Genomic DNA, 66954 nt, shown 5'->3' on the forward strand with positions numbered 1-66954 from the left:
GTTGGGGGGGTGGTTGTGCAGGGTCTCCATACATATGTATCATGTCAAAGCCAAAGGTCTACTTTGGTTTTCTTCTTCAGTTACTCTTTTCTTTATTGTTTGAAGCAAGATATCTCACTGAGCCTGGAGTCTGTCAGTTCAGCTAGACTGGCTCATTCACTTCACAAAGGAATAAATACATGGAGGATGCTGAGATCTCAGAGCACAGATGTGAGAGACAAAACAAGACACAATGACTACTTGAATGGGTCTAGTGACACTTACTCTGAACAGAAACACTTTTAGAGCTGAAGAGCAGTATAAAACACTTCATTTAGCAGGCTGAGGTGTACTCTAGACATAAAAGTTGGAAGAAGAAAAGATGACAAAGAAAATAAGACGCTAAAGCTAAGCTGTTCTTCATAACCAGTGTTTCATTCTTAATTCACAGAAAAGGTCAGGGCAGGTATATAGCTAGAAAACCTATCTACCAGTTGAACTCAACTTTTCTTTCATCTCATAACTTCAGAATATAATTCTCCAGTATTTTATATCTGCCCTTTCACAGACAAGGATATCCATTTAACTAGTCACAACATTTATCACCTAAGGTTCTTTCCCCCTATCTATTCTTTCCATAACTTGTCCCATCAGTTTTCTTATCAAAGTCTCTAGCACTCTTGACAGCCAGAAAAGTGTCCTCAGTGTTCCATGTCACACAATGTGTGGCTCTTACAATGTGTGGCTCTTACATTTGCTCCTTTTCACACAGGCAGACACACAGTAGGAGTAATGCAGGGGGAACAGAAAGATGCTTTAAGCACAGAGATATGGAAGGGAAAGTGATCTCAGTTTTTGCCATAGTGTGCCCATAAGACAGATGTGTGGATGAATTCTGTAAATGAGGGGCCTTGGAATGCCTGATCAAGAGGAAATAAATCCCCAGAGGTCAAGGCTTTGTTGTCCTCTCTTATCTTCATCAGTGATGGATTAAGTTTATTAGTTGCCCAGAGCTCAGATATTATACTCATGATTTGTTTGCTATTCCTATGTTCTTGTTAAAATAACTTGAATAGTCACTTAAAGGAACTTAGTAGGCAAGTTGTGGTATAAACAGAATATGTTTATATTCTAAAACTTGTTTGGCTTAGTATTGGTACAGAACAGAGTTATGTAGCCATGGTAATTGATATACTGCTAACTGAAAACAGCTTTTAATTAAGGACAAATGAAAAAAATTCTTGTACTCATTCTATTTAAAATCCAGCCTTGCTATGAGAGTTTGTGCCTAGTCTTATTATGCCATGTTTGGTTGGTATCTCTGGGAGGCCTGCTCTTTTTTTGAAGAGAAACTAAGGAAGAGTAGATCTGGAGGAAATGGGAGGTGTGGAGAGGACCAGCAAGAGTGGAGGGAAGGGAAACTGTGGTCAGGAGGTAATGTATGAAAGAAGAATTTAACACCAAAATTTAACAAAAACAGTAGAACATAAGTTGTAGCTTAAAAGGTATACAGGAAAATGGATAAAATATCAGAAATTATTAGCAAAATAGATTATGAGTTTCTGAAGACTGTTGATGTCTATGTCTAAAATGTTATGCAAGTCAGAATGCAGAGATGTGCCAGTTAATGCAGATACAGGAGAGAGGAGCAGGTGAGACAGGGCTCTTAGAGATACAGCTAGAGCCTGGGAAAGGACCTAAAGCATGGCTCAGTACACTGAAGAGTTCTTTCAATGTATGCTAAGTCAAGTCCCCTTCTGACCATCACGTCTGTGAGTATGCCTCCGGATGCCTCTGAATCATGTGGCTGAGTGAAACAGCCTGAGAGCAAACTTCCAAAGTAGACCTTTGACCAGTGTCTGTCAATCCCCATACCTCGCTCATCATCAGAGAGCTAGCAGCCAGCCTTTTCATGCAGGTAGGACAGGACAGCACTGCCAGATGAAATGTTAGTCAGTCATGGGTAATAAACAGCATTATCTTTTTGTTCATAAACAGATTGGAGAGTTGAGCATCAGCACATCCTTGATTTTAAACACTGTGGCAAGAACAAACCTACAGATTTACAAAATCATGCTGGTATCCTTTCATTGAAATACAAGAGAAACACATTGCACCTAGGACCAGATGACTAGTTCTCCATAGTGAAGTGGCGTGGCACAAGCTCAAAGTCTCCATTGTGTTATCTATCTTCCTCAACTCTCATGGAAGCGATGAGAAGCAGTGTAACCTCTCACGGAGAGCTTCTACTCAGGAGGGTCTCCGGCCTAAGATGACTAGCACTTGGCTCTCTGTCAAAAGAAGTAAATGTGGCTTCCATTTGGTTAAGAAGCTAAGGAACTGGGAGTTTTCTATAACCTCTGGTGTGATTTACCCTGACTGCTACAGCAGCACAGATCACAGAGGGTAGGACTATCCAGCAAGATGACTCCAGAGGAAACAGAAATGATTGACTGGAAGACAAGAACATCAGATGAACCCTAAGTCCCTTGTATTCCCTTTTGCTTTATTTTAGACTCTATAAGAATTCACTTAGTAAATTAATTCACTCAGTAAAATTCACTAAGTCGATGTTTACTTAGATGAGAATTTTTCAGAAAAACTAGAAATTATCAAACACAAGCAAACAACAAACTAAGAAATTGAAAAGATTAAGGTAAAATATTAAATAATAATGAAATATACATATAGTTTCATTAAATTCTATACTAATACAAAGATAAAATAGATTTTTTTATAAATTTTTTGTTTCTAATACATTGGAACAGTTTTCCCTCTCTCCACTCCTCGACCCCGCCCCCACCTCCCATCTCCCCCGGAAGGACAACTTCTCTGTTTCCCTTCAGAAAAGATCTGAAGACCTTTCCACCTGAGTATCCATCTCATGTGCAGTCACCAAAGGTAGATGCTGATGTGGATGTCAGGAAGTGCATGCTGATAAGAGCCTGATATGGATGTCTCCTCAGAGGTCTTCAAGAGTCTGACATATTCAGAGGCAGATGCTCACAACTAGCCATTGAACTGATCATGAGGTTCTCAATGGAGGAGTTAGAGTGAGGACTGAAGGAGCTGAAAGGGTTTGTGGCACCATGAGGAGAGCAACAATACCAACCAACCACAGCTCCCAGGGTCCTAACCACCAGCCTGGGAGCACTTAGGGGGGGGATCCAGGGCTTCAGCTGAATATGTAAGAGTGGAGGGCCCTGCTGGGCATAGGTGGAAGAAGAGAACCTTGACCTCATGAAGGCTGGATGCCCCAGGGGGTGGGAATTTTGAGGGTGGGGAGGTGGGAGTGGGGGGGAGTAGATAGAGGTTACATCCACAGAGAAGAAGGAGGAGGGGTGAGGGGATTGGGGGTTCTGGGGTGGGTGGGGGATGGGGTAAGGGGACAACATAGGAAATGTAAATAAAACATCCAATAAAAAAAAAAAAAAAGAAAAGATCAGGCCTCCCAGAAATATCCACCAAACAAACCCTCATATCAGGGCTGGGTGAGGCAACCCAGTAGGAGGGAAAGGATTCCAAGAGCAGGCAAAAGAGTCAGACACCTGATCCCCACTGTTAGGAGTCCCATAAGAATACCAAGCTACAGAACCACAACATATATGCAGAGCACCTAGCTATAGACTCACACAAGCTCCATGATTGCTACTTCAGTCTCTGTGATCCCTGATGAGCCCTGCTTAGCTGAAGTCTGTGGACCATGTTCTCCTGGTCTCCTTAATTCCCTAGGCTTCTGAAATGAAATGTTCTTAAAAACAAATTACAGGAAACAATGTATCAGGTACATGTCACCTACAAAGGATTGTGAATCAGAGTGTCAGCTGAATTCTCAGTGACAATATGATTAGCAGAAATGAAGGAATCAGGTCTTCCATCAAGCTACAGAAGAAAATCTTATACACCCCACATTCTAGACTTAAACAAAATATTCACCAAGCATAAAGATAGTTTAAAGCCAATTTCAGATCTGTGAGCATTGACTTATTCTTGAAGCAAGTATTAAAATAGGTACCACATGAAATGTAATCTTCAGAAAGAAAAGGTGAGCTTAAGAAATCTGACATACACTGAAACAAACTCAAAAATTTAGTGAACAACAGTGACTATCTTAAGAAAAAAATGAATATCTTTTAGACATTTCAAGAATTGAAATATTAAAGATGAGCAATCATAGGCAGAATGATATCCATAGGCAGTAACAGATACTCCAATCCTGGACTTTCTCAGTGAGCTCTGTGTAAATCAGACATCAAAAAAGGCATCAGAGGAAGCTGTGCACTGACTTCATCAGCACAAGCTTCTGTTGTCAAAACTGGTTGGTGTCCATCAACAGTGGCAACTACAGGTGCCAATGATTAGTACTCATTGGATAACACTCCCCTGGGTTTTGAAGAGACTACCTAGCAGCCTAGTTACTGGTGACCCCCTTTTATCATCAGGAAACCAAACTCAAATTCAGAGTAAAATGATATATTTTAAAGGAGAATGGTCTGTCCTTTTCTATAGTGGTTCTGTCGGTATCGATATCGTTAACGTTTTTGACAAAGTAACATATTTCGTAGTTTCATGATTTACATCCATAGAACGTTCAGCTTTTATCACATACCTCCCACCCCTCAGAAGCAACTTGATAAAAAAAAAAAAAAGTGAAGTGGCTTGACCATGCAAATTTTCACACATGGCTAGACTAAGCGGCTGGAAGAGGATGCTAGAGTTACTGACATATGTCTCATCTTGGCAGAAATGTGATACTTTAGCTCTTATCAGAAAACTGAGGACTGAGAACTCGAGGAACAGAAATAGCAATGAGATTTTCACTATTACATCTTACAGACCAACAAAGAATTTTATTTTTCCCCAATACCTTGTTTCATTTCTATTCACGAGAGAAATGTTTTCACAAAGAAGTTATTGTTTGATTAAGCAGAAAGTTGATAGTGATCTCTGACATTTGTTGTTTCTCCTGATACTAAAGCAGCAAGCAGCAAAAGTGGACAAAGGCTTAGATTCTCATGGTCATTCATGAGAGAGTTGATGGCTGTTATATTATGATGGAAAGCAGAGCTATTCCAATATTCCCCAATATTCCTAAATAAACTCATCAATTCGCAACCTAAAATGAACAAATACTCAGATCCTTTAGAAATGAAGATATAATTCACTCTAACAAAGAAGAACTCCATCCATGTGAAATGCTTGGAGAAGAGAGGAAAAACTGAATTTGAGGGGAGAATGGCTGTAAATATTTGTTCTAACAAGTAAGTAAGCATGGATGGCAGCGGCCAGGTATTGCATTATTTAATCCTCTATTTTTTTTCTCCCTATATTACAGCAAACACATGTTTTGAGATGTCTGGATAGTAACTACAGCTTTAGATTTCAGATGGATTCCAATTAAATTATTGTTCTTTACTCCCTTGTTAATTTACATAGCTAAGACACCTGCTTCTTTTGATCCTGGGCTCCTGCTTCACGCAAAACAGTCTTTATTCAACCATGAATCTGCACACAGAAGACATTCTAAGGCAGTATCAGTTGCTGTAACCTGCACAAGGTGTGCACCTGTAGTGAAAATCTTATTTCATGGTCATGGAAAGTCCTAAATGGTTGATTTTGGCTGATACTAATTACTTCCCTGAGGAAAAATTCAAAGACTAAAGTATGGTTGTTGTTTTCCTAACTGCCCTTTAAGAGAATTTAAGTTCCAATATCCTTTTGCACACCTGAACTATCAGGCAACAGAAACTAAAACATAAAGTACACTGTGCTGGTTGACCTGGACGCTTGACTGATCTTCAGTATTGCCTCTGCCTGCACATGCCAGAAATCAGGAGAGAAGCAACCTCTCTGTCTTGCTCTCTCCTTCCTTCTCAATTCTTCCCTAACTCCCAACTTCTTTTTTAATTCCTTCATATCCTTCTGTTTTATAGGAGCCTATATGAAATCTCCTAGTAGTCCTCCAGGCAAAACCAACTGGTGATATCTTTATCATCTATTTCAATATATCTCTATATATTTATCTATATCATCCCTCTCTTTGTAGATAGATAGATAGATAGATAGATAGATAGATAGATAGATGGATGGATGGATGGATGGATGGATGGATGGATAGATAGATAGATGAATGAAAAGGGGACAAGAGAATATAATTATGATAAATTATATTACATGACTAGTTATAACAAACAATGTACATTTTCTAAAGACAGAGAGATGGTATGGCTGAATGAATCCTTAAAGATACATGTCTAGGAACTCCAAAGCCACCTAGGTTCAGTATAAGTGAGCATCAAGCCTTGTTTACTTCCACTTCACTAATAAAAAATTGTCCCTTAATCCATTTTCTAGGAATCATGAATCATTTCTTTTTCTGTTTGTTTGTTTGTTTGTTTGTTTTTGTTTTTCATTTTTAAAGACAGGGTTTCTCTGTGTAGCCCTGGCTGATGAGTGACATTCTAACCATATCACCTCTACTTCTTCTCCCTCTCCCTCTCCCTTCCCCTCCTCCTCTCCCTCTCTCCCTCCCTCTCCCTTCCTTCCCCTCCTCCTCTCCCTCTCTTCCTCCCTCTCCCTCCCTTCCCCTCTCCCTTTTCCCCTCCCCCCTCCCTCCCCCTCCCTCCTCCCCCCCCCCCCTCTCCTCTTCCTCTCCCCCTCTCTGTCTCCCTCTCTCTCTCCTTATCTCTCTCTGGAATCTGGAATGGTATTCTGTATAAGGCAGTCATAAGACCATCTTGAAGTTCTCAACAGGCATTATTCTCACTGGTCTCAGCAAAGTCATCTAGCAAACCCAGACAACAGAACTAGAGAGTCAATTTGCAGGTCTCCTTTGATTAATATCATTTACTGAGAAAGAAAACTAAAAGTATGACCTATTTTAACATCTTTGTCTTTGGCTCCAATATCTTGTCCTTTCATGTAACTGGTATTTTAAAATTAAACAAAAAGCCTTAAACACCTCTTTATTATTATGAAGCAGTTCAGCTCTGACTAATGGCCAATATGGAAATTTGCACTTATGTGTTACATTTAGCCCAAAACAAAATGTTTTAAAAATGGCAACCAACGTGACTTATTCATTGTACTTAAAGGGCTATTTAAGAGAATAATGTACAACAAGCCGTGAATTCTCCTCTTAGGGATGGCTGGTAGAGTGTTCTGACCACATTCTCAATCACATTGTAACTTTTACCACCTGAATGGTTCAGAAATGGGTTTGTATTCCTGCCAACCAACTCTGGTTAAAAAAAAAAAATTATACAGTTACATTTAGCATCTGAAAAACTATTAGATCGTTGCAAAAGGCATACATCATAAGCATTCACAAACTTCTTTGAGTCCCAACAAAAACCTTTGAAAAGACCATAAACACCTGCTTACAAAGATCTAAAACTGTTTCTAGCTGGAAAAAAAATAGACTAAATTATATGATTCAAAATCAAACTTATTACTAATAAAAGAACTAATTTGGAATACACATTTGACACACAACCAAATAACTTAGACCAGAGGCTTCCCATCTTCAAGAGCCTTGCAGTCCCTGCCTCTAGAACCATCACCATAAAAAAAAAAAAAGATTTAATTGAAGGAGAATTGTTTTATAAAACTATTTACTGAATACAGTTTTGTCAATATTCTTCTGATTGTTCAGAATGAAAAGCATTCATCAGAGAAGCCATTCTAAAATCTTAAATTTTCTAGTTTGAACCAAGAAGAGAGAAAAAAAAAATTACAAATCCCAACCCTCTTTTTTCTGTTGGTGTTTATGCCTTAAACTATGAGTATTTATCTTTTAAAAATTACTCTAAATTATAAGACAGAAAAGAGCATAATACCTTGTTAGCTTATTTGAAGACTGGAGGCTCTCACAGGGGAGTTATTCAACATAGCATCGTTATTAGTCTTCAGAATGAATTACTCAAATTTGAAATGCATTGCTAAGCCCCTTCTTAATCAGCCCCCTCGCTCAGTTCCTACTGCATTCAAATTAAAGAAAATGATAGCTCTTGGAGACCATTAGGAATAATTATCCCTTTTGTAATCTATAATTTGATCATAGATAATTATGTGATGTAACAATAGAATAATTAGACTTGTTTCTCTATCTGTGTTTGTGTGCGGCCTAATCATGCCACAGTTGCCAGATTATATTTTTTAATGCTTTCAGATTATAATATAATCACATCATTTTCCTTTTCCCTTTCCTCCCTCCAATTCCTCCCAGGTACCACACTGGCCTCTCCAGCCTTGCTTCCTTTCAAATTCATGTCCTGTTTTCCTTGTTGTTGCATTTTGCTGTTGTGTGATCCTAAATAAATACAACTTGCCAGTCTTTGTATTGTTACTTGTATGTACATTTTTTTCAGGGCAGACCATTTTAACACACTATGCAAACTGGTCAACTCAATAAATGTCACAGATACAAAAGATTCAGATGATTGCAACTTACTTTGTACTCAAAGTAGTATTTTCTTTTCCCTTCCTCAATACTGGAATTCAGCAGAAAAGTATATGCTAGAGTATTTCAATGGGCAGACACTGTTAGGGGAAAATAAGCAAACTGATACAGAAATGATTGTGGGATGTTGGTCAGTCTAGGAGAGGAGGAAGGCATTGCTAAAACTAACAAGTTTACAATCTAGAAAAACTAGAATCTGAGTAGATGATCTCAGGCTCCCCTCTTATAACAACCTAAGAGATGAAGTACTTTTTTTTTCACTCCAGAAAAAAAACAGACATTATAATATGTATCCTTTTTTTTTCTCCCTTTAAGACAAAGTTTGGCTTAATTAGCCAAATTGGCTTCTAATTCAAGGTATTTCTTCCTCAGCCTTGGGAATGCTGGGGTTACAGGCATGCACCACCACACATGGCCAAATATTTATCATTTTAACTACAGTTCAGTGTATTAAGTTTATCCACAAATTGTATCGTCATTAACACTATCTATACCCAAAACATCTTTATTGACTTTAATTAAAATTGTATTGTTAAATAAAAACTTCTTGTCTTAATACACTTTATATTGCTGTTATAAATACTATGACCAAGTATACCTTAGGGAGAAAAAGTTTGTTTCAGTTTGTAGTTTATAGTCCATCATGAAGGAAAGACTTCAGAATATGCCACATCCTGAATGGATCTTGAAATTCTTATACATAATGACAAAATTCAAGGAAAGAGGGGCAAATATTATACATTTCCAGTTATATGAGTGTTACAGTTTCATGAAGTGCTTCAGAGAAAAATGCCATAGTCTAAAAGCAACATAAATAGAATTCTTACAGTTCTGGACTTAGGAATTCACCAGCAGATTCAGGATCTGGCCAGAGCTGACTTCCAAGTTGATGTGTTTGTGATGGAAGAATATGACAGCAGCACACATTTGTAGAGAGAATATCTTGTGTATGGATACATCATCTATCGATTAAAAAAAACCTATGGCTGACGGAAAAGGATAGATAGAAGGTGGGATATCTGGGAGGCAGAAAGAGTTCTGGGATAGACCCTGGCAAGAGATTTGTTGGGAAGATGTAACAAGACAAATGATAGTACCTGAGCACAGGTATCCAGCCACATGGCAGAATGTAGACTAAAATAAACAGGTTGCTTTAGTTATGATCTAATAAGAGAAAAGCCTACCAATATGGCCAAAGTATTTGTAAATATATTTTTGAATTTGAGTGTTATTTCAGGAACCATGAAGTTGGGAGGGAGGAAGAACTGGACATAACTTCTACAACATTTTTATTTTCAGAACATAGGAAGCAGAGACACATGCATCTATGTGAATTCAAGGTCAGCCTATTCTATATATTGAGTTCCAGGTCAGCTATAGTTACATTGTGAGGCCCTCTCTCTATTTTTTCATGCCTCTTTATTGTTGTGTGGAATACTGCTATGTGTACCAGATTTTGATAATCTTTCATCTGCTGATGTATACTTTCTACTTTTGGCAATTTTTATGATTAAATGTTATTATTAACATGGAACTATCTCTACTAGGCCTTGTTTTCATTTTGTTTTTGTCTTTTTGTTTTTCGAGACAGGGTTTCTCTGTGTAGCCCTGGCTGTCCTGGAACTCACTCTGTAGACCAGGCTGGCCTTGAACTCAGAAATCCACTTGCCTCTGCTTCCCAAGTGCTGGGATTAAAGGCGTGCGCCACCACTGCCCAGCTAGGCCTTGTTTTCAATTTGGGTAAAGCTAGGTACAAGTGGAATCACTAAATTATATGGCAAGCCTATAGTCAGTATGGAAAGCCATACTTCTCTTCCCAGTGAGCATCATTGTTACACTGTTACATTCTCCCCATCTATGATGGTTTGTATATGCTTGGCCCAGGGAGTGACATTGTTAGGTGTGACCATATTAGAGTAGGTGTGTCACTGTGAGCACGGGCTTAAGACCCTCATCTTAGCTGCCTGGAAGTCAGTCTTCCACTAGCAGCCTTCAGATGAAGATGTAAAACTCTCAGCTTCTCCCGCACCATTCCTACTTGGAGGCTGCCATGCTCCTGCTGTGATGATTATGGACGGAGCCTCTGAACCTGTAAGCCCGCCCCAGTTAAATGTTGTCCTTATAAGAGTTGCCTTAGCCACAGTGTCTGTTCACAGCAATAAATCCCCAACTAACACATCATCGGTGTGCAGGATTTCTAATTGCTGCACAGCACCCTCAACACTTGTGATTTTCAATGTCCTACCAGACGCGAAGGATCTCACTGTAGCTTTAATCTGGATTTTTCTAATGACTAAAGACAGACACGCAACCTATTTGAACACATTTATTGAATATGTATATGTTTGTTTTTTGGTGTGTTAGCTGTGGAAAATACAGGTTGAATAAACCATTTAAAACAGGAAACACTTATTTTGGCTAACGTTTTCAGATGATGGTCAACTCACATCATTGTTTTTGGTAGAGCTGGCAGAACATCATGGTAAAGAAGATTTGATGGAATAGAGCAGCTAGGAGAAAGAGGGCGTGAGGAGAAGCCATGATAAAACACCCTTCAAAGGAGTGTCCCAAGTGACCTATTTTCTACTTTTTTCTTTTCAAAAATACCACTTATTGTTACTTTTATTATTTTGTGTGTTTGTGTGTTTTGCCTGCATGTGTGTGCACTACATGAGTGCATAGTGCCCACAGAGGTCAGAAGAGGATATCTGATACCCTGGGACTGGGGTTACAGATGATATGAACTACTGGGGATTAAACTTTGGTCATCTGGAAGAGCAGCAATGCTCTTAACTGCTGAGCCATCCCTCTAAAGCCTGTATTTCCTGTAATTTCATCAAATTATAAACTTTGCAATGTGCTAACTCTCTGGTTAGATCCTATCCCTCATGATCCAATCACTTCTCAGTGATTTGATCTATAAGCCAAGGAGCAAGTATTCATCCCGAAATCTTTTAGAGATGTTCATGTACAAACCCTAACATCTCATTGGAGAATTATCTATTCAAGTGCCCTGTGTTTGAATTGAGTTATTCTTCATTTATTGCCAGGGTTAGGTTTAAGTGTTCTTTATGAATTCTGATATTAATCCCTTACCAGGTACATAATTTGTAAGTATTCTTCTAATTCTCTACACTGTGTTTTTGCTCTTTTTTTTGTTTGTTTGTTTTGTTTTGTTTTTCGAGACAGGGTTTCTCTGTATAGCCCTAGCTGTCCTGAAACTCACTCAGTAGACCAGGCTGGCCTCGAACTCAGAAATCTGCCTGCCTCTGCCTCCCAAGTGCTGGGATTAAAGGTGTGTGCCACCACCGCCCGGCTGTGTTTTTGCTCTTTTGATAACATCCTATTGTGCACAGAATTTCTTAACTTTTAAGATCTAACTTAACTGTATTATTTTTGTTTTCTTGAATGAGTCCTATCTGTTGGATTTTCCCTAATCCAATGACAAAGTTTTCTCCAATGCTTTCTTCTAGCTTTTTTGTAGTTTAAGCTTTAAGTTTAGACCATTGATCCATTTTAAACTCACATTGGTGTTCGATGTATAGGGAGGACCCAACTTCAGTCTTTAACAGATCAATATCCAAGTACCATTTATTGAAAAGATTTTTTTCCCCACTAAAGAGACTTGCCACACTTGTTGAAAATCAATTGGCCACTTATGTGAGGGTTACTTCTGAGCTCTCGGCTGATATTTTAAGAATGAACAGGAATTAAGCCATGAACAAAATAAAGAAACATCTCTCAAAGAAGAAAGATTGATTTGTACATCAGTAAGCATTGACTTCCTTGTCTAGGTGTGAAGGAATGTAGCATTGATCAGTCTCATTCAGCCATTCTGTTCATAGATCATGTATTAAGTTATTCTGCCATTTAAGTCTTTTGCAAGGAAAATCTGAGTTATTTACTTTACTTTGGTGTCTCTCGCAGAGAAGGGTGGCACTTAATCCATTCTTTTTCCTCTCACAACCACTGTGTCACATGTGTGCTTCTTTTCTCTTTTTAGAAGCCAGCAGGTATCAGTGACTCAGAAAAGCACATCTCTCAAATAAACGGATCATTTACAACAACATTGCAAAGAGGAAGAGCCTAATTATCTTAGTGTAGCCTACTTTGCCAACATCAAAGCAGTAGTCTATGCTGCTATGAAGAGTAGAACAAGAAACGTTTCATTCAGCTAAACACAGATGTAGAGTGATGGGTGAAGGGAGGGTGAATCATCAGTAGGGATTCAACAAGCTATTAACATGGGAAATTTCTGCAATTTATGCCAATTATATTTATGAGTCTATACTTTCTGTCATGTCTTTTGCCCATCAATTTGCTTTGAACAGAATTAATGAATGATATACCTATTTAAGAAATGTACTGTTTTCTGATATGGAAGTAAACAATTTCATGTCACTATTTAAGATACTTAAAGTATCTAAGCATATAGGCTTTTATTTGAATGCGTGTTAATTAACCATAATTAAAAAAAGAAGATCTCTTATTTTCTTATCATATCCTTTTAGCTTTATAAAAAATAAAACATCACCTAATTTCTGATAGATTATTTCTCCGCCGCTGATGAAACGAGCCAATTTAAACCAGATTAGACTATATTAAAGGCAGCTTTATTGGAAAATTGCTCTCGGGTGGGCAAGTTCTCAAGGATAGAGGCCAGCGAAGTCGCCATGGGGAAGAGTGGAGGTGGAGAGAAAGAGAGAAAAGACAGGCAGAGAGAGAGAGAGAGAGAGAGAGAGAGAGAGAGAGAGAGGGAGAGAGAGAGAGAGAGAGAGAGACTAAAATATTTGGATTATACTGGGAAAAGCCTCTGGGGGAAGGGCACCCCAGCCCCGGGGCTGGAATGTTTAGGGTTGGGGGCAGGGAAGGCGAAGTAGGAATTGAGGTATGCTAAGAAAACCTGGAGGCCAAGTCTGCTTTGGTATGCAAAATATGCCCCTCAATCCCTTCCCCTGGGGTCAAAACCACTTTCTAAGGGATATATGGCTGGCGTGGCTAAGCAAAGATTCAGATGAAGCTTTGAAAATACTGCTTACAGGAGCCTCCTCGGTTCTGTAGACAGGTCACTATCATCCTCCTGTAGTTCCTAGAGATGTGGATGTACAAGAGAGAGATGGAGAAAAACAGGGAAGAGGAGTGTGGGGGTGAGGGCATGGGAGAGGAGAAGGGGACAGGAGAGAAAAAGATAAAAGACAAAGCTACTGTTTCTCCAAGTATGTGTGTGCATGTGTGAGTTCAAAATTTATGGTTCAACTGAGTCAAATTATACACTGAATTTCAGCATGCATTCATTTATGCTGTCGCTGGTGGTCCTATTGTTATTTGAGAAATCAAAGGGACATATACCCAGAAAATATTGTTGTTTTTATAAATATTTCCAAAAATGTAAGACAACAGCCATGCCTTTGTGTATATAAAATAAGAAAGAGCTTTTGTTACTTGCTCATGAAATTTCACAATACACTGATTCTGCCAACTTACCATAGAAATTATTCTAGAATATTATGCTCCTTAGACGTTGTACTGTGCATGACACCTGTCACAATTATGCTCTTTATATTTTCTGTGCTTCTTTGTTAACTTTTATCTATTTTGCCTTTAGATGAATGAATTATGTCCACTTGTCTTTATCTTTTATCTATGACTTGAAAGGTTAACACCCTGTTTTAGAGATAATCTAACATTATTATCTTAAGCCATTAAAATTCTTTTAACCTAATTATGCCAACAGTAACTACTGGCTTTCTCTGATAGATGTCAAGGAATTCAGCTCTGATGCCTTTCCATCTCGGCTGTTCCTTTTCCATAGTTTACATTATATTAACCTGGAGTTTAAAGTCTTTCTTTAAAAAGAAGAATTTGGGGGGAGGGGGGCTCCAGAGATGGCTCTGTGCTTGTGTACTTACTGAACAAATAGGAAGACTTGAGTCCAGGTCTCTAGCATCCACTTAAAAAGCTGTGTGTCACCCTAAGTGCCTGTAACCTCAGTGTTTTGGAGAGAGGAGACAGGAAAATGACTGGGGCTTCCTGGCCTGTCAGAGTATTACATCTTCTAGTTTAACAGTACATATTGCTCAAGAATGGTCTTAGGTGGCAAGTTTTCTAAACACTGAAGCTCTGAAAATAACCTTATAAAGTCTTTTGAAAATAATAATCCTATAACTGAAGACAAAATATTTGAATCTGCATATATTAGTAATCTTCAGGTTTCATGGAACAAAATTTATAATTGCTGGTAGGCCTCCCTTGCAGGGTGCGTGCGTGCGTGTTTGTGTGTGTGTGTGTGTGTTGTGGTGTTTTTTTTCTCCTAACAGAAGTCTGCAGGCATAGGGTTGCTAGTTTTGACTCAGTTACCAATAGGATTCTTTGAAACCTGTCACAAGGTCTCTGACAGGCAGAATAGTAGTCCCAAAGGATGTTCATACCATATTCCCCAGCACATTTTCCATGAAAGGGGATTGAAGCTTGCTAATTAGCAAATCTATGGAGGAGAGGTTTTCCTGGATTATCCTGTTAGTCTCATTACAATCACAAGGATCCTTAAGAATAGAACAATGTAAGAGTCGTAGGGATAGCAGGTTGTTTTTAAAGGTTCATTCTCCCAGATGTCACATCTCTGGCTTGGAAGACACAGGACAGGCCCATGAGGTAATGTCCCTTCTAGAAACCACACATAGAAAAACAAGGAAACAAACTTTCCTTATAAACTCCAGACAACAGCTGCCCATACCTTAATATCCATGCTGGGAGAAGAACTTCGGTCTTCCTGACCTTCAAGAGTATGAGATAATAGACTTCTGTTGTTTTCAGCTGCTAAGTTCATTGTGACATTGACAGGAACCAATATGTTGTCCAAGTAATTACATAAAAGCCAGAGAGAAAAGACCTACCTAGTCAAATGAGCCTTCTGCCAGAGATTAAAACCTTTCTCAGAAATGCCTTTGGCAGAATTCTATTTTCTTCTGCTGGACCACAATCAGGTCTTATAAGCGCTTTTAATTAAAGGAAAAATATAGAAGACAACTATTTCGCTTTTTAGTTTCAGTATTAAGACAAGACAGCTGGAAATGGCTTGTGATCGCCTTTCTGCTAAGGACTCTGAACTTTACTTTCTAAGAACACCCCTTTACTTTCTCACTCATCAATGTCCCCCGAAACGAATTGTAAATATGTCACAGATAAATGTAAGATCTCTGTGTGTGACTTTACTACATATGGATTAGAAAGTATTTGCTAAAATGTGTCTGAGATATCACTTTCCCCTCTGATGTAGAAGATAGGACAGTCTCATGTCTTTTTTTTTTAATTACTTCAAGTACTTAATAAATATTTGTTAAAAATTTAATAATACATTTTGAATATTTAAATTATTTCTTAAATTTCCCCTTTCGTCTTCTCTTGTGTATTTGATCTTTCTTCTTATTGAAATTATTTCAATGTTAGACCTTTATTGTCTTTATTAATTCATGAAGAATGTGCTTCACATCCTTTCTGAGTCAGAGTCTTATTATATTGTTATTGTAGTCTTGCATTTGATATCTTCCCATGGTAGGATTACAGATATGTACCACCGAGTCTTGCTTTAATGTTTCATATATTGAATGTTTGGCAAATTCATCTTATATTGCAGTGGCTTGCTTTTCCTACAGTTGTCCTGTCCCCCTCACAGGATAGTTTATTTCCATTCATTTGTTTCCTTTTTGTCTTTTGTCTTTCTCATCATTTTCATGTTCTAGTCTCCAAATACAGCTTCCACATCAGCTTGTAATTCATTAAAGACACTGAGTAATGACATTTCCTATTAACGCTTTTATCCTGGCTCATTGTCCACATCATCTCCCAGAATCTTTAATGATTGAAAGTTTGGTTGTTTACTCATTCCTAGAAGGGAATAGTCTACTTAGTTATCGGTGCTTGAAGTTATGACTCAGGGATTTTTAGAACCCTGTTTGTATGGTAAGCAAGATTTACAATCTAGGGTGAGGGAGAGCTAAGAAGACTGGGAAAGCATTCCCATCCTATCTAGATCCTGAATGTAGAGCCCAAAGGAATGCAGGAGGCCCACTTTCCTGCTGCGCCATGTGGACCTGCTCAGAGGTCACTTCCTGAACCAGAGCCGGAGGAAGAAGCTACATCTGACTGAAGGAGCAGGCCTTCAGACCACCTGCTCCGTGTGAGTTATCCTCTCACTCACATGGAACTGGAGACAAAGGAATGGGCAGAATTGAGCATGAAGCATTGATCAGTCCTGATCTGCATTTGTAGTGTGCTAAAAACATTACTAAACGCTACCATCCTTCCAACTCTTATTGTATGCCTGAGAAATTGCCTACTACTTTTCTTCTGAGACAATGTCATGCTTATTTTACTGAGAGAAAGCTCCCAGCACTTTCATTCACTCTACTTACTAACTTTCAGGGAACCACTCTGTATGTCCCCCCCCCACACATATATGTGTGTTCCTCTGGCTATCATATACAATACATATATATAATATATATTATATTAATGATGATGATTTGAGGGGGAAATTATTAACAAGGATGTCCTGTGAAAACCTCTCTTTGCCAACAGTGGGGAAACATATATCTCTGTGAGTATTGTGCTTCTTTTGTGAGTGAGCTGTTGTTTACTTGACAAATACTTGTTATCTCTTCCTCTCCCCTTAAGAGACCTTTAATTTTATTGGGTGCAGCGTGAAGCTTCCATTTCTTACACGTTGGAATGGCCAGGTAACAAAGTCCAAGACAACATTGTATAAGCAGTTACTGAGCAGAGCCCTCCAAGCTCTGAAACAGTGATGACACAACTGTGTGCATGTCTTTCATTCTGTTAACATCTTCTTCTTGCGCAGAAGGAATAAGCATGGCACACTGAGCTCTGGATAATATGCTGAGACCCCAAAAGCAAGGCTACACCCTAAAAATGGAGTTCTGTTGAGCTGACTTCCTGACATTCCTGATCTTACATGTCTCTGAAGTCAACTCCTGAGAAAGTATCCAGTTAAGGAAAAGCCATTCTCCTCTCTTTGCAGGAATGCATCAGTCTTGTCACTATTGTTTAGTGAAAGCGATATCAAAGTGTAAAACTGTGGTAGCTAAGCGTCGAATACCAACAGTCAATCAGCTCTGGTTTACAAATTAGTTCTCCTCCAGGTTTGCCTTTAAACAAATTGGTGCCTTAGGAAATATCCTGAAAGTTTCTAACTCAATAGTTTTTCTTTGTGTAAACAGGCATTTGGCACTTTTATTAGCAAAATGTTTAGAGAGAACACACTTAAGCTTTGAGGAATTAAGAATGTAACTTGGGGCCACGGGTTCTCAAGACAATTCGGTGAAGAGTCAGGCTTTGGGAACTGTAACTTCTGTCTTGAAATAACAGATCTGGAAGCTTAGGAAGAGTTCTTTTATTGCTTTTTTTTGCTGGATTTCTTATCACTGAAATTACTTGTAAAGCTGTTTGTTTATAATAACATCAACTTGCATCAGCTGTTCTAAGGGGAAATAAGGAAGCAGAAAATTGCATATCTTTGGGGAGTGATAGATATTGGAGAAAGAAAAGCTTAAGAAGGAAGAAAAACATCAGCAGAAAAGTGGCAGAGCCAGCCAAGGAGTCATGCCGTCTTGCTGAAGTTTTCTACTCAGGAGACCGCTTAGGCTCCCCATTTACTTTAGAAGTTGTGTGTGCTGGAGATAATGAATTCTGTGAGGCATATGCTTTCTTTATTAAGTTCTGCTTCTCAGCTTTAAAAAGGTTTAAATATTATTATTCTTTATTTATTCTTTCCAAAACACCCCTAAGCACCTAATATGTGAGAGGTATTGAGCAAATTACAGCCAAGATTTATGCTAAACTTTAAATGGAACTCACTGCTTTGGTTTCTCATAACTGCAGACTACAGCATAATTTAGCAGATGCACTATATACTTTCTTCCCACTATTAACACTGGGTTGAAGACTGGAGGTTAAAAGCACGTCCAGTGGTTAAAAGTACGTCTGGACCCAGAATTGATTCCCAGCATCCACATGATGGCTCACAATCACCTATAATTCCAATTCCAGGCAATCTGATGCCATCTTCTGGCCGCTGGCAACATGCACAGTCACAGTGTGTTCCAAGGGCCAGCCTTGGCTTGGTTAGGGGGATTCTGAGGGAGGGGTATTTTGAAGTGGTGGAAGAAACAACTGGACATCAGTGATGAGTGTAAGCTGACAGCTCTGTAGTCTGTTCAAGACAGCTCTCTGCTCTAGACAGCTCTTTCCTGCTAGGGAAAATCCTAAATTCACTCTGGATAGTTCATTGGTTTTCTGACCCAAGTCAGAAAAGCTGCTAAGAAAAAAAATTTGGGTTTTCTGACCAAAGTCAGGAAACCTGCTAGGAAAATTCCAAATAGGAGCTACAATAGCTCTCCAGACAGCTCGTCTCTTATAGACCAAAGCCCTGCCTTTGGTTTACATATCAATTCAGTCTTTCGCCCTAGGTTCCCTTTCGATTATCTAATGATCTAGCCCCTTGATTCTCAGAGAAAAAGACAGCAAATATATTGTTTTTAACATAGCAAATGAATTCAGAGATCTGCCTGCCCTTGTAATCATAAACAATAAGCTAGCTGAGTGGGATTCTGTCCTAAGATCTCCATTCCCACCATTCCTGGACCTAAAATTGCTCTTTCCTAGTCTGACCTTGAACTCAGAAATCTGTCTGCTTTTGTAAGCATAAACACTAAGCTTACCTGGGTGGGATCTTAGCCTGAGGTCACCATTTCCAAAGTCTCTTTATCTCCTTCCTTAATAGCCATCTGACAAGCTGGCTCATTAGTGCAGCTACCTCTGTTCTTTTAGGTCCACGAAGGCCCGTATAAATTCATATTGCATTCTTATATTTTCCATAGGTGAGAAATTATATATTCTTGAACTAATGTTTTCAGAGTTCCTTGTCACAGCCTTAAGGGCTGCCTTGAAAGTCTCAGCGTCACAGAGACATATTCTCATTTCCTGGGATCATCCTGTTCTTAATTAACCTTGGCAGAAAGGACATTACTCGTGTGTGTGTGTGTGTGTGTGTGTGTGTGTATACTTTATATACATATATAAATATGTATACTATACAGTATTTACATATTTATATATGTATATGTAAATAATGTATAGAATGTAAACATGTAAATACTGTATAGTGTACATATTTATATGTGATGTAAATATGTAAATACTGTATAGTATACATATTTATATATAAGGTAAAATATATGCATTATTATACTATATAAACAAGCCTTACACATAGCAACTATCAACACTCATTGAGGCCTACTCCCTGCTGGCTCTGCTCCAACAGGAACCTTGTGGTGCCTTCTGTTCCACAACGAAGCAGGACTCAGTAAGCGTGTATATATACCTACAGGCAAAATACTCATATACAATAAAATAAAATAATAAAATAAAACAGAAAACTTGGTTTGAAATCATGTAGATTAGGATATAAGGCTAATTATAATAATAAATTGAATCTTCTATGCATCTTAGATACAGTAGTGTTTTTTTTTAAACTAGATGCAATCAGATTTTCTTAACAAGAAAAAATAACTGATTACATAAGTCAAATTTAACAGAAAATGGAATTTGTGATATGTCATACAATAAAAAGAAAACAAAGGTTTTATTGTAATAGCAATGCAAATTTATACTGGAATTTCTGGGCTTCATAAAGAAATATCTACATTTTGGTTTTGTGAATATGTTTAAACATGCTTTAAGTACGTACTTTATTACTTTCTAAAGTTTCCAGGCATCTAGGAGAGGCTGGAGGTACAGGGTATATGTTTAGTGAGAGCATGAACAGCATGCCAGATGCTCACAGAAAATACATAGATGCCCAGATAGATGTGATGATGGATACATGGTAGAATTGTCTAATAATGCAGATGATGCAAGATAGGCGGCTTTTTTTTTTCAGTCGTTGAAAGCATTGGAAAGAGTTGACCACAAATAAAGAAAGCTCTTTATCAGAAAGCTTAGAAACAAATGGAAGAAATACGAATTATAGTGTAATTGAAGTTTTAATGAGGTCCAAATGCAGGTCATTAAACTTAATCAGGCTCATTAATTGATCCTCGATATTATGAGCGAACAACCTCCCGTCCAAGTATGGACTCGTTATTTGTCTTTATCTTTCTATCACTCATTTAGCCAATTCATTACGACTGTTTTTCTCTCAGTGCCTCAACGAGTTTCATTGTTTAGTTTCTTGTGCATGTTGGGTCATAGTCTCTTTCACAATTTTCATTGGTTTCTAAATGCTCTTTAAGTATCAGTTATGATCAGTCCATATGCAGCTAGCTAGTGCTTTCATAAGCATGCCTTTGAATAAGTGAAAGATGGGACAGGGTGATGGGGAGAAGAAACTGGGGGGGGGGGGCAGAAGAATTCACCAGGTACCTGCGCTCCCTCAAAGAACCAGCAGGTGGTAGCAACACCTCGTGAGAAGGCTGCAGCCCTGCTCCGCGGGACCTAAACAATAGACCCCCAAACCAGTACCCCAGTTTAGAAATGGTTAGGGGTGGGTAGAAACGTTTCTCCCTACTAGCAAGCTCGTTCTATTCCACCTCTGCCTCCAGGCACCGACTGAGTGGACCTTCCACGGCCTCTCATCACTGTGAGGAGGTACTCTGCGGAGCGCGCGCCAGGGAGGTGGCACCCAGAGGTGCAGCGACTTGTCCAAGCCACGTCTGCGCCAGGTACAGACATCAGACTTCTCGGACTCCTCCCCAGGCTTCCCTGCCTCTGAGGGGGTTGAAGGTTTAATTCAGAGGCCCCCATCGCCGACCCAGATTCAGGCACAGAAACAGAAGCAAGTCTGAAGCTAACACGGGGACGTTTTCCTTCCCAGACGCCTGCACTGTCTCTGGCTGTTCTGCCCTCCCGTGCTCCCAAGATTTGTTTCTCCCTCCACCTCCTCCTTTTTTTTTTCTTTTTTTCTGCTCACGCCCACCTCAGTTCAACCCGGAGCAGAAGCCCCACTGGTTTAGTTCCTAGAGTTAAAGAAGAGGGAGGGAGGAGCCAGGGGCGCTGCGCCTGGCCATCAGCTGCCAGCCAGTAGCGCTTTGCTCCGCTGATGCTGGGGCGCGAGCTACAGGGTTTTAAACACGCCTCGCAGCGGCGCCCACTGGCCACCTCCTCCCGGACCCTAACTCGTGCGGTCTTCTTGTCCACGTCCCCTCCGCCAGCCAGAACCTGCAGGAGGAGGCCGACCCTCCTAAGCACACGGGCGGGCCCAGGGCGCGCCCAGCGTCTCCACTGCACGCCCCACTGGGGATCGGGCGCCGCGCACTTGGGTCCTAGGCCCAGAGGGCGGGCTCGGCTCCCGGAAGAGGAGAGCGAGAGCGGCTGAAGGGGCCGGAGAGGGGCGGGCCAGGCTGGGAGGGACGAGAGGGGGCGGGCCCGGCTGCGTTCGCCCAGCCAGCGCTTCGGAGCAGCGGGCGTCCGAACCCGAGACCAGAGCTCAGCGACTCCGATCGTGGCACCGGCCCCCGCACGATTCCCCAGGGCCCCGCCTAGGGAGCAGTCACTGCTTGCAGCCTCGGGTCCTCTCCCAGAATCCCAGAGACTCCAAGCTGCGAGCAGACGCGGGCCGCTGGGAAGCGAGGTCCCCAGACCAGAGAGGACACGCGCGACGCTAGGAAAGATCTGCGAGGTGTAGATCCACCGCGGGGGCCTCGGGGGACGCAGACCTGGAGAGCTGGAGGCCGGCGGGAAGGTGAGCCCGGGATTTTGGGAGGTCGGAGGAGACTGTGTCTGGAGAATAAGGGATAAAGGTTTGCAAAGTAGAGGATCTCTCTAGCCTGGGCCTATGCACACCTTGGGGGGGGGGGTGTCCCCTAAGGGAGAGTACTGAGTATACCTCTCCAAGGGGAGAGTAGGATCCTGAGAGACTGTCCCTTCTCTAGCCTTCATCGATGCTCTCTATTCTGTGTATCCTGGGTGTAAGAATTCCTCCATCACATTTCCAGCGACCCTCTTGTGCCTGTGGCTTAGGGTGTGTGTGTGTGTGTGTTGGGGGGAGGGGGATAACCTCACAAAGGTCAGGCTCCCAGCATTCAGAAAAGGTTTGTCCATGCCTCTGACTCCTGTGGCATCTCTTCAATCCCCTCGCTGCTGGGTGGAGCCGGCGGGGGGCAATCGACATCTACACCCCCTTTAAGCCTGGAAATAGAGGCTTGGATCTTGAGCCCCAACCATAAGCACGCCCCCTCCAATTGCAAACAAAGTCTCTTGCTTGCTCCTGCCCCAGCTCCACCCCCTCTATGCATCTGGGTGCTTGGCCCAGCCTGCCTCTGCCCCTGCCCACTGATCTTGGCCGTCTGGCACCCTCTCTCCTCCCATCCCTGGGGGAGCTGGCAAGGGACCAGCATAGCTGATGTTGTAATGTCCCTGGCAGTGCCCATGTAGAAGTGCTGCCCGGCCTGTTCCCAATCAGTTAACCCAGGCTTTCCACCCTTGACTCAAGTGGCTCTGGAATGGAAGACGATGCTTCTCAACGGACAGACCAGTGGGAGTGACTGGTAGGGCTGTTGAGAGTCCTTGGCGGCTAAGCCAGTAATAGGACATTTAGGGACTGGATCTTACTCATAGCAGCTATGGGCTTTTGAAAGCTGTGAGCCTTTGCTTATAGCAGCTATGGCCCCTTGAAAACTGTGAGCCTTTTGTCTTGAAGGAAGATTGCCATGAGTGCCCCAGGGTACCTACCTAATGACACGTGGAAGAGTCTTCTCCAGTCTGTTGACCCATACATCGTACAAGCATGATTCGTAAAGACCAGGGAGTTACCAGCATGTTGGGAATCACAGGCCATGATGGCTGAGCATGGGAAAGGAAGGGTTATCCTCTTGGATAGTATTTTTCCCAGCTCTTCACTGACTGGTGAACCTGTCCATATGGTTTCCTATCATTCTTCTGTGCCTTACTGCAGGTAGGAGAACTATGGTAACAGCTGAAGATGCAGGAAGCCTTGGTTCCCCTTCCTCTACCCCGATGCTCACCCAGATGCTCACCCAGCACTTCAGCAGAAACAGCTTACTAGAGAGCAGCTCACAGCCAGTGAGGGTAGCGCAGGGCCCATAGCAAGGACAGCATTTCGTAAGACAACTGCAACTCATCCCTCTGCTGTTTGCTGCTGTCTACTGAATTTCATGTACATTTCCTTATACTCTACCAGCCATTCACAGATACAGGAACAGCCCTCAAGGCTTTCTCCCATCACCTTTCAGGATTCATTGCTCCCAGATATTTGCCCCTAAACCCTCCCTTACATTTTCCCAGCACTATTATGACCCCAGTCAGTGAACAGCCAAAGTGATTCATTTTCCATGGCTGTCTGGCTAGACCTAGACATTGCTTGCATCTTAAATGCCTCTCCTGTCTGCAAAGACTGGGAGTGGGAGGTACGAGTGCTTGAGCCAGCATGCTTCTGGGGGATGATCTTGGAGGCCAGAGATCTCCAGGGGCATAGAACTGTTCTCTGGTAGGTAATCCACAAATTGGCTTCCCAATTTGGTCAGCAGAAGATCAAGAGTCAGATGATCGCTACCTCCTCCCTGTCTGTCCTGAAGGCTGCCTCGAAGCCTCATGGGATCCTTTTCAAGGCACAAGGCCAGAGCACGGAGAGAGCTCACCAGAGAATCTCCAGGGCGCAGATTAAAGGGTAGAGACTGCAGCAGTCAGCTGAGCAAGGATTATATTGGAATTTCCTGGGTGTTCAACAGCTGCAGAACAGGACAGAGGACTAGCCTATAGTACTGACCCCTCCCACGCTGACCCTGCAGCTAACAGGTGTGAAAACCAGCTCAGCAACCACAAGAGACCTACAGCCACTGGTCCCTTGCTTTGGGAACGCTCCCCATCCCTGCTGGACAGCAGCTAACCATACCTTATGAAAATCTCTCTCCCAAGCCTCCTTCTCTTGCCAGAGAGGCCCCTCCCTATATGCTACAAGTATCCAGTTCCCTCTGTTCCCCTTCTTTCCCTTTGTAGATATAGTCCTTAGCCCAGCATGGGGAGACAGAGAAGTATGCTGACAACTTAAACTTCGTGGGAGCTTAAAGAACACCCAAGTACAAAAGTTGCTTCGCCTCTGTTGCTGACACCCTTTGGCTCCTTCACTCCCAGTTTTGCCTCTTGTGTCTTAGAGTTAAAAATTCCTAGTTGTTCCCAAAACTAACAGGGAAAAGGGAAAAAGCGATTAAACATACATACATAGCTCTATGTGTGCAGTTTCAAAAGTATCCTTTCATATATCCTTGTTTTGTTTAGACTTTAATTTTGAAAATATGTCATACTTATTATAATAAGAACTGAACAATTCTAACATGTGTGGAGTTAACTGTCCCCACAATGCATCTTCCTTCACTAGCACCCTCCTACAGCAACCAGTTTTAATGATCCAATATATTTCTCTCATACCTTGCTTCAAGCTCTCTTTTTTTTTTAATTTAGAGCAAGATGCATAAACTATCAAATAAGCTGGGTTTGTTCATGAAGCTATCACGTTTAGCATTTCCTTTAAACACAGTTAATTTCTAAAGCTCCTGCAGATTTGCTGATTTAATTTCTTTCAAATCTTTCATTCTCATAGAAAACAAAATTCACAGTCTATATCTGATGAGGGAAAATGTTATACGTCTCTGGGGTTTTGGCAGTTTCTAAAACCAGATACAGTCTCGATGCCTAAGACCCTGCCTTATTTTATCTTATAAAATAAAGCAAATGTACGAGGCTTGTGATCTTGTGTCTCCATCACACCAAAAAGGCAGAAAATGATAGATCGAGAAAAGGAGTTGAGGAAAAGAAAGATGCAGAATCCTAGAATGTGATCTTTATCACATGAAACTGTCCTGTTGGTTACTTTCCTGTTGGTTATCATTTGCATCCACATTTCTCCCACATTGGGTATTTTATATTTTTACAGCTTCATGTCCAACTGAAATGTGAATGTTTCCCTGATTGAGATCTACTATAGCCCTTGCTCTAGTCTAAGGACTTCCAAATCCTGGCCAGTTCCCTTCTTGAGCTGCAGCAGAAATGGGGATTGTAGAGGAGCTGAGAGGGAGGGGCTCACAGAGGCTCCTGGCTGATCCCTTCTCCTTTGGTGACAGGATGTTTGGCTGAGCCCAAGACATTCCTCCTGGACCGAATGAGCTGGATGTTGTGGCTACAAGCTGCAAAGCAACCTTTGAAAGTCAGGTGCTAAGCCCTGCCTTCTTAGTATTCCAGGCATGAGGAGCACTTCTGTCTTGTGTCTTGTTGCTCTCCTTTTGGAACTTGCTTCAGAAGAATCTGCAGTGCTATGACACAGTTGACAGCAATTACTTCATATCTCAAGGTTCCCTTTCTTTTTTTTTTTTTTTTTAATTCTGGCAATGGAGATACACTCTGAATCTTTTAATATATAAATAGGAGACTAGGTTGGTTGGATTTGCAAGAATTGATCTAACTTCCTCCTCTGACTCAGCAACGTTCCCCACCCCTGAATACACTTATTTTTAATCCTCAATATTCTTGTCTGAATCTGAAGATTTATTTCTTTTCTTCTTCTTTTTTTTTTTTTTTTTGGTTTTTGGTTTTTGATTTTCGAGACAGGGTTTCTCTGTGTAGTCCTGGCTGTCCTGGAACTCACACTGTAGACCAGGCTGGCCTCGAACTCAGAAATCCTCAGAAATCTGCCTGTCTCTGCCTCCCAAGTGCTGGGATTAAAGGCGTGCGCCACCACTGCCCGGCCTGAAGATTTATTTCAAACATCAAGATATACTGCTGAATATTTTAAGATCATCGAGTTTTTGGTTTTGGGGATCTTTTTGTTTTTTTGTTTTTTGGTAAAATAATAATAATAATAACCCAAGTACTCAAATAACAATCCACGTTGGGTATCTACATTTTATTCTTCTGGGTTCCTGATGACAAGACCTGTACAGCTTTAACCTATTTCATCATTGCTTTTGTTATTTTCTCGATCTGCTGGAGATAGGCCAGCTTTGTGTTGTCATCAAGCTGCGTGCTAAGGCTATACTGGTAGACCTTATCCAAGCAAATATTTTTGTCATTCATCATCTTCTAGAATGTTCCATATTGCACAACTGATGTTATCTGTTACATTTTTTTTCTGCCTTGCTTTTCTTTTCCAAACAAAGTATCCTATTACCAATGTTAATATGATATTATTTCTTCTCCATGATTGTCCATTTGTAAGTGGAGGAAGTCTCAGTCTTTACTGTTTCTTCTTTGTACAGAATCAGAACCCACTCATGTTCTGCCTGAAAGAGATTATTTTGGTGAATATCTTCAGGGCATATAGTAAAGTAGTCTTCAATGTTTAAAAGCCTGCCTCTGGCATCTTCTGTTCTTGATAACAATGTACCTAAAGACTGTGGCTCTGGATCGAACCTGGGTGGGTTGTTTTGACATTAAGGCTCTGGGATTTGGGGTGGGGGTGGTTACACCTCCAGCATATATTACTTTGTGGTATTTGTGGAACGACTATTGATGCTGGAGCCAGTATTACAGAACTTCAGATAGCTACACAAGCTCTGAAGTTGTTCTCTAAGAATCCTCTGAGTATTCCTCTGGTATCATTCAAAACAATGTCTTCAGAGAACCTATGCTTCTTACCATTTTTTCTCTACATGGAACTGCTTAGTACTTGCCTCTCTATACAGGCCATGAATTGTCTATCTCACAGACAGGACATTAGTGATAATGAGGGAACAATTCACTGGCTACTTGATTGCTACTCATCAGCGCTCAGGTGCTTTCAAAAGATGTCCCTCTAGGATGGCTTCATGGGGTGACACTAAAGGCTTTATATTATCACACACATAACACTTTTCACAGAATAGAGAATCAGATGATCAGGCATAATAGTGCTTCTGTTGACCACAGTCAAGTACAGTTTCGGTTTAACGTCACTTCTTTGGGAAATGTGTCTTTATCATTGGACACCCAGGCCATCCATAACCAGAGTGAGACTGCCTTTCCAGTTAGCTTCTGGTTTTGCTTGTTTGCTTCTCTCCTAAGTTCCTTCAGTATTGTGAGCAATGTGCCTCTCGTTATTCTCCTCAACAGACATAAAAATGAGCCCTGCAAATCTTTTCCATGTGCCATATGAACTTTTGAGACCAAGTTACAGAGAAAGAGCAAGAGCGCCAGCGATAGCGGATATGGTCTGCACTGTGGCCCTGGAAGCATCCATTCCTTTGCAATCTATTGGGCATAGAACTGTATTTACTAATAGTTACAAAAGTTTCCTGTAGGGGATGGCTCTAGAAATCACTCAGATGACATAAGTACTATTTTCATTCATTTTATTAATCAGGTGTTAGCTACAGCTTTAAAAAGGAATCTTAATTCATTATCAAGTTCAAAAGATAATTAATAGTTGCGAAAGATTATTTTACTACAAAAATTAAGAAGACGATGAAAATATCTCCCCAGCCTCTGTTATTTCCTTTCTTCCCAAGTTACATGTATCACTCCATAATTTCCTTTCACATGCATACATATTGGTTTACTTTGTATTTGTAGTGCTGGGATTGAATGCAGGACCTCACATGCTAGACAAATGCTCTACTGGGCGCTAAATACCCAGCTCCATATCTATTCCTTGTAAGTTAACAAGTAAGAGCTTACTTCATACCATTCTGCACATCTTGCTTTCACTTGGAAAGCATTTTCATATCCTTACATAAACAGCTCACATTATTGCTTAGGAGGTGCCATAATTTCTCAACCATCTTCCTACTGATGTTCAGTTACTTTAGAGTTTTTTTTTTCCCTTAGAAACAATTCATAGTGGTTAAGGACACAGCTTGGTAATAGAACTCTGTCCAATCCCCTGTATTGCTCCACCTCCACTACCACGAATGTCATTGTTTAAGCAAATATTATGCAAGTCCATGATACCTAAAGGACTTCTAGACATCAAATCACTAGATGGTAACAGTCGTTCTCCACATGCATATGCAATATGAATTTAACAGCACAATATAGAGAAGGGACATTTACCATATCTTGTCCAACATTGTGTTCTCAATCTCATAGGTTAAAATGATAAGTTAATTATTTCAGTTAACAACAACAAAGGTCCATCAATTTGGCAATGCCACCTAATAAGAAATACAAGTGTGTTCCTCACCATTCAGAGGATGTTCAGAGATCAGGGTACCAACATGGTTGGATTCTGGTGAGGATCATCTTTGCTGCAGACTGTCCTCTATTCATTGTGTCTTCACAGCATGGAAAGAAAGCTAGAGAGAGTGCTTTGGGGGATTCTTCTGAGACTACTAATCCACTCCAGTAAATCCTCCATGCAGAATTACCTCCCCAAAGCTCCACCTCCTAAAGCCATCACACTGGGGAATAATATTGTAACATATGCATTCATGACGAAGGCACACACATCCTTCTGTAACAAATGGCATTCCACTGTTGTTTCACCATGCCTTTCTGCAGTTATGAGCAAATAAGAAGCATCTTTTCATGTGTTTATGCTATATGCTTAGTTTTCTTGTAGCTTCAAAAGAAAATATGCCCCTTGGGGAAGAGAACCTTTGTTCAGAATGAGTGCCAGACCTACATAGCTTTGTATTCTTCTAACACAGTCTCATTTATCTTTCAGAGTCCCTATGCCTGTGTGTTGGTTTTGTTTTTTTTTTTACATCTGTTCTCCCACTTCCCCACCCTTCATACCCCAAAGCCATTTTCCTTTGTCTCCTTTGCTTCACTGTCTCTGCAAAATATCTAGAGTATTCAGGGTGTAATTGCTGGGTCCTAGTGAGAGCCCACGTGTCCATAAGGATGAATTGCTTCTTGCATACCTGCTTTTAATGAGAAGAAACTTCTAACTACCATACAGGTTGGCCGCTGAAGAAAGGTGCAGAGTAAATGAAGAGAGCAAACTGGAATAACTCCTTCCAGACAAGAAGGGTAAGACTGAACTGACACTCTGTTGTGCTTCCTCTTCAGGAATGAGGGCCTTGTGACACAGTCCCGTAAAGAGTTAAGATGGAGGCTTGGCATATGTCTCTACAACAGTGGTTCTCAACTATCCTAATGCCGCAACCCTTTAATGCAATTCTTCATATTGTGGTGACCCCAGCCATAAAATTATTTTCACTGTTACTTTATGACTATAATTTTGCTACTGTTATGTATTGTAATGTAAATATCTGATATGTGACCCCTGTGAAAGGGTCCTTCAGTCCCCAAAAGGGTCCAGATCTACAGATTGAGAACTTTTTCTCCAAAGGAAAGTGGAATTTGCATAACAGACCCAGATGACTTTACCCTTTCTGTCCAAGGTTTGATCAGGGACGGTTTGACGGTTGTAGTGCAGGTGCTATTGTGCCCCTATACAGTGTGTGAAAATGACTTCTTCTCTCTGTGTATTTCCATCCTGTGTCCTCCCAAGGAAGCAAGCTTGCCTGTAGACACAGGGTCTTGTGAAAGCCGTTGCTGCGCCTTCCAACAAGGCAGTGGCCGAGGAGATGGTGGGAGTCCCGAAGACACCGCATGCGCATGGCTACTGAGGACACGGCTGGATCAGGGAGCAGAGTGGCGGGCATGGTGTGCAGTCTGTGGCTCCTGTTTCTGGGGCCCTCAGTTCTAGCTCTAGAAGGTAGGAAGAAGGGGAGGCAGGAGAGTCCCATCAGCCAATGGAGTTGGGTGCAGGAGTGGGGGCGGGGGATGGGGATGGGAGGGAGTCGAAGCGGGGAAGACAGGGTACATGACTAAAAAAGCAGGAGTGAAGATGTTAAGGAAGCAAAGCTATGGGTCGAGTGGTGAACAGAACTGGTATCAAGTATTTTAGACTCAGGATCCTCACAAATACTGAGCTCCTGCGGGCAAATTAAATGGATCTGGGAGAGAGAGTATTTGGTTTTCCATGGAATGGAGTGGGAGCAGCCTTGCCGGCTGGAGGCTTTACACAATGTGTGCCATTATGTCGGAACAGAGGTGCTGCTGGATACCACGGGAGAGACCTCTGAGATTGGCTGGCTCACCTACCCACCAGGTGGGGTGAGTGCAATTCCTCTTTTCGAACCCATCCTCTGGCCCCCATTGTACTCCAGAAAGTGGAGTTGAGGGAGGAAATCCTGGATAAAGGGTGTGAGATAAGATTCCATCCATTGTAGGGAACAGAATTTCAGTGTATCCTCTCTGTGCTTTGCTTGCCATGAATGCTAAATCTCAGTGTAACAGACACAGCCCCACAATGTCCCACTGTTACCTCCGTCTGCCAACTCTGAGCTGTTATTGTTTCTCCTGGTCCCCTTGCAGTGGGATGAGGTGAGTGTTCTAGATGACCAGCGCCGTCTGACTCGGACCTTCGAAGCATGCCACGTTGCAGGGGTCCCTCCCGGTTCTGGCCAGGACAATTGGCTACAGACACACTTTGTGGAGCGGCGAGGGGCCCAGAGGGCACACATCCGTCTTCACTTCTCTGTGCGAGCCTGTTCCAGCCTGGGTGTGAGTGGGGGTACCTGTCGAGAGACCTTCACCCTTTACTACCGGCAGGCCGATGAGCCAGACAGCCCTGACAGTATTTCGGCCTGGCACCTCAAACGCTGGACCAAAGTGGACACAATTGCAGCAGATGAGAGTTTCCCTGCCTCTTCTTCCTCTTCCTCGTGGGCTGTGGGACCCCACAGGACTGGTCAGCGGGTTGGGCTACAGCTGAACGTCAAAGAGCGCAGCTTTGGTCCTCTCACTCAGCGTGGCTTCTATGTGGCCTTCCAGGACACAGGGGCCTGCCTGGCTCTTGTGGCAGTCAAGCTCTTCTCCTACACCTGTCCTTCCGTCCTGCGTGCCTTTGCCTCTTTTCCCGAGACGCAGGCCAGTGGAGCTGGAGGTGCCTCCTTAGTGGCGGCTGTGGGTACCTGTGTAGCTCATGCAGAACCAGAGGAGGATGGCGTAGGAGGCCAGGCAGGGGGCAGCCCCCCAAGGTTACACTGTAATGGGGAAGGCAGGTGGATGGTCGCTGTGGGAGGCTGTCGCTGCCAGCCTGGACACCAGCCTGCTCGTGGAGACAAGCTCTGCCAAGGTGAGATGCTTTCCCACAAGCACTTGGTCTTGATTCCTGAACCCTCCAAATCTGGCTTTGTCCACAAAATATCTGAAATAAGCCACGTCAGGAAAGGTCCCAATATCCCAACTTTACTTTCTGTAGCGTACAGACTTGCTCACTGTACTATTCTGAAATTTTTGCAGTTTTCCATATTTTGTGCCCTGAAACCATGGGTCCAAGGAGTGACAGAGAGCAAACGTTGCTCTGTTCTTGGGCTATTTTATGTGGGCTCCTCTGTGCTCATAATCTACCTGGCTGGAAAGGATTCATTGTAAGCTGGTGGCTGTGAGGCAGGTAGGCAGTCGTAGCTGATAGGCTCACAAGACTACAGAGAGTTTATGTATCCTGGCCAGTAACACCTACTTCTTCTGGGCTTGCCCTGCCCACAACCCCGAGCACACCCAACTATTCATAAGTGGGACTGAATCCTGTCCCCTGACTGACTAAATAGATCTATGCAGCACAAAACAGGAGGTGGAGACTGGGTCTCAGAACAAAGAACCATCTCTGGGGAACAAAGGACACCTTATACAGATGACTAGAAACTCAGGGTGAGTGGATGAAGTAGACATGGCACCATATTCTCTCCTCTGCCTCTTTAGCCTGCCCTGAGGGATCCTATAAGGCCCTGGCTGGGAATGTTCCCTGCTCACCGTGTCCAGCTCGCAGCCACTCCCCTGATCCTGCAGCCCCAGTTTGCCCATGTCTCCAGGGCTTCTACAGAGCCAGTTCTGACCCACCAGAGGCTCCCTGCACTGGTGAGTCTCAGTTAAGCTCAACACATTAAATCAGGGAGTGGGTGAGGATTTAGGGAACCTGATTTAACACTGGGGATGAAAGGTCTTTGGAGTTCACTTGAATGACTTTGCATTCTCCTGTTTTCTTGGTCCCCTCCCCTCATGACCTACACTTCTCTCTTTCTCTCTCTTCCTTTCTGGCTCTACTTTCTGTTCTTTTGGCCACACCTTCTGACCTCCTTCATTCCTAAATCACCTTCACCTCATAATCACCACACCCCAAAATTCCCCTTCCAGGTCCTCCATCGGCTCCCCGGGAGCTTTGGTTTGAGGTGCAAGGCTCAGCTCTCATGCTGCACTGGCGCCTGCCTCAGGAGCTGGGTGGACGAGGGGACCTGCTCTTCAATGTTGTGTGCAAGGAGTGTGGAGGTCACGGAGAGCCCAGCGGTGGGGGGATGTGTCGCCGCTGCAGGGATGAGGTGCATTTCGACCCCCGCCAGAGGGGCCTGACCGAGAGTCGAGTGTTAGTTGGGGGGCTCCGAGCACATGTGCCGTACATCTTGGAAGTGCAGGCTGTCAATGGGGTGTCTGAGCTCAGCCCTGACCCTCCCCAGGCAGCATCCATCAATGTCAGCACCAGCCATGAAGGTGAGGTCCTTTCCTTCTCTTTAAGGACAGCTTGCTTCAGCTCCTTGGATCCCCTCTTCCCCATGCCTGCTTTTCAGCCAGCCTGCATTAGACATCACATTTTGAATTCTATCCCCTCCACCCTTGGGTGCTGCTCTCAGAGACTCCAGACTCCCCCCAACAATAATCCTCCGCCCTGCACTTTAGTCCCCTCTGCAGTCCCTGTGATGCACCAGGTGAGCCGGGCAGCCAACAGCATCACAGTGTCCTGGCCACAGCCTGAGCAAACCAACGGGAACATCCTCGACTACCAGCTGCGCTACTATGATCAGGTGGGCAGGGAGGCAGGGCACCTCAGCGGAACTAGAGAAAGCCCCCAGCCACAACGACCCCAACCCGCAAGGATATGACTGTGGAGGAGGGCAAGAGGTGCCAAGAACCTGAGGCTCCAGGGATACCACAGAGGTAGAGAGGTGATAAAGCAGGGGCAAAATGAGTGAGTGATTGTTGTCCCTAGGCAGAAGACGAATCCCACTCCTTCACCATGACCAGCGAGACTAACACTGCCACTGTGACACGGTTGAGCCCTGGTCACATCTATGGCTTCCAGGTGCGGGCACGGACTGCTGCTGGCCATGGTCCCTATGGGGGCAAAGTCTATTTTCAGACACTGCCTCAAGGTGAGAGGAAGCCCAGATGGGCATTTGGGTCCTGAGACACTCAAAGCCACAGATCTTGTGCCATTGTCCTCCAGACCAGAGTGTCTGGGAAAGGAGGGTGACCCCTGACTTTAGAGGCTGGAGGAGTAGAGCGGGAGGCTGTGAATTAACAAGCGTGAATTAATAAGAGTGGGGTTGTAGATACGAATGCACGTAGTGTGGACAGTTCTTGAATCTGGAGAATTGGATGGATGTACAAGGGGATGAGTGTACCCGTGACATGTGTGTCTGTGGTGCTGTGGATGTCCAGGGGCATCATGTGGACACAAAGAAAGCCTGGCTCCTCTCTGTGACCCTACCACTGATCCCTCAGGTGAGCTGTCCTCCCAGCTTCCAGAGAAGCTGTCCTTGGTGATTGGTTCCATCCTGGGGGCCTTGGCCTTCCTTCTACTGGCAGCCATCACTGTACTGGCTGTCATCTTCCAGCGGTGAGGCCCCTGTCACTCCTATCCAACCTACCCCAGTACCATTCAAGTCCTGACAAACCCAGGAACCCCTGCAGCACTTCGCACATCCTTCTACTAGTTCATTGCCAAGGTGGGAAGGAGGGGCCTAGTCGAGTCCCCTCAATCCTTAGACCCATGGGCTGGAAAGCTGTCTGCTTGGCCAGGGTGGTTGGGGCCATGCAAGCCGATAGAAACAAGTGTCATTCTAGGCTATTGGTTTGCCTCTCAGGAAGCGGCGTGGGACCGGCTACACAGAACAACTGCAACAATACAGCAGCCCAGGTTGGGAATGGGAGAGGGACTGTGACTGGGATTGTGGGCTTGGAGCTAGGCAAATGCCTGGTGAGGAAGGGGCTCTTCCTCACCACCTTCCAGAGGTACAAGGGTGTGTCTTGGGTATTTGGGTACTCATGGTTGCAGCATACCTTCATAGCACACTGTACTCTTCAGGACTTGGAGTGAAGTATTACATTGACCCTTCCACATATGATGACCCCTGCCAGGCCATCAGAGAGCTTGCTCGAGAGGTTGACCCTACATATATTAAGATTGAGGAAGTCATTGGGGCAGGTATTTAAGGGGAAAGAGGTGTCTGGGAGGGCCTAGTGTTCCCTTCTTAGCACAGCTGAGCAAGTCAATACTTTTATCCATGCCGGTATCAATTCTTCCAGGTTCCTTCGGAGAAGTGCGACGGGGCAGACTGCAACCCCGGGGAAGGCGGGAACAAGCTGTGGCTATCCAGGCCTTGTGGGCCGGGGGTGCTGAAAGCCTGAAGATGACCTTTCTGGGTCGGGCAGCACTGCTGGGCCAGTTCCAGCACCCCAATATACTGCGGCTGGAAGGTGTAGTCACAAAGAGTCGGCCTGTCATGGTGCTGACAGAACTCATGGAGCTTGGTCCCCTGGACAGCTTCCTTAGGGTCAGTTCTGCTCTGGTGAAGGAAGGTCTATGGGCTAAGGAAAACTTGGAGCACTCACATTTTTCCAGAAGACAGAGACTTGTGTCTCTGTCCCGTCTTCCATCATGGGATGGACCATCGTCCATCCTGGTCTTTCCATTCCTTCCTCCATTATGATTCCTTCCTCCTTCATTCACAAGCCATTTTGATTCCCAGATTTGCCCCCAACTGCCCTCGTTTGCTGATGTGTGTGTTGCAGTGTGTCTACCCTGCTAGTGACCTCTATTCTCTGCTCTTTAGCAGCGAGAGGGGCAGTTCAGTAGTCTGCAGCTGGTGGCCATGCAGCGGGGTGTGGCTGCTGCCATGCAATACCTGTCCAGCTTTGCCTTTGTTCACCGAGCACTCTCAGCCAGAAGTGTGCTAGTGAATAGCCACCTGGTGTGCAAGGTGGCCCGTCTTGGTCACAGTCCTCAGGTGAGCTCAGGGCCTTCGAGGGTCAATGCTCTTCACCAGGTGCTGGAGGGGGGGAGGGGAAGCTAGAATATGGGATGGATCCTGCGGGTGGGATATCATGGTTCCTGGGGGTTAGGGACTCGGTCATGCAGTGAGGAGAGGGATGCCTGGTCCAAGCGCAGTTGAGGGGCTTAAAAAGCCAAGAAAAAAAAGGAAGCACAGGTGACTAATAAAACTAGTGCCAGTTCCTCCTTGCTGTCAGTGCAGAGGTCATGCAGGCTGCAGAGTCAGCATAATGATATTAAAAATCCGAATGTTCCACTCAAGCCCCATGACCTTGTGCAGTTTTATATTCTCGGAGCCTTGATTCTACATCTTGGTGTGCATCTGCTGTTTAGGATGGCTAAGGGACTTGAACAAGACGCTGATGGGAGACTCCCACGACATCTAAGCATCTGAGTTGCCCAATGAGTCTGACACTCACTGTGGTTATTATTAGTTGACTTCTCGTTCTTCTCTTTAGGGTTCAAGTTCCTTGCTTCGCTGGGCAGCTCCAGAGGTCATTACCCATGGGAAGTATACAACATCCAGCGATGTCTGGAGCTTTGGGATACTCATGTGGGAAGTGATGAGCTACGGTGAACGGCCCTACTGGGACATGAATGAGCAGGAGGTGAATCTGACCTAGATGTTCGCTGATTTCCCACTCTGATCTCATATCCTAAGCCTACCCTTTTCGGAGCCGTTCTATTCTAAGGTCTTGTGACTGGAGCATTCCGTATTTTGTAATTCCCTTTCCACCTCAGCCTCACACTGCACCCAACCTCAGCCCATTCTCTACTTTTCTAACACTCATACCAGCAATAGCTTCTCAACACGTTTCTCTTGACCTGCAGGTACTAAACGCAATAGAGCAAGAGTTCCGGTTGCCCCCACCTCCAGGGTGCCCCCCTGGACTACATCTACTGATGCTAGACACTTGGCAGAAGGACCGTGCCCGTCGGCCTCATTTTGACCAGCTGGTAGCTGCATTTGACAAGATGATACGCAAGCCTGATACTCTCCAGGCTGAAGGGGGCTCCGGGGACAGGTCTGAAGCTTGGGGCAGGAGCCTGGGAAAGCCAGGGAGGGTGGTTAGAAACCAAAAGGAAAATTGAGCACAGAGAATAAGATGAAGAGGAAACCTGACTTGCTTGCTCCTCCCCACCCTAGGCCTTCCCAGGCTCTTCTGAACCCTGTGGCCTTGGACTTTCCTTGCCTGGACTCTCCCCAGGCCTGGCTTTCAGCCATTGGACTAGAGTGCTACCAGGACAACTTCTCCAAGTTTGGCCTTTCTACCTTCAGTGACGTGGCTCAGCTCAGCCTGGAGTAAGCAGGGTTGGTGAGGTGGGAGGGTGAACATTCTGGGCCCCAGGCAAAGGGGTACATCTGGGATATGAAAGACGCTGGTCCAAGTCTGATCCACTCCTTCCCCACCAGAGACCTGCCAGGCCTGGGCATCACCCTAGCTGGCCATCAGAAGAAACTACTGCACAACATCCAGCTCCTCCAGCAGCACCTGAGGCAGCCAGGCTCAGTGGAAGTGTAAAGCCTGGCCAGGAATCTGTGAGCTGCTGATGCCCCAATCCAGTCCTGGCCACAGGGTGGAGGAGGGACGTGTGAGACTGAGCCAGGCTCTCTTCCAGCTTCCATGCCTGTCACATTAAACCCAGCCCTCTTGGACATTGCACCCCCAAATCCTGCTCTTCCGACATCCTCCCCCATATTAAAGGGAAAGAAGGGAATTTACAAGTTGAGGTGTGTCCATGCCTCAGTCTGCAAAGAAGGGTTAGGGAGGCCTTGGAGGAGGAGCAGAGTGGCATGACAGGGTGGGCCAGTGCTTAAGTTCACTGAAACAGAAAGGGACCTGGGTGGGGATCAGGAAATGACTTTATTGGAAGGTGGCAAGGCTCAGCCTAGCTTCCCCACCCCTAGACTGGTGCCTGTATCCCTCTATCACAAGCCTTCCCACAATCTCAGTGTTCTCCATCTGTCGTCTGGAGTACTCTGGGAAGAGTTTTGTGCCCTCCCACTTATTAGACCTGGGTGGAGACAGGTGCCTGAGATAGGAAGCCTGTCTTTAAAGTGCTCTGGTGTGCAGGGGAGCTTCCATAAGAGAACAAGGAATGCTTGGTTGGGGCAAGGACCACAGAGTCTTCTTCCTTTTGTCCCAAGATGAAGGAGTTGTGGAGCCCTGGACCATTTATTCCCAGTGTACATTCCTTGGTATGTTCTTCCCACTTCTCCCTCAGATTTGCAGGATGACTTCTAGTTTTTAACAGTCTTCATTCTCTTTTGATGCTTGGTGAGAGCCAACATTCAGATCTGGTACTCCCAGCCCTCCCCATCTTCTAGGCCTCTGTTGATTATCCCTCTCAGGTCCTTCCTTAGGGCCCCTTGTCGAAGCCTTTCCCAATTGGTGCTGCTTCGGGAAGTACTTCGAGACACTGAGGGTGTAGGAAAGGACAGATAGGCACCAAAGGGACGCGCCATCTCCAGTTTTTCTCCTGAGTCTTTTTCCAAGTCAAAGTCAAGGCCTTCTTGTTGCTGGAAGGCCCGTGCATAGCGGCGGATCCGTTGTCTGTTGAGATCTTGCCTATCTTCCACCCTAGAGAGAGTGGATGGAAGGATTACTGAAAAGAAGATCCAAGTTCAACACTCGTCATCCAGCCCCACCAGTGGTGAATGTTCTGTGCAGCCAGTATGGGGACAAGGAACACCAACCCCTCAGCAGCCAGGGCTCAGACAGCTGCAGGTTCTGCTCTGATGATGCGTAGGGGGCCAAGCTCAAAATTGAGTCTTGTCCTTAGTAGCCACACATAAGAAAATGAGCATGAAGTCTAGAAAGCATACAGACCTCTATTGAGCTTCTAGGAACAAGAGAAATCATCTAAAGTGAGTGCCTAGGGAATACCACATCACTTACCTCAAGAACCAGCGGTCCCCAAGACCATACTCTCGCCCACATATCCCAGAGCGAGGCCACAGGCAGCGAGGCAGCTTCCGCTCTAGCATCACAGTGGTGGCCACAACCTTTATTTAGATATAGAAAAGGAAGTCAGAGAGGAGGTCAGGTGCCGACTGAGAAGGGCAGGGAAGGAGCAGAGGCCAGGCAGTAGGAAGGCAATTTAATAATGGAGAAACTCAGGGACTTATGGCTTTCTAGAAATGGAAGCAAGCCCCCAAACCAAGATGGCAGTATGAACTTAATAGTCTCTTCTGTGGAAGAGAATGGATGGGACTTGAACCCCACAATTCTTTATCCTATGATTTGAAAGCCATAGTAAAACCAGGTGAGGTACAGGAGATATATAAGAGGTTCTAAGAAGAGAGACCTTGATCCTAGGTACAGGGAAGAACGTGGAAAGGATAAAGGAGTTCCACAGGTTTCAGAATATTTTGACCCTGCATCCGTCAAGTGATTTCAAAATATAAACATCCTACTTGGAAACCTAATACCCACATATTTTCAAAAGATTTCTTTCAGCAAACCCTTCTTAGCCAGCTTACGATTTGACTCCATTTCCACACATCATAGTTAAATGCTTTCCAGGGTTTTATAGTTCCATTTTTATTTTGCTTAAATTATTTTTGGTGAGATAAATTCTTTTCCAGGTATATTTTTAAACGGGTACTTGACTCATCTCTTTGTCTTTTATGTATGCCCATCATAATGATCTGACTGAAGATAGCTTCTGCTGCTAAAGAGAGTTTTTTTTTTTAATGTCATTATTTATAACACTTTCAATTTTTCTGGGTCAAATTTTGCAGGCTTCAGTGTTTTGAAGCAGGCTAGATAGTTCCATTCTTACTTGGAAGCACAACTGACCAAATATAGTTTTAGCCATTTGTTCGTTGTATTTCTAGAAAAGACCAAGGATTTAATTGTCGAGAAAACTATACAGAATCCTTCCCAACGTTTCCAGAAGTGCTCTTTGTTGCTAATTAAATCCACCTGGGCATGTTTCATTATTTCGCAACTTGTACAAAAACCTATCCAAACACACATGGAGTACAAATGGCTCCTTTTATCTGAGCATGGCCAGTTTCAGGAGCTAAATGCAGTAATCCTCCTAGCCACCAGAGGGCTCACCTGTGCTCTCCAGAGCTCATCTCGCTCATGGGCAACTCTCCAGTGAGTGTCGCCCATCATGGCAATGAGGAGGTTGAGCATGAGCAGTGTGGCAATGATGGCAAAAGCAGCGTAGGTGATGCTGTACATGAAGGGCAGATCCACATCATAGTTGGCAGGGCCATCGATGATGGTGAGGAAGAGTTCAAAGGTGCTGAATAGTGCCATGGGGTAGTCATAGAAATGGCCCAGCTCATCAGGGTCCTCTGTCTGGAAGATGATATAAAAGGCTGCTCCACCCAAGGGGTGAGAGTTACTATGGCAACTGTATCATGAAAAGCCCACAGCTTGTTGTCCATTTACATTCTATTCCCTTCATCTCATATTGTGGTCTCAACTCTAAACAATACATTTTAAATTATTTCTTTCATTTTCTGAGATGATAATAAAATTACTTTATTCCCTCCCTTCCTTTTTCTCCTTCCAAACCCTCCTATATACCCCTTCTTAACAAATTCATGGCTTCTTTTTCATTAATTGTTAATATATTTCATATATATATTTCATAAATCCATAAATATGACCAGCTCAGTCTTATAATGTTACCTGTAGGTAGGTTACCCTTTGGTTTAAGTTAACAAATTGGTATATTCTTTCCTGGGGAAGAATATTTCTTCTCTCAGCATTCCTTCGTTGCCTGTAGTTTTTGTGTGTAGGGCTATAGCTCCCTGAGCTTTCCCCTGTCCACATTAGCATGTTTATTGCAGTTGTCCTTGATAAGCTCAAAACTGATAACTTGTAAGTAATTCTGCTCCACTGTTTTCTCCTAATCTTCTGTCCCTGACACGACTGTCCTTCACTTCGAAGCAGTATCCCATCTTCAGACATTTCCTGGCCTTCTGTAACATCTGGCCTCCCTCCAAGTTCAGTGTGAAGATTTCTGTATCCTCTAAGCTCCTCGAGGCCCTTTCCTCCCACAGATTCCATCCTGGTGACTTACCTGAAGCAAATCCCAGGATTACCACAGCCATCAGCCAGCAGAATCGCATCAAGTCACCAAAAATCATCTACAAAGAGGAGGAGGAGGCAGAGAACGTTAACCTTTAGAACAATTACCCACCTGACACCAGCAAGTTAACTCTAAATGTCTGCTGGCTCCATATACCAGGATGGGGTGGTGAACTGTGCCTGCCCGCTAAGTCTGCCTGCCCTGTTTTGGTGAGGTTCTTAAACTAAGGATGTCTTAAGAGCTTGTAAGAGGACTTTAAACTTTTTCAAAGAAAGACAATGAGAAAAACATATAAAAAGAATTTCAGAGTCACAACACCTGAAATCTATACTGCCCGGCTCTCTGGAAAAGTGTTTACTTAATCTTGGTCCCAGGCTCTTTATTAGGAAGCATGGGGGAGAAACTGACCTTCTGGATCATGATGGTGAAGGGACCCAGCATTTGGAATCCTCTGGCAAAGTACATGACATTGCACCAGCCCAACACCAGAGCAAAGGACATGGGCACCACCTCTCCATCCGCGTTAGTGAGCCGCATCACCATGGTCACCAGCACCATGAAGGCATAAGTGATACTGGGTGGAAGAAAAGTGGGTGTAATGAGAAAGAAGCCAGGCTCATCCTGGGGACCTAGCATCACAGAGACAACTCAGGGATCAGGGGATGCTCTAATGAGATGAAGGATGGAAATGAGATGAAGGAGACACTCACATGATGACATGGAATGGCCCCCCAAGAATGGTCTGCCCAAAGAATCGGGTGACCCCCAACCTGAAGATGTCTGGAATCTGGAAAGAAGTCAAAGAAACACAAAGGCACTTGTAGACCAGAGTACAGACTGGGCCCCTGGGTCAGATAGCCTCCACAAGGATTCTATCGACAACTTACCTCCACCAGCAGGATGATCACAGCCCCCACGATGCTCACCAGCTCCCCCACCAACCGGAGATCATCCTTAGGGGTCACATAGGCCTCCTAGGGAGGAAAAAATATGTTGGTAAATCACCTGTCTTTGTCTGACATCTAGTATCGGAGGTCCCTGGCTCTTTTTTTTTTTTCTTCCCTAGCCCATCAGATTCAGCTAGTCTCAAACTCTGTTCCTAGAGTAAGAACGTCTGTGTGTCTCTGTATGTGCATGTAGACTCTGTGCCCTCTTAGGAGAGCTCTAGGTGAAAGGGGAAATGCTGGTGTGGAGTCAAGAAAGTGGGACAGCGCTTTGAAAAGCAAATTCCTAGTGTACTATCTGTCGCTACCAGGGTGTCACCTGAAGGAGCTTCTGCTGCAGGAGGGTGTTGTCCCTGGGATTGGTGCGGTTAGTGATCCTGGGCTTGAGTGGGCGGTAGACACAGCACATGGTAAAGCAGATGATGTATAGCACGTAGATGGCACCCAGCACACAGAAGTAGGGCCGCCCATACCTCTTCCACTTGAGGCTCACCAGTTCCTTCACAGGCGTCTGGTCCAGGATCTGGCGAGCCTGCAACAGAAGGAATAGCAAAGTATTTCCACAACCCTACCACCTCTCACCAAGACCTGTGCTGTGAAAGACTGTACCTCCCGCTTCTTGGTAGTAACAATAAGTTCCAGTAGGGATTGATCATCTCCTGAGGAGTCAATCTCGGTGAGGTCATAAAGTGTGGAGGTCAATGGACCATATGTCCACTGGATGTGTTTCCGCTTCTGCATCAGGTGTTGGAACATCTGGAAGAAAGGTGAGATAGTCAGGACTCACAGCTGAATGGAGTAGCACAGCTCAGAAGGAAAGGACCAGAGGAGAAGATGTTTTCCTCCTCTTAAAGACTGTATCCTTTGGAAGACCACAGAGCTCATGCCACACAAAATCCTAGATTTATCTTGCACCAGGAATCATTCCAGAGCCTGGAGATATGAGGGCATTGTCAGGTTTCTTCTAGAAAGAACAAATTGGCTTGGGCATTGTAGAAAATCTCAGCATGAAGTCTAGACTACATGAATTCTCAGTACTTCACTTGGAGTAAACAAGCAGGAAATAAAAGGAGGGGGCAGGGAGATGAAAAACATAGGTTGAAACAGATCCTAAGTAAAGTGGAGAATGGGGTCTAGAGTGTGTTTTCAGTTTTCCTCCCAGTAATGCAAAACGAGGGTCATTAAAGACCCCATAGGGTAGGATCTCACCACAATGTTGCCTTCCACCCCAGCCAACTTGAAAGGGGTGAGTCCCTGGTTGTTGGGCACAAGTTCCAGGGACTTCAGGTGGTCTCCCTCATCATAGGACAGTAGAAGATTGTACATCTGGCAGGCAAAGGTTTTGTTGGGCTGCAGGATGAGTATGTGTAGTACTGTGTTTCCTGGGGAGAACAGAGACTGCCATCAGGTTCCCTGATGACTCATTCTCCATCTGAGTGTTTCTCTCTCTCCTGACGTCACAAACACACATACACACATGTGAACATGCATGTACACACACACACATACACACACACACACACATGCACACACAGAGAGAGAGACAGAGACAGAGACAGAGACAGAGACAGAGACAGAGACACACACACAGAGAATCCTGCACTTTCTCCTCATCCCAGCTCTTACCTAGGGAGTCCTGAGCCCGGATGTCAGCTCCATGCTCAATAAGCAGCCTAACAATCTCCTCACTACCCACACAGGCAGCAAAAGACAAAGGATGCTCTCCTGTAGACACAAAGAAATCCATGGCAGTAGACAGTAGGATTGGATGATGAGAGAGATATCTGACCTCCAGGCCCACAACTGCCTCCTCACTCCCATATCTCAGCTTGTGGCTTGGAATCATTTGACCAATGTAAACCTCAGAAAAGACTAATACTGAAGGTTATGGGGAAAACTGGCCCCTGCCTCTAAGTTTTACAAACACTGCTCTCCCAGCCTCCCAGAAGATAAAACCAAGGCAAGGCTCTTCTTTAGCCTTTCCTCTTTACCCACTGCCCCACTCTCTTCCTCTAAGCCTGTTCTGGCTCTTACCATAGTAAATGAGGTTGTGAGGCTTGTAGTGGAAGACAGAACCTGTAGCTCTGGCAGAAACACTGGCCCCCCGGGCAAGCAGAGCACGGACCAAGTTCACATTCTGGTTTATTACTGCAATGTGCAGTGCAGTCTGACCTGACCAAGAGAGAATTATGAGTTGTATATCTGTTCCCAGGACCCTGAAGGAATCCCTTCTGTGTGTCCCCATAGTTTCCTTTGTGTTGCCATCTGGGATGAATGAGACCCTGTGGGTGTTAGAAGTTCCCAGGAGATCCTTTTGTTCCCTCTATCCAATTCTGCTCCTTCTCTGGGCCTCTGGACCAGACGTAATGAGTTGTCATCAGGACTTAGCCAAAAGACAGCTTGGCGACTAATAATAAAGATTAGGAATCTTCAGAAAATGTCTCTGCTCCCCCAAGTTATTGACTTGAAATTGCACCCTTCTTCAGGCCTCACCTTCATATAACTCGGAAGTCATGGGCTCAAAGACGAGTTCTGGGGCAGCCTCCATTAGCACCAGGGCAGCCTCCAGGTTATCGTAGAGGGCTGCTATGTGGAGAGCAGTTTCCCCCATGGCTCCTAGCATTAGAGAGGGAGAAAGAACATATAATGTCTTTGAGGCAGTCAATGGAGAACAAAAACAGACTCTAGGTCTGGGGATCTGTCTAGGATGGGGGACTAATCTACAGAGCAGTTCTAGAATTCTGCTGCGTACCTCTCTGGTGTACCTCACATCCTTCGAACTTCAGCAGCTTGCTCAGAGCCTGGATATCGTTTTCTTTGGCAGCTAGAAGAAGAGGTGACTCCCAGATCCTACCAGGAAAGAGGAAAAGAAAGGCGATAATGGGGAACATACCCAGCTGCCAGACACATTATAAAGGCTTCACTTGGAGGTGTGTGTCTCAACAACAATGGATGGTAAGGTTCCTGACCCAGGCAGGTGGGTCCATTACAGTGTAAGAGTCGCCAACTATTTTCTCCCAATTATTCAGTTCACATAAACTGACTTTGCCCATTTAGCCTTTTTAAAAGAGTGCCCTAACTAGTTTTCTATCCCATAGTACTGAAAATACTGGAAATAAGAAAATACAGAACATAATAAAGGATATATTGCTATGTAATATATATTATAATATGATATATATTATGATATATAATATATTATAACATACATAATATGTTATATTGTATAATACATTTATTATATATACAATAATTTACATTGCATTATATAATTATAATATATATATATTTCATAAGGATATATAAATAGAATATATGAATACTTATATAAATACATAATTGTATATGATATTTTATATTTTTATATTTATATATATTATTTTACATATGTACACATACACACACATATATATACATACATATATATATATACACATACACATACACACACACACACATATATATATATGTGTGTGTGTGTGTGTGTGTGTGTGTGTAGTCTGTACACATGGGACCAAGAAAGGAGGAGTTTTGTTCAAGTATACGTTCACTCCATGACCTCATCATGCCTGGAGTGGTCTTATTCTTAAATCAGAAGTGCCCTAGGATTGCCCTGCATGATAAGCATTGTTTTCTATGTACTAGAGATATAAGGAGTTCCTCCCTCATATTTGTGGAGGAAGTCGACATGCAGAAACCAGTGGGTTTTTTTCTGTTACAAGAGGCCTTGTTATTTGACTTTCAGTGCAGGACATTTGATTCCTCCATTTTGCCCTGTTCTCTAGCAGTATCTTTAGGACTCAATCTCAAAACAGCAATGGCCCTTGTGAGAAATCTTGGCTCCAGGCAGTGGTCATTCATATCCCCCACTCTCTCTTCTCACATCTTAATGTCTGCATTTTTTTTCTTTCATAAATCAGAAATCCTATGGGTGATCAGCATCTTACACAAACTAATTTGAAATTTCAAGTCTCAGATTACCCTTTGGCCCGAACATGTCCGGATCTGCAGTTTAGGAAGAGTCCCAGTGGATTCTTGTGAAAAGGAAAGCTCAGAAAGCCACTCAAGAGTTACTGAGGGTGGTCCATGCGTGTGAGATTGTTGAAGTAATAAATCCAAGGAATGCCTTGGAATCCCAGCCTCTAAAGAACACATTTTAAACCTCAGGAAGTCAAGTCATCTGTCATTATCAGACCCTGTTCAACAATGTAAGGCCTAGGGCCTTAGGTGCTACTTCATTTCTACCTGTGAAGATATAAGCAGTGGCCAACAGTGGCTGATGAGGGGCAAGTAAAGAATCTACTTTAGAGAATCCATGTCTTGAATTTCATGGGGACGAGACTGCTCTCATTTCCCCCTTCCAGTCCTTCTTGAATGCACCCAATTTGGAATTTAGATCCTCCCTCAACTCCCAGCCCCCACGATTTCCTTATTATTTTACTTTTATGTGATTTATGTGGCTCTGCCAATCACCTCTGTAGTCTGACCCCAACTAAAACACATGGCTCTGATTTTACTGAATTTGTCTTTCACCTTGGAGCAATTTGGTCTTTCCACGAGAGTAATACCAATTATTATACTTATCCATTGATAGCTGATTAATTGACAACCAAAAGGATCTGTACAAGAGCTCGCATTCTGTAGTGTTGGCAGTGGTAAGAAGCTAAGCTGCAAAGCTGGGAGTGGAAACATGATAAAGAGTAGAAAGGGATTTGTATTTCCTCCAACCATAACCCCCAGTTCCCTCATAGGCCCATGGGCAGCAACCAGGTTCAGTCAATCATTTTAGATTCTGTCTCCGTTTAGTTCTTTCTCTTTTGTTGCTACTAATGCTCATTAATTCACATCTTTATTCTCTGACTCGGGATTAACAAGACATTCAGTTGGTTTCCCTGTGCCCTACTTACCCCTAGTCCATCGTTATTTATGCTGTCAGGATAGTCTTTCTAAACAGCGATGCAGTCACAGCTTACAAAAAGCCGACAGGTCTTTCAATGCCCAAGGATAAGGAACACAGAGGCCCTTCATGGTCTTTGTGCAACTATTTTTCCATTCTGTGATCCTCCCCCTCACTCCTTACACCTGGCATTTCGGTCTCACTACAGGCCTCAGCCCCACAGAGCACACCGTTCTCGCTAGGCCTGTGCCCACAAGACTGCTTCTTCCTGAATCCACTCCCCTCACCCAGTGATTGTCCATTGTGCATTCTGCACTTCTGTGCCCAGCAAAATCACCTAGTGTGCTGTGGATGCTCACTACGATCCGAATGGATGAATCAGCGGGGGTGCCAAGGTGGCTTTACTCCCCCACCTTGTTGTCTTTGTCTACCACCCCCTAAGCCAACCTTAAATAAACATACAATCGAAATGAGAAATGGGGTTTGACTTGAAAACACTGCTGCAAGTTTTCTAATCACCACAACCATGGCTCCAGCCATGTTCCCAAAGCTCTCTTACATACATATTTTAGAGTCAGCACTAGAATGTAGGGAAAACAATGCTTCCTACAACACACACACACACACCACCACTACCACCACCACCACCACCCTCGAGTATTTTTACTTTTTCCATTAGTCTTATAATTACTGTAACATATTACACTTCATGTTATAAATAAAATACATTTCTTCCTCTACACTTAGAAATCACAAAGTTTTATTTTGTTCATGACACAGCTCAGAAGCTGGCAACTGTCTCTCATGAACCTCTCTATTCCCTATGTAATCTTTTCCCTTGTGTCTGTTTCTATTCTAGTGGTCCTGGGAAAGACCAAAGGCTGCTACATATACTGGGAAAAGTTACATGGTGCTCAATTAAGATTGAGCCTTAATTATACAACTATTTCAGTACTACTTTATGTGTGTTCTTTGAAAATATAATGCATTTATACAATGTGTTTTGACCATAACTGTTCACAACTACCTCTCTCTAACTCTATAAATATATCTTATGAAATATTTTGAAACATTCCTATAGTAACAACTTACCATTATTCATCAGAAAGTCAAATCAAAAGAAGTGCCCTGTGTGTCTTATCTGGCAACTTAGTCAAACCACGCCCCTAGTAAAGAAACCACTTATAATCCAACTCAACAATGTTTGTAAGAACTGACCTTCGCTGGTTACAAACACCAGAACTCAGTAAAATGAAGGAGGAATGGTTAGGGAGCATGTCCCAGATATTACTTGTAGTAACTACCTAGGGCCACAAGGTGATAGCAGAGAAAACCTGAATTCCCTAATGTAGTTTTGCCTCACAATTCCTGGCCTCCAAAAAGAAGTGCAAGGTTGACCAAAGGATCCTATAGAATCTCTAACAGCAACCTATCATAGAAGGTTAGAGGACAACTAAGGGACAGGGGATAAAGAAAAGAGACAATTCTGAACATGCCACACAGGACCATCTACAAAGAATTATTCTGCCCAATGTGATAACCATGCCAGGATAGAGAAACCCTAATTTACAGGTGTAATTATTCATAACCTATTAAGAAAAAAATTCTTCACATGAAGAGCAATTAAACTTCCACGGATAATACTTCCTAGTAACATACAAAATATTTTTTAATAATTAAATTCAGTAAGAAAGAAAGAAAAATGTGGACTCACGTAAACTGTAGTGACAGAGTGACAAAAAGAAATGGGAACTATTAAAAACATGACACGTATTTCAAAGTTCTTCAATATTTTGTTTTACTTGGCAATTGAGTATAAAATTGAATGATCCAGTTCTGTGATAGCTTGGGGAAAACTCAGTTAATGGGGTTCTTGACACAAAATCTAGTGTATTGTTGTTGTTAGGGACATGTTAGTGTTTTCTTGTTTAAACCCAACACTGTGCATCCAAAGAGTCATTGGTTTCCCTTCTCTATGACTTCTGCTTCCCAAACCCTCTGCTTCTGGTTTTTATGCACATATAAGTCTATGCGTGACATGCACATGAGTCATGTTCTATCATTTATTCTGGGAAACAAGGAAGGATCCACTGAGTTTTAAGAAATGTTCAAATCAGAAGAGCAGCAATTTGCAGAAACGCAATCTAATCTGTTCATGTACCAGATGGAGCCTCAGGGTGAGTACTCTGAAGTGCTTCGTCCAAGCAGGTCAGAGTCTGAGCTAAAACGAGTGCCTTGTTAGCTATTTCTCTGTCCTTCTTCTTTGTGTTAATTAGGGCTGGAAATGGGGGTCTCCGAGAATATACAGGAGTTTCTCTACAAATACCATTACAGATGACTGTAGGTCATGCCAATGGGGATAATATTATGTGGTTGCCAGGAACAGCTGTCTTCATTCTGACTGGATTCATTTCTGTTAGGAGGAGGTCATTCCTAGCCCCACTGATTTTTGTCATCCTCAGTAGTCACCTTTTTAATAATATATTTTCTCTGTCATGATCTCATTTGTTCAATGTGCCTTTCAGTTCTGGAGCAACATCACTTCATCCCATATTTGCTTTTCGTAGCCATACAACACCGGCGGAGTTCTCTCATTGTTTTTAACAAAAAGGAAACTGAGGCGGCAAGGAAGGTTAAATAGCTGCCAGAAGATCACACAGGGTTAAAAGGCACACTAGATTACCAAGAACATAGCCCTAGGCACTTACCACTAAATTATGTGGTTCTTCTAGTTTTTATGCTCTTCCTGATTTTTCTTGGGAGGTGGGGGTCAGGCCCAGAGCAATGACCACAGATGAGAAAGATCAGTCATGTGTGGTAACATGGCATACACTGGGCACTCATGGGCCACCTCCCTCCAGCTGAGATAAGATGAGGAAGTCGAAATCTAGAGAACTTGGCTCTTTCAAAAATTGGAACCAACTTGGTTCTTAACTGCCACAACTCCTTTCCTTGGGCAAGTAAACACAGATGTGCGTATGTGTTTATGAAGGCAAGAATGGAGGCCTTCAGAAGAGTGTCAGAGCTTAGCTTGCACAGAAACTTCACCTCATATATATTATTTATACAGGTATCTACATAACCCAACTCATACATCCAGCATGACTCCCTGTCCTGCCAGGGACTGAAAATGCCAGCACAGTAGGGGTGGGAAGTCAGGTTGGGCAGCCTCCGTGAAGTTCTCAGCACACCCCACACCAGCAGAAATCAGATACCAGATAGGACAGTTTCTTTCTGTACTCCCTCGACACTTGTTTAAACCTTTGCATGACCTTCACCTATGCTTACCTTTAACCTAAGTATGGTTATTCTTCCAGAATCTGTAGGACAGTGGTTCTAGACTATCCCACTCTGTACCAAACTTCATACAAACTCAAGTCCCCTGCATACAGTGATATAATATTTGCATATAGTTTATACATTCATAGTACACTTTAAGATTATGACTATACTCTGTGGCCCAAGCTCGCCTGGAACTCACTGTGTAATCCATGGTAAACTTGTGACAACACTCCTGCCTCAGGCTCTCAGGTCCTGCGGTTACAAGTTAAAGCCACAATATCCATCTTATTTAGTAACTTTTGGATTTTTGGAGACAAGTTTTTACTGTATAATCTAGGGTGGCCTTGAAGTTTTCAGTCCCCTGCTTCAGTATTCTAAATACTGAGAGTATAGGCGTGCACCACTTCCGTGACTTACACCTGTATACTTTAAATGATCTCCAGATAACCAGTAATGCCTAATGGGATATAAATGCTCTATAAATTGCTACTGTACCGTATTTTTCAGGAATGATGACAGAGAAAAAAATGCTGTACATGTTAAGTATTGATGTAACTTCTATGAGCCTATCTACATAGCACATATAAGCAACAAAATAATGTTGTTGTCTTAGTATTTTCTCTCTGAGCTTGATTTAATCTGAAGATATGTAGGGACAGCATGCACTTTGGTACACTTTGCTCATCAGAACACAGGCTCCTTGAGAAGCACTATATCAGGTTAATTTCCTACAAACCTAATGGAGTATGAGTTATACTCAATCGGTATTTAATGCATTGGATATACAGAAATGAGAAACTTCTGGCCAGAAAAGAAACAGTTTAGAAGAAATGAGAAAGAGTTGAGAATTCAGTTAATATGGAATTAAACTGGGGAGCTGCATGATTAGGACCCAAGAGAAGTGGACACAGAGAAAGACTGACTTCCCTCTGCTCCCCTTACAGAGATCTTTAAAAAGCTTTGCCTTCTGGTGAAACCATACTTCGTGAAATCCTACCTGATAGTATTCCTAGAATTTCCCTTTGGGCCTTCCCTCTTGAGCCCTAACTTGCTATTATGGGGATGACAGAACCTCTTTCCCGCCAAAGCCCACGTTTGACTTTATATCAGATAAAATAGGTGATGGTACCCATAGAGGATGAGATTCTTTCGCAGTTCATGGTGCTAATTTAAATGCTTACCCCAAGCCTGTCTAATTTCTGCCATCTCTTCTTTGTGTATATCTGATCTCTCAGGCTGAGAAACTCCTAGGAAATTTCAGTTCCTTCTGGGAAGTACCATCCAAAGAAGGCCACTATCATGGACACCAACTGTCTGGGAAGAAGAGGGTTAAGAAACTCTGGAAACAGATGTGGTGTCAGAAAAATGGAGGAGGAGAATCCACTTACTGGTGGGAATAAGCCCTCTCAGCCTAACACTGCAGAGGAGGCCCATCAGAAGATAGGAAGAAATAGATGGAGATTAGATGTGGGCAAATATCATATGCTTAGCCAGGCTGCCTGCTCAGGCCCAACTCCTTTACTCTGTTCTTCCGGCATAAGAGATATAGGAACCTCATCTGCCCCTTTCAAAGCTCATGACTTTCCTGCAGTCTGTGTCCGATGCTCCCAGCTACAGGGTCCTGAGAGTGGGAAGAGGAGAAGTGAAACCAATGAGGAATTATTCTCTAACAACAATGCCATTCTATTGTCCTAAGATGTCATCAGCCAGACATGTGCCCTACCCCCAACTCTCCCAGGCCTGGGGGGAGAGAAGTGGGTGGCTGCTATGAGAGACAGGAAAGCCACAGCTCCAAGAAGGGGCACATCCCAGCAGGGAATGTTTAATCAAAAGAATAGGAAATCCCAGGCAGCCTTGAGGCCAGGCTAACACAAGCCCTGCATTCAGAGATAGAGAAAAACCTGAAGACAAAATCTTCAGCCTTTCCTCTGGGAATGCATGTTACCTGTCACTGAATTGCCTTGGAGGGAGGCCACAAAAGCAGGACTTCCTTTTAGCATGTCACCAAACGGGTGGGGAACCCCACTGGCAATGTCAGAGAGAAGACTGCTCACAGGTTGAGCTCAAGATCCAGTGGATCACCTATTTTCCTGTTATCAAAGCCAAGTCTAAGATTCTATGAGTCAGGCACGGGTATCAAGTGAATAGAGGGAAGTTTTTAGCAGATAGAATCAAAATATGAGATTTTTCTATGACTTAAACTCCAGAGTCTCTCCAGACTTTCAGAACCCCCTATCCTGAAAGACAGCATGATGAGCATCGTTGGCACTGAGCCCAGTAGTCCATGCCAACCCATGAATAGAGAGGAAGACACTCCAGGTTGCAACTGTGCGTTCTTGGGGTCTTTAAACTCCTCAAGTAGCTGAGACAAATGCACAGGAACGATATGTTATTTTCACATTTTTGGCCATATTTTATTATTGCTTTATTCATTCAATCACTCATTCACTTCCACATGCATTCTTATATATAAAATATGTCTCTGTCATAGTCTGCTGCAGGGGTGTAGAGTAGAGATACAGAAGACATTATGCTGCTACCATCATCTTTTGGGGAGAGGGCTCACAAGGAACAGTGAGGTGCTTGCTACTGGGGGGTATTCAAAAGAAGCCTGCCAAAATGAATGGGACCTTAAAGGAAATGAACAACTGTGCCAAGGCAACCTCGCACCGGACAACCTGACCAGCTAGCCTAACAGGCCAAGACTCAAGAGAAAGTGCTCACAAGGGGCACAGACTGGCCAGACTGGGAGCCAAGAGAAGATTCAAGCAAGCTGGGAGGGGGTGGAGCGTAAGCCCTGGTGCTGCAGAGGTAGAAGACGCAGAAGCAGATGGCAAACTTACCTCTTCTGCTGCAGCAGGTTCTGCTCGTCTCGGCTCTGAGCCCAGGACTCTTGTCTGTGGAACCATCTGCAGAACTTGTTCCATAAGCACAGTATTAACCCCTTCTCCTTGGGCAGTGACCACCCCATGGGGTGGAAGCCTGATTCCTTCGGGGGCTGAGGCTGATGCCTGACCCCAGCTGGGCTCGACCCTGGGGCCACATTGGCACCCCCAAGGGCCGGCCTGCCCTCTCTCTGTAGAGGTCCCGTCTCCTGTCTTCTGTCCCTTACTTCACCTGTGGAGCTGGTGAGGCTTCCCGTGGCTGTCCTCTATGAGTCTGAAGAGGGCTCTTGCTTTGTTCCACTTGGCAGAGCTGGAAATCTGCTGGGCTTGTATATCTAGAGCTCCTGTTGGGAGTGAGAAGGAGCTGTGTGGGCACTCCCTCCTTCTCCCAAATTACCTGAGATTTAAAGAGACAGGCCCTAAAGTCCTGCCTACTGAGGTCATACGTCAGCTGCAACTCTCTCCACCCTGGAACTCTTCCTCTGTTCTTAGGTCTTCAAAGAGATTAAAGAGCTGGCCCCTGGACTTTGGGATATCCAGTGACCTTTTTCTAGAAAGGCCTGGACAGGTCAGACTCACTTGAGGAACTCTCAGCAGTGAGGAGAAGGAAAGCAAGAAAGGGCCTTTTGCAGGATGGAGGAGCTTCTGTCTGTTTTTACTCAAGTTCTGGGGATTTGCGTTCTCTTGACTCTCAGGGTTACCTGTCTCACCTGGCCCTGAACACATGTATAAATAGCAAAGATTCTGAGTTCTCACCCACTTTGAGTTGGGACTGGTTTCTGTAAAGGATCAGACAGTACATACAAATATTTTAGGCATTATAAGCCTAGTATTGTCTCTGAGGAACACTTTTGGTCTTTGGATGTGGCTTGAATCTTTTACCACCACTTAAAGATGTAATATCCGTCCCCATACTAGTGAATCAGGGTATAAAATCTAGTTGCAGAAGATTCAGCTTCTAGTGGTAGGTGGGTTACCAAATAAGACACAGGTTGATCTCAGTGAGGTGACACCAACCTGTAATTCCAGCCACGTAGAGAAACAAAATGTAAAGGTGGAGGGTGGCCTGTGCTACACAGTGAAACATTGTCTGGAAATAAAAACTGTAAGAATGCCTAGATACATTTTCTCAATAAATATAAATATTTTTGTATACTCTAAAGTATTTTAGCAGCTGGGCGGTGGTGGCACACGCCTTTAATCCCAGCACTTGGGAGGCAGAGGCAGGTGGATTTCTAAGTTTGAGGCCAGCCTGGTCTACAGAGTGAGATCCAAGACAGCCAGGGCTACACAGAGAAACCCTGTCTCGAAAAACCAAAACAAAACAAAAAATAAAATAAATAAATAAATAAATAAATAAAGTATTTTAGCTAGCAACTTTCCCATAAAGACATTGGTTCATTGCCACTGGCACTAGGTGCTATAGTTGAGTGTGTCTACACAAACACACGGTGAACCTATAAGGCAGTTATTATTCATATTTTGCCTGTAGAGAGGTAATGGAGGTTCCAAGTGCTAAAGTGAATCCTCAAGGTCACAGAAGTGACAAGTGAAGCCCAAACTCACCCAATACTCTGTTGTCTACCTTGTTTTGGCTTCCCCATGCACTCACTCTAATAGGCAACATGATTTCGGCAGAGTTAAGACTTCTACAGACATAGTCACAGGCATCCTGGGTTGCAGCAGCAGCAGACTGCAGCAGGGGCCAACCTGCAGATATATCTGGCTTATTTTTCCTTATGTGGAAGAAGCCAAAGAACCTCTGCCTTATTCAAAATTCTGCTGCCTCCCAGGGGTTCAATTAACTGGGATGGCAGCTGGCTGTTGAAGTCACAGGTGTCTGTATGTCACTCTAAGGCTTCAGCTTGTTGTTTTCAATGTCGGATTCGAAGACTAGGAAGGCTCAACAAGAGAAACGTGTGTGTGTGTGTGTGTGTGTGTTACAGTTAGTGTCTTATGTGCAAGTGCTATGTATGATGTGTAGTATGCCTGTGCTCTGGGTGCTGTGTTGTGCAAAGGACATGTGTTTGACATATGGTATTTATATTTTATATGTGCCTTTGATCTTTCTGTGGTGCTTCCTGTGTGCCAGCTTTGTGTTGACTATGATACTGTATGGGGGTCTTATGTATGTGTATGTAGTATATGCAATGTATATATTTTATATTTATTGGCACTGTATGTATTGCATGTTTAATGAATGATATGTACATGGAATATGTGCTTTTCATGTAATGTGCATGGTACATGAAGCACATGTGTATGTTTTATGCTTAATATGCGTGTAATAATGGTATGTGGTACGTATGTGTCTAGTATCTAGTTGTGGTGTGCATAATGTAGTATGTGTTCGCATGGTGGGGTGTGCCATATGTGTTGTATGGGTTTGTTTGTATGACTATACTCAAGCATGTGTGTGTGGGGGGGAGGTTCTTGGGAGCAAAAGTAAGGTATCTCTGTGGGTGGGGTATGGAAAGGCCACCTTCAAATGGAAAGCTACTTGTGTTCCTGCTCTTGGGCCTAAGGCCAGGCCATACAGCCCTGAGCAAACAATGCACTCGATTAGCTGCCTTCCCCACCCACCTAGGGGTTAGTGAGTTCGAGCTGGGTGGGGGGAAGGCTAGAATCCAAACCTTGAACCCAGGACCTTTGTGCCCATTAAGCCAAGTGTTTGTCTGACGCTGACCAACTCCACCTTCTCTGTCCTCTTCAGCTCCAGGAAAGGACCCCAGTTTAGTCACTAGTGGGAGAGTGGACGACACAGCCAGGCTTGTATCACGCTGTGGAGTGAGATAATAGAAAGTCAGAAGGAAGAAGTAATTTTCTAATATCTCTCCCCCCACCTTTTTTGGCTTCCTCCACATGGCTTTGTTGTCATATGGGACATTGATAACAGTGTCAAAATGAGTAGAGATACAATTGGGGTAACTTGACAGTCACAAGTCTGGACATCAAAATTCTGTCTTTGTACCCCCCATCATGTTCTTAGGACTCATGTCTTTATCCAAGGTCTGATAATGGCATCCTCATCATGCACTTCTTGCAGTTGACAGGTATGTCCCCCTATATACCTCCTGGGCTGGTGGGTCTGAGGGGATAGAAACCAGTCTGAAGATCACATCGCTTTGTCACCATGCCACCACTGAGAGAGGGGTTGGTTTGGCAACCTAGAGCCAAGCGATGGTCTAATGTGACATGTTGTCTGTGTTTGAGTGAGGGATGCGGACAGGCTGTCACAGGGATTGGCCTCAAGTTGAGAGACTTGTAATCTCACTATTTCTAAATCTACTCCCCTGATGACAAACCTGAGGACACTTGTGACACTGAGTCTTCGATTTAGCTTCCTCTCTGGTGGTCAGGAGACAACGAGTCTAGAACAGGCCAAGGTGCTGCACAGGCACCTTGTACATTCTGTTTCTTCATGCTTTGGGCTTAACCTCCTCTCCCATTATAAGTTGGGGTGATGGAGGGCACCAAAATATTAGTGGCCTCCTCTAGGGGGTCACATGCATTGGGACCAGAGATGTTGATGAGATTATATGTGTCTATCTGGGCTTATGTGTGAGGATGGGGCTGAGTTGCCAGTTTCTGCAATTGGCATGGTGGCAGAACCTAGGTACTGGGCACACTGGAGTAATTTGTTTTCCTATAGGGCCTGATGCATGCCAATGTTTAGCAATTTCTGAACCTCTAGTCACTAAGTGACAATAGTCCCCCCTTGCCAACATCTTCATGGGGGTGAAATTAATTTTCATTGAAAGCCACTGATATAAACGTGTGAGTGTGTATGTGTCTGTGTGCGTGTGTGTGTGTGTGTGTGTGTATTTTATACTTGGCTAGTGGGTAGGCAAAATTTGCTTTGTATATATGAGATATATATAGTATACAATGTATGCTTCTGTGTATGTCACAGTGTGAGAAGTGTACACGTAAGTTGAATGAAGTGTATGTGGGGGTAGTGCATAGTATGCTTGGGGTGTGGTGTGTGTAGTATGTAGAATTTGTAATGTGTGCAGTGTATATATGTGTAAGGTATGCAGTATTATGTGCTATGTATGTATTTAGCATATGCTTGTTAATATGTACATGTGTTGGATCTCTGATGTGTTAGGGTATGTACACATTTGGCATATGTCGTATGTATGTTTATTATATGTTGTATGTACATGTGTATGTGGTACAGCTGGCATACATATATGTACTTTTACTATTATGTAACGTGTGCTTTGTATGCAAATGTGCCTTTTATGTGTATGTGTTGTTTTTTGAGTATGTATATGTTGTGTTATATGTATATGTAGCGGATAGTTTGTTCATTTGTATGGGTTGCACATGTATGGTATGTGGGCATGTGTATCCATGTCTAAAGCTCTGTGTAGTCTCTGTGGAACTCTGGATTTCTGGTTTCATAGTACTTCTCTCTCTCATTCTAGTAACTCTCTCTGTCCATGCTTCTTATTCTGGGCCCTCCAGGAAAATGTCTGTAGGCAGTTTGGTCAGCAGAAGATCTGGCCTGTTGATGGCTGGCAGGCAGTGGGGTCTTCAGGGATGAAGCTAGGGCGGGGCAGGGAGGACAGAGAGGTCAGAACCAGTGCACACAGAGAGTGGAGTTTGTTCCAGTCACTGGGTTCAAAAGCCCTGAGTGCCAACTCATAAAGCCAGTAGAAGAGCTTGACAGGTTAGCAGGTGAACGGGCACATACCATACACACACACACACGCACACACAAACAAACACAGCACCACCCAAGGGCCACCATGTCTGATTAGGAGACTGGCAATCTGGGCTCTCTGTTGTGTCCCTGTCTGTGACTGAAAGACAGTTTGTACCGAAACCCTTCAAGGTCCTTTTCAACTCAAGCATCCTGTGATTCTGAAGAAATAGGAGTCAGGTGTGGTTTCATGTGTACATAAAGACACTTCAGTTCTCACAGGTCAGGAGGTCTCATTTCTTGCAGCGCTTTTGTACACCTTTCCCCCCAAATGTGCCTTTGTTCCCCTTCTCTCCCTCCTGTCAACTGCCTGAACTTCATTAATTTGCCCCACAGTAAATTGATGCTGTGATTGTTTCCTGCTGCCTTCTGCGCAGGCCCCACTGAGCTTTACAACATGAGAAGCACTCTGGAGTTTCACACTGTGTTTCTTTGGAAAGTTCTAAAGAAGAGACAAAAGGAGGATGCCTGAAAGGCCAAGGTGCTGACTACTGGCCCCCGAGGAGGCAGAAACCATGCTGAGTAATACTGGGAAGCTACTTCTACTTTCTGAAAAGTATGTGTGAACATTTTTTGACAGTAATTGATGCATATTTCCTGTGAAAATGTATCAGTGTGTTGGAGTAATGCTTTTTGTTGTTGGTTGGTTGGTTTTGTTTTTTTGGCATGGGGCACTGTGTAAGTGTGCCCATGTCTGTTTTCTGGTGTCCTATGACTAGTCTGTACATTTCAAAATCTCCACTGCCCTATGCTTTGCAGGACTCACCCAGGTCATATATGGGTATGTGGACAGGAGCATCTACCCTCCTATTGTCCTCTTTCCTCTGCTGACTTCCTTGATCTGACTCTACCACCTTCCTAGCCACATGACTAGCCAGAGACTGTTTGGCTCCACCTCGATGAGATTGGGTACACTCATTCTGAGTGCAACAGCCATAGACTAGTTCCACCTTGAGGAGGTTCATGCTGATGGTGGCGCCTGCCTAACCCAGTCAATGAGTCAGGCACTTGTTCCTCAGTACCCAACTCAGAAGATATCTGGGGAAGGTCTGAGCTTTGTTTTTTGAGGAACTTGGTGACAGCTATCATGGGTTTGTGAGAGAACTTTGTTACTTTAGAGGAAACTTGTGAATCCTAGGGACCCCACAAGCTCTGATCTCACTCATTCAGCACCAGGCTAGATGTCACTTAGGCCCCAGCAGGGGCCCCCTGGAGATATGATGTGTAAAACAAGGTATCAAAGTCCACAGCCTGCCCCTGGGTGAGCCGCAGTCCTACAGGCCTTGTTTTCTCCAGACCTGTTTTTACTCTGTTGCTTCCTTCTTCAGCTCTCTTCCCCACCAACCGTGAGGTCATCTTCCTTCCAAAATAGGACCACAATCTTCTTAATTTCACTCAGTGTTCCTGTATCTCTTTGTCTGCAGAACCAAGGAGGAGGAAGACTGAAGAAGTGTACACAGCACTTCAAGCCAATGAGCTTTACCAAGCTATGCAGCATTTGTTAAGGTGGATTGGCTTTCTAGAATAGAAGAGCAGAGAGGGCAATTGATTTTTAGTTGTGGCAGTTGTAATCCAGCTTCAATGCTGTGAGAAGCCTGACTTTGGCTAGTCACTGACCTCCAGAGTTTCTGACTTGTAAAACTAAAGAATCGAGTGTCTTAAGCGCCCTTTTCTCTACTCCCTTCTCTGTCTTTTCAGGCCACCCTCCTCAACTTCCCTGAGCTGGAATGAAGGCATTTTCACCTGGAGGAGCTTCTTAGAAATGGATCCTACTTTCTCTGGTCAAGTCTACATGTCCATATATAAATAACACTAGCAGGTGCTCCACTAGCAAGGGAGACAAAAGAGAAAGCAGCAGGGTAAATCAGGGCAAACAACCCCCTGATCACTTTCTAGCTGTCCACTCCTAGAGTTCCATAAAGCAAAATAGGGAGGAAACAAGGTGTGTAGCCCCTCTGCTCAAACAAGAGTAAGCAGAGTTACTATTCCAGGGCAACATCTCTGAATTCTAGGTTCACATTCACCATCTGTTTCTATTCTTCATGAATTATCTGTTTATGTAGCCAAGGATTTGGAGAGGTGGATGACGTACTAGGAGTCTAGAAGAAATAGTATTGTTTAGGGCTCAGGTGATGGTCCTGAGTTTCATTGTTGCTGCTCAAAACCTCCTTTGGAAAGAGTATATTTGATTCTACCCAGAGTCTTTCAGAAGCACACTTTATCACTGATCTTTCCCCCAATGTGTTCCCACCTGCACTTATTCTTTTTCTCTCTCCACCTCAAGAAACTCAGTGAAAGGGCAGCCGGTGATAAGAACTCTTTCAAACTCTATTTATTCAACGCAAGCACTCACCGAAACACCCCATCACCTCCGTCATAAAACTAAGCAAAATGTCAGACTTGTTAAAAGAGTGGGGGTGATTGTTTAATGGGTATAGACAGGAGTAAAACTGTGGGCAGAAGTTACTTTTTCTTCTCAGTGATACAGGTCTATGTGGTTCTAGCTAAAGCCATGGAGGGATGGGGAATGGACATCACAGAACAAGAGGGAATATGCTAGGGGCTGGAGGCATATCTGAGGTTGGGGGAAGACTCTGAGCCCTGGAATCAAGGCTCAAGTTCGAGTTTCTCACAGTTAGGGGATTATAGCTCAACCTGTGATATAAGCGAAGCTGGGGTTCACTGACAGAATGTTCCAAATCAAAAAGTAGCACCAAAATGAGACACAAGGGCCTAGAGAGATTCTGTGGTAGATACCTAAGCAGGGTGTGGTAGGAGACTGAGAGGAAAGTGAAGAGGCAGCAGCCAAGGGGGGCAAAAAAAGGTGACCCAGCTAGGAAGAAGGCAGGGCCTGAAGCCAAACAACGCATTCTCTAGGTAGCTGTTGGGCAATTCTGGGTCTAGCTAGGCAGAGAATGTGAGGTCCCTGGTCGGTCACTAAAATAACAGGAAATAGAGAGAAGGAGGGGTGGGAGTGGAGATTATAGTTATTCTGCAACTCCTGCCCGCCTGTCCCCTCCCTGCCGGGCACAATTCCAGGACAAGGGACAAGGGACTGTCCCATATGTAGATCTCTATGTATATTCGGATGTGGATGTCTGAACATACCACCTGTGTTTATTCAGCAGAAGTGTACTAGAACACACATGGACCTCTGGGGGCTAGGAACAGAGTATGAGATGAATGGAAGTGAGCTGAATGAAGTATGTAATGGCCTCTTGATATGGATCTACTCGCTTAGAACCTCATACAGTCACTGGGAGACAATTCCCACACATGGCTCTCATTAGGCTTCCTTTGCTTCCTTCCCTTCTTCTGTGTGCAAGGCGCCATAAGGTCCAGGAATCATTTTGCTGTCTAGGCTGGGCCATAAGCTCTTGTACACAGATCAGAGTGCACAGGGGAAGTACCAGAACATAGAACTTCCAGTGAGAATTGACATTGACATTACCATTGTGTGAGTTAGTGACCAAGGGTGTCTGCCCATTTTGGAAAACATGCTCTAAAGCATATTGAGAAGTAGGCAAGTAGCCCCGAGCTTGGCATCTCTTCAAAGCATCACTGGGTCTCAGAATTTGTCAAGAAGGTAGTGTCCCACATAAGTGGGTTGGTTGTCTATCTGCCCATATAGACGAGGAAGATAAGTCTTTCCAGGAGTCCATAAGCCCTGGATTATCGTCCTACTCTGAACTACTTGGGCCTATGACCTCAACTGGACAGCCTGAGAATTGACTTCCTTGTCTGTAAAGTGGAACATTCATCCTGCCCTGTTAACTTTATAGGGCTGTTGTTAGGATTAAAGGTGATAATGGACATGAAAAGATTTTATATACTATAAAGAAAGGTAGGAATGCAAGGCACTTGTGTGATCAGCGTTGCTTGGATGGTAGGATTTGAAACTGAAGAGTCTTAAGAGATAGCTTTCTGAAAGGCGTTAGAGTCATCTCATCTCAAGCTGCATATCGTGTAATGGAATCACTGGCTTTGAGGCCAAAAACATTTGCGTTGTAAAGTCAGATTTGGCTAATTTCTGGTTGGGTGATCTTGGACAAATAGTCCACCTGTCTGTAACTCAACTTCCTTGTCCACAAACTGAGCACAGCAATTGTCACTTCACCTTTGGCAAGAAACTCACCTTTCTTTGGCCTTTCATTGCCTGTTTGTGAATGAGTATAACTGTTAACTTATAGGCTTGTGGGAATTAGACATGACAGGTGTACAGGGCACCTGGCCCCTGTTAAATGTACACTAATAAATAACCTGTTTTGATCCCTTAGTCTATGGAGTCTATCTTCTGTCCTAGAGCCCTTTTGGAGACTAGGTTAACTCCCATAAAATGGAAGTCTCGGTCCATTTCAGAGGTGAACAGATCCAAACTTTGATTGTTATCACCTATATAGGTAAGTTTCTCTAACACACATTGTATATGTTTTACCTCATTCATCCCGAGAGGAGTGTTTAAATATGATGATTAAATATGACCATAGGTAGAGGAGAAACTCTTAGCTTAAGTAGGTATAATATTTTCCCGATAGGCTCTTCAACCGGATCAGCCCTGTCCAAGCTCAAGAGGATACCCTAAGTCAAATGTTCTCAACCTTCCTAATGCTGTGACCACTTAATAAAGTTCCTCATGTTGTGGTGACCCTCAACCATAAAATTACTTTCATTTCTACTTCATAGCTGTAATTTTGCTGGTGTAATAAGTTGTAATGTAAGTATCTCTGTTTTTGAGTATCTGTGAAAGGGCTATTCATTCTCTCCAAAGTGATAGTGACCCACAAGTTGAGAACTGCTGCCCCAAAGTAGTCTACCCTTTAATCACCATCGAACTCACTGAAGCGTGACCCAAATACTGTGTTATCTCATTTTCACACTTTACACCCACTTCCATGAGTCTAGTCTCATTGGTGATTGTGTGTGTTTATTTCTCTTCTCTCATAGTGCACAGAAAACTAGAGCATGGAAGGCCTTCCTTCCTTTACCTGTTTCTTCCACTTTGAAATCCTCCGAGGAAGAGGCCAAACCACACTGTATTCTTAGTTCTCTCCATTAGTGCCCTTGGCATAATGTTGAACTCCTGTTTGTGAAAAACAAACTGCCACAGGACTTGTAAATCATTGAGTATGTATATTTACTTTCCAGGATAAAGTTAGGTCAGTGTGGAAGAAAAAAACCAGAATGTGGCAAAACTGATGGGGAGAGGTGACCATGGGAGTTGAGGGTGTTGGTCAACCAACGGCCCACATACAAAGAAGTGTCTGGCCATCTGCTCCTGAAAAATTTATTGTCTTGAGGTGAGCAGGGTGCAGCAGGTGAGAATGAAGAGGGCGGGGTGCATGTAGTAAAGCCACCTGTGACTCCAGCTACTGCCATCTTTTCTGATGTGAACTACCCCACCACAGGTACCTTTAGGGACCTGTGACATAGTGATAAAACGTAATCTTTGACTTATGGAGCTATGGCTCAAGGACTCAGTTTTTTTTTTCCATGGAAAGAGAAGAGAATACTGAGAGTCCCATGAAAGGAAAAGAAGTACAAAATAGCCCTCCTTTACAGTGACCTTCTCTGAAATTGTTTTACATGGGCAGAACGGAGGAAAAATGAGAACCTAAGAGAGGGCTGCCATCTAAGGAGTCTCTATGGAAGAAGAGCTGATCACCCACTAGGGTTATAGTTTTTGACCCTAGGTCTCAAGAAAGGCTTTGAAGGACATAAGCATGGACATTTCCCTGATATTTCTTTGATGCTGCAATATTCTTATTCCTCAGTAACCCTGAATTAGGAGGCAACTGGGAGCTGAAGAAGAGTAGAGCGAAAGAGAACAGACAGAGCCGGGGACAGTCCTTGGACATTACAGTGCAGCCTTGCATCATAAAATCTTAACCTGAACGCTTTCACATGCACACTGTTGTTTGTCATCACAACTGTGCCGGGTTGACAAGTCAGAAATCAAGATGATCACTGTCTTCTGGCCAAGTTCCCTCAGCTAATCCCATTAGTAGAACTAGGGTTTGGAATTAAGTCTAGTCCTGAGTATATGGTCCCTGAAGGACCCAGCTTTACAACTTATAGGAACAAGAAAAGAAACAATTGCTTCTTGAGCTCACCTTAGATATGTCTAGGACCTAGAGTGGTTGCTGACCTGAGAAATCTACAGTGGGACTAGGAGATGGAGTCATGATGCTGAAATGAAAACATTGTGTCAGCCTCATAGTTAACTTCCTAGCTGGGTGACGAAGGTGTCAGAACTTTGACTCCAAAAAGCAGGGAATGAGGGCAGTTTGATTGGATGGGTCCCTCAGTATCTCTAAGCAGACGCCTTCTACCTGGTACTGCTTGGGTAGAAGCAGACTTTCATTCTATTTCCAGCTGCAGTTGAGCCTTGCATAAGCCTCTGTGCCCTTGGGCTCAATTGGCTCTAATTGCCACCTCCTCAATCTTGGGATGACAAAGAAGACCTACAAGCAGAGAAAAGAAGGTGTGTCTAGCCCTTCCCCAGGTGGCTCCTGGCTGACTGCTATGCCAAGCAGAGAGAATGGGCCACATGGCCTGAACCTCTCCCACCTGAGTGAGTACTTATCACCTGGTTAAAGTGTTTCTTTCCTTGGATCAGTTTTCACCTGGTAGGGCTAAAGGACCGATGCTTGGCTTTTCTCTCCAGTTCCTTTTCTGCCCATGTTCTAGGACGAGCCCACTCTACTCTGAGGTCTTATTAAACCAGCTCCCCTTTCTCTATTTCTCCCTCATTTTTAATTCGTATCTCTCAATTTTCGTCCATCATATTTTTATCTTGCATTTCTTTAAGCATGCCAACCCCACTGGTGGTACTCTGATCCCTGGACTTTTCTCCAAAGACTGAAGACAGAGCCATTCTTCAGGGGCAGCTTACCCTCCTCACCAGAGTCTTGTCAAATCAATAATATACAGTGCAAGCATCTGAGAGGGAACATCTTAAGTTGAGCGACACCTGTAGGAACAAAATAGTCTCATTCCTCTTCTGCTTCTGGCCTGTGGGTCACGCAAGAGCAAGCATTTCCAGCATTCTCTCAGTAGGATACAGGAAGGGGACAGGGCAGGAGGAGAAAATGGGGGTCACTTGTAGCTGTACTGGAACAGTGTCCTCAACAAGAACAGCAGGATGCCTTCCACTTCATCTTAGATCTCATTCCCCTTCACTGCTGTCTAGGAGCCCATAAAGCAGGCAGCACAAGAACACTGCATCTTGCTTTAACCCTTTAGTGCTTGGGGCACTTGCTCAACCTGCAGAGCCTTACCATATGTCCCTTTGTATTTTCTCTCCTTCTTTTGGGCCCTTGAGGATAGACTTAGAAGGAGTAGCTCACCCAAATGCTTCTCACAGAGAGCATCACACATGGGTAGGTTCCAAAAGTTACATCCATAGAGATCTCTTGTGGGACTCTTCTAATAGCCCTCACCTTTCTTCTTTTTTCCTTCCTCCTTTCCAGTAAATCCTCTATTTCTGCTGTCCTTTCTCTCTTCTTCCTCCTCTTTTTTTTCTTTCTCGATCATGTGCACACATGCACAGAGAAGTATATTTAAGTGAACAACAAAATCACCACTAGTAAATCCCTCATTTTAAAAAATTCGTTGATCATATTCCACTCTTGTTATGTGCATCTTTATTATAACCTCACTCAAAGGCAAGAGGTATGGAAAAAAATAAAACAAAACGAGTTCATGTATGTGGAGGCAGGGATGGGAGAACTTAAAACAGGTCAATCATTCATAGATTCAGTTAATGAATATTTATTTCGTAATGCATGGTACCAGGAATTGTACAAGGTCCTGAGAACACAATAGTGAATAAGATGAATTTTGCCTCTGTATCACTTATAGTCTAATAAGAAAAATAGATATTAAATATGTGTAATAAAGTACATTAGAAAATATAAGTGATCTGGAAAGAAAATGGATGTGTCTAATCCCTTAGGGTAAGGGATTAGACACACACACACACATACAAACACACATATACCCAGAATACATACACACACACACACAAACACACACACACACATACATATATATACATGCATATATACAAACACATACATATATCCAGAATACACGTACACACACACACACACACACACACACACACACACACACACACACGCCTGCTTTTTAAAGTTTGAAGGAGAATGGGTTCCTAGAGTAAGAAGATCTGTAGAGTCCTGTCAAAAGAGAGAAGTACTCTCTAGGAACTAGAGATAATTCATTTGATGAATTACATTGGAAAGGAGAGAGATGCCAATAGAAGCTGCAAAAGTTCAAGCAAGCAGCTGGTTTACAAAAAACCATTATTTGTAGCAGGGGTTACAATTCACAGACAAATTTTGCATATAGTGTAGACTAGGGACTTGAGATGACCAAGATCACGTGGAAACAAAGCAGGCAAGAATATGATCCTGTCATGCAGAAGTACCATGTTGGGAGCCTGTTTTAGGAATGGCAACAGTTTGAAGAGTTGAAACACATTTTTTATTGTGTTTTTGTTTTGTTTTGAGACAGGATCTCACTATATAGCCAAACCTAACTTTGAATATATGCATCTACTGTCTCTACCATTGTCTTCTGAGTTTTGGTATTATAGGTGTACACCATTACACTTGACTTCGGAAGGACATTTTCTAATGTTACAATGATATGAAGTATATCTAATGATAAAGAGAAAGAACTGCTTTTCAAATATACTATACTTTGATATTCTTAAGAGAAAAATACAGATACAAGTTCTTTTGAAGATATCTTTGGAAGCACACATAACAAATTTTTATTGATAATACCATTAGAGAAAATATATATGGTACTAAGGCAGTGGTAGAAAAATTCACTTTTTTGTGCTTAATTAGAATTAGTTTTACTTTACCAAAAAGTAATGGGCTGTCTATCCACTGGTCATGAAAGTGCTAGATATGAGGGTTAAGCTAGAACCTTGTTTGTTATTTTGACACTTAACATGGCTGAGAACACTGGTAGAGAAGCAGGTATGATGAAGAAGAAAAAAACTGAGTTGGAGGTGCCTTTAAAATATCCAAGTAGATCAAGTCTAATAGTGAGACTTCTAAGTTATTCATGCCTGGAGCTCAGAAGACAGATGTGAGATGAAGATAGACCCTTCATAATCATCAGCTTATATGGCAGTAAGTGACCTATGGCAGTAAGTGAGGTAGTGAGAAACAAAAAGCCTTATAGACCAAAATTATTATAAGTTGTGGTAAAACAAAATCAACCAGACTGGTAGGAATGTGAAGAATGTTGAATAGTCTTTTGTAATCTATAGAGCTCAACAAAAACTGAGATGACTGAGTAGGTTTACCTTGAGGGAGATAACAAGAGTGGAATCTGTAGTATAGAGATTAGATCAGATCACAAAGGGCCACATCTTCCCCTGAGAAATCAGGGGAAGCCACCAGATAGTGGAATCAATTCCTAAGTCGTTTGGCTTTGAACAGGGAATATAAGGGATGAGGCAGTTGTTGAAAGGAGTTGGATTTGAAGAAGGGTGTTTAAATAACACAACATACTTGCTGGCAAAAGTGGTGGAGAAGGAGAGGCTATGGATGATACAAATGAAAAAGGCCAGAAGATGACATGATAGCCACATCACTGGTATCTAAAAATGCAGAGAGAGAGAGAGCTGGATCTTTTACAA

General features: G+C 43.4%; 2 protein-coding genes and 1 non-coding gene across 4 annotated transcripts; 1 reads left to right on the forward strand and 2 right to left on the reverse strand.

Annotated features, from left to right (window-relative positions):
- Positions 1–18787: 18787 nt before the first annotated feature.
- On the reverse strand, positions 18788–18848 carry LOC114628572. Its single transcript, XR_003712494.1, has one exon. It is a non-coding gene; the product is annotated as a U7 small nuclear RNA (small nuclear RNA).
- Positions 18849–21556: 2708 nt separating this feature from the next.
- Ephb6 (EPH receptor B6) lies at positions 21557–37227 on the forward strand. 2 transcript variants are annotated; one of them, XM_028776383.1, is made up of 18 exons: positions 21557–22199; positions 29346–29416; positions 29901–30107; positions 30444–30508; positions 30770–31532; positions 32159–32314; positions 32591–32941; positions 33128–33252; positions 33438–33600; positions 33953–34067; positions 34315–34367; positions 34536–34655; positions 34757–35004; positions 35284–35457; positions 35960–36109; positions 36333–36526; positions 36649–36804; positions 36916–37227. In XM_028776383.1, exons 3-18 carry the CDS (start codon positions 30002–30004, stop codon positions 37022–37024), a joined length of 3048 nt encoding a protein of 1015 aa, XP_028632216.1. In that variant the 5' UTR covers positions 21557–22199; positions 29346–29416; positions 29901–30001; the 3' UTR covers positions 37025–37227. The 2 variants fall into 2 exon arrangements, with proteins under 2 accessions (XP_028632216.1, XP_028632215.1); XM_028776382.1 differs by having other exon boundaries at positions 22028–22199; positions 32591–33252.
- A 116-nt stretch (positions 37228–37343) lies between these two features.
- Positions 37344–52946, reverse strand: Trpv6 (transient receptor potential cation channel subfamily V member 6). Its single transcript, XM_028776409.1, has 15 exons — positions 52523–52946; positions 44253–44350; positions 43994–44116; positions 43535–43672; positions 43127–43225; positions 42710–42882; positions 42110–42256; positions 41820–42032; positions 41444–41530; positions 41267–41343; positions 40965–41130; positions 40548–40614; positions 39569–39837; positions 38402–38508; positions 37344–38083 (listed from the first exon to the last, which is right to left on the reverse strand). The coding sequence occupies exons 1-15, from the start codon at positions 52648–52650 to the stop codon at positions 37795–37797; spliced, it is 2181 nt and encodes a 726-aa protein (XP_028632242.1). The 5' UTR covers positions 52651–52946; the 3' UTR covers positions 37344–37794.
- Positions 52947–66954: the final 14008 nt, after the last annotated feature.

This window comes from Grammomys surdaster, unplaced genomic scaffold, assembly GCF_004785775.1.
Source record: "Grammomys surdaster isolate TR1022 unplaced genomic scaffold, NIH_TR_1.0 269, whole genome shotgun sequence".
NCBI classification, from domain to species: domain Eukaryota; kingdom Metazoa; phylum Chordata; class Mammalia; order Rodentia; family Muridae; genus Grammomys; species Grammomys surdaster.

What these genes read in the sequence shown, in the direction of transcription:
- Ephb6 (XM_028776382.1), top strand. Translation starts at nt 30,002, where the DNA reads ATGCGCATGGCTACTGAGGACACGGCTGGATCAGGGAGCAGAGTGGCG. An exon ending in CCCTGGACAGCTTCCTTAGG is followed by an intron (nt 35,005 to 35,283) that starts GTCAGTTCTGCT and finishes TCTGCTCTTTAG; the next exon opens with CAGCGAGAGGGGCAGTTCAG. An exon ending in GTCTTGGTCACAGTCCTCAG is followed by an intron (nt 35,458 to 35,959) that starts GTGAGCTCAGGG and finishes TCTTCTCTTTAG; the next exon opens with GGTTCAAGTTCCTTGCTTCG.
- Trpv6 (XM_028776409.1), bottom strand. Translation starts at nt 52,650, where the DNA reads ATGGGGTGGTCACTGCCCAAGGAGAAGGGGTTAATACTGTGCTTATGG. An exon ending in ATGTGAGGTACACCAGAGAG is followed by an intron (nt 44,117 to 44,252) that starts GTACGCAGCAGA and finishes CTCTAATGCTAG; the next exon opens with GAGCCATGGGGGAAACTGCT. An exon ending in TCACCATCATGATCCAGAAG is followed by an intron (nt 40,615 to 40,964) that starts GTCAGTTTCTCC and finishes TCCTCTTTGTAG; the next exon opens with ATGATTTTTGGTGACTTGAT.